We start from the raw sequence: 72,089 nt of genomic DNA on the forward strand, positions 1-72,089 counted from the left end.
CATAGACCCACGCGTGTTGCCACACTGAATCAAAAGTTAAGTTTTTTTAATTTTTTTTCTTTTTATTATACAAACTCGTTTTTTAATATATATATATATATATATATATATATATATATATTGTTTAATTATTTCATAAATACTTATAAATCTTTTAAAAATTCCTCTTTTAACATAATAGATAATTAAAATATTTATTTACCTATATTTGTTATTATTAAATAATTTTAACTATTTTAAATTAATTTAATTTATTTAGAACTGTTGGTTTAATAAATCATAAAATTTTATATACTAAGGCCATATATTTAATCGAAACTTGTTTTTTCACCGATTTAATTAATTAGGTTGAAAAACCAATAATTAATTAAATTGATTATTCATTCCGTTAATTCTATTTAATTCGTGCCCTAATCAGGGTTTACGAGGATCATTCCTACACTAAAAAATTTTCTTTCTGAAGTTTCAGGGTTAGCACCAGAGTTTCCTCCGACTACGAGCCATATCAGATCAAAGCTAAGTCCCTGATTCTTTTCTTTTAATTTAAATATTTATTTTTGCCTTTTAATTTAAATCTTTATTTTTGCCTTTTAAATTTAATTATTTCTTTTTGCCCTTCTGATTTAAAATTATGATTTTATATTCAACATCAATGAACTGGCCATACACTCACCCCTTTGTGTTATTTTCCTTTTTTTAAATTTTCAGGGTTAGCCAACCGTCAAAGCTCGATTAGTCGGTAACCCTAAAATTCAATCTATTTTATTTCTTCTTTAAATTATTACTTATGTCAAACCCTATTGGGGTTTAAGTTTATTGCTTTTCTTTTTTCCCCATCCCCATGGCTGATTATGTAATTGTTCCCTAGTTGTATTGTGTGGCCTTGAAGGCACTTAAAACTGTATATTTTATTTTCTGCCATGGTTAGTAATCCTAGGGAGTGGTAACCTCGAATTGAATTAGAATCACCTAATTACAAGATAAATTATTCTGAATCTGATCACGTGATTGTTGCACCCACGCACCTTTTATGGTACCCCTCTTGTTGCATGTTGCCTGTTGCCTTATGTTTTTCAGTGCAGAATAGCCAAGTCCCTCGAATACGAGGATACCTCAGCAATGTTGCCCTCAGTTCATCCAGATCATAAGTCCCTAATGATGCTGCCTTCGATTCGCTAATATGATCTCGTCCCTCGAAGTTGCCTACGAAGTGCTGAGGTATCCTCCGGTTGCCTAAAAGTAAATGGCTATTTTGATCCTTCCCCTAGACTACCTGCCCCTTCTATGGTAGGGACGGTCTTGTGGCGAACGATGATTCGACGACCCTTTAACCTCCAAATAAAAGGACTTCCCTACCCTCCTATGGTATGGATAGCCCTGAAAGGCTAAAAGAACATTTTTCATCTAACCAGGTAATTTTCCCCTACTTGCCTTGCTATGGCTTAAATCTTTTTCTTACACTTTTTCATAAACCTTCAAAAAGGCTACGCTCATTTTACGAGCTAAAGTCCTTATTTCTCTTCTTCTACATTTCTAAACCTTTGGTTTCAAAGAGCAAAGCAATTAAGAGCCCATGGAAAACCATGGATGCAAAGGGTGCCTTACACCTTCCCTTTGTATAAATTACCCCCCGAACTTAGTTTTTTATTTAAAAGGTTTTTCCTGTTCTTTTAGCCTTTCTGTTAATTTGGATAAATAAAAGTCGGTGGCGACTCTTGCTTACCGTGACATTTCAAATAAAGTCAGTTCACCGTATTACACCAGCCTTCTTAAAAATTGGTGCTTATGAGATTTCGTCAAACACCTTTGCATCAACACATTGGTGAATATAGAATAATGTTTTTTTTATCTTTCTTCTTTGATTCCTTAAAAATTGTTTGCTGAACACCATATTCAAATTCTTTTTTAACAACTAATATTATATCCATGGTAATTATAACACCATACAACTATGATTTTTGTGCATAAAATGGACTTGACTGGTTACGAATATAAATATGAATTCTTGCAATTTTTTAATTAATTTGATTAATGAGAAATATTTCTTTCGCATATATTTTTTTAAATATTATTTGCTACGACAAGAAACAAATAGTCACCACACATATTACTTTCGATGTTGGAACTACAATACATTAGATCCATGATTTTCGCATAAAACATACTTGACTTGTTGACCCACCAATAATAACAAGACAAATATACATTCTTGCATTTTTTAATATACAAGCTTCGTAACATTTAACACTACTCTTGTTCATATAAAAAATTATAATTACTAGAATATTTAGTTATTGTAATTTTTAAATGATTTTAAATAGTTTTTGCTAAATAATAATTCATTTTCTATTGATTTAAAACTCTTTTTATTAAATTAAGTTAATTTTATTGATTTTACATATGTACCCTCAAATAAAAAACATGTTACAAAAATTGTCATCTAAAAATGCAAAGTGTATTATAATTTGTACTCCCTCAGTTTTTTATTATAAGTTGTTTTAGACTTTTCACACAGTTTAAGAAAAATAATAATTGTTGTATGAAAATGAGAAATTATGAAGGTTTTTACAAAATTATCCTTCATTAATGACATGTGGAAGATAAATTTATATAATTGAAAGGAGAGAGAATAATAAATATTTAAGGATATAATAGAAAAAATAGCATTAATTATTCATTGGAATTGTAAAGCGACTTATATTTAAATACAAATTTTTTTTCCAAAACGACTTATAATAAAAAACGGAGGGAGTAACTAATAATGGAAAAATGAAAATAAATACATTGAATTTTGCCACTAAATATTTTAGGACAAAACAATAATCACATTTATAATAATACCTTGAAATGAAAAATTGAATATAAATTTTGTTGAAAAAATAATAATGACATTTTACTATAATACTATGTATCTAGTTTTACAAGATAAGATCTATTAATTTAGAAGCGACCAAAACGTAAGATTCATTCACTGATTTGGTAAATGGTAAACGGTTATTTTGGGATGAAGAATGAAGGGGAACTTTATGAATCTGGACATGCAGATCTAAAGTAAAAAAATAAAATTAATTAATTAAATAAAAACAACATTTTCATCATCTACATTCCATGTTTCATTCCATTTTCATGTTTTTTTGATATACAAGTGCAAATTGATTCGGTTTGTTTCTCACACTTCTCCAATCTGCAGTGAAAGGTACATTTTCTTGTAACAAATTTATTTAGTTTTTGAAAAATTGTTATAATTTGAATGATCCATTGTTATCTACTATCATCTTGTTATGTTATGTATAGATCCGGTTTGATTGTGATTTCCTATGATTTTTCGTATTTTCATGAATTCGATTTTGTTTTAGACTTATAATAACGATTTTTATTGCGCGAATTAATATGTAATTCTTTTTGATTTAAAATTATGAATAATGAAAGGTGAAAAAAAGTGTTGTACAAATAGAAAAGAAGTGTGACAAGGGTGAGTGAGGATGGAAGAGATTCCGGAGAGAACCGAACTGCGGAGAATTCAGCGAGAGCAAGAGAGGGAGAGGAGGCGGATACGGGATCGGCAGAGGAGGCAAGCGATGACGCAAGAACAAAGGGAAAGACACCTTGCGCGACGAAGAAGAAACTATCAACTTCGGAGACAAAGAGCGGCGAGTGCGAATGCAAATGCTAGTAATGTCAATGTTCCTTTCATTCCTCTTCCTCCTAATAATCCTCTTGGTCTAGAATCAAGTGCTGGTGAAGCTAGTACTAGTGATGAATTTCAAGGTGTGAATTCTTCTACTTCACTAGACCATAGAGTTCTTAGTCATGGTATTGGTATCCCTCATCAAGGACAAGAAACATTGAATTTGGGAACAAAGGTTTCTCATGGTGAGATATTAATATTGTTACATTGCTTTTTCTTTAAAAAAATTATTATACTAAATTTTACATGTTGATTGTTTTTTCTTTTAATGTTGTAATGTAAACAATAGGTTCATCTAACGTGGAAACTCTAGTTTATAAGCTAGATAACTCACCAAGGTTGCGTCTGAAACAAATTAGACATCTTGCAAGAAATCTTACAGATTTAGTGGTTGATTCTGCGGGTGGTACTAACCAGGTTGCAGTTGAATTGAAAACAAATGAAGATGTAACTATTGGTGATTCAAGTGAGTAATCCCTTCATGCTAAACTATAAACAAAATAATTTTTTCTATTAAATACTTTTGATAATATTAACATTAAAAATCATCTTTACATATTTTTAAATTTTAACTTTTTTTATAATTAGTCTTTGATATTATTATATTAAATTAGTTATCTATAATAGGATTTGTTATCACGGTTAATTTTTTAACTATAATCATCTTGCATACTAGTTATGTTTTAGTTCATGCTGTATTTTGTTTATGTACCAACCAAACTTTTGTTCCACAACCATATTCAAATGATTGTTTATTAAGGATGGGCAAGTTTGGATAGAATACTATGATACTAATACCTGTAATTAGAATTGACAAATGTACATGTTCGGACTATTTATGTATTTATTTTCTTAAGAATTTTACATCGGATAATATATTATATGAATACTGTTGAGAAAAAATAAGATTGAGCTAAGAAGTATTGAGAAATAAAGTTTGGGGAAGTTTCACATTGATTAGAAAAGTGAAGACTTGAGTATTTATAAGTGAGAACGCACAAATCTATCACTTTAAGGTTTTTGCTGAATGTGTGTTGTGTCTTTCGCAATGTATGTTGCTCATAAAGAAAGACCCTAATGTATAAATGCTCCCTCATGTTGACCCACAAATTGATGACCTATAAATGTCAACGGTGATACAAGTGTATATGGATGAAAGAGCTTCCTCTTAAGGGGAAGCATTGTGGATAGACTCACACTTAGAAGGAGTATTGAGAAAAATCAAGTGTAAATTAAGAAGTGTTAAGAAACAAAGTATGGGGAAGTCCCACATTGATTAGAGAAATGGAGGCTTGAGCATTTACAAGTGAGAGAGCCCACGCACTTATTATTTTAAGATTTTGAGTGAATATATAATGTGTATCTCATTACCTTAAAATTTTGGGTGAATATGTGGTGTGTCTCTCACAAAGAGTGTTACACAAATAGAAAATCTCCATTATAAAAGCAAGTGTGGGTTAAGAAGTGTTGAGAAACAAAGTGTGAGGAAATCACACATTGATTAGAGAAGTGGGGACTTGTGCATTTATAAGTGAGACAACTCACACACCTATTACCTTAAGATTTTGAGTGAATATATGTTATGTCTCTCATTATCTTAAGATTTAAGGTGAATATGTGGTATGTCTCACATAAAGAGTGTTACTCATATAGAAAAGCCCCAATGTAAAAGCAAGTAAGAGTTAAGAAGTGTTAAGAAATAAAGTGTGAGGAAGTCCCACATTGACTAGAGAAGTGGAGATTTAAGCATTTATATGTCTCTCATTACCTTAAGATTTAAGGTGAATATGTGGTGTGTCTTTCACAAGAAGTGTTACTCATATAGAAAAGCCCCAATGTATGTAAAAGCAAGTGTGAGTTAAGAAGTGTTGAGAAACAAAGTCTGGGGAAGTCCCACATTGATTAGGGAAGTGGAGACTTAAGTATTTATAAGTGAGAGAGCCTATACACCTATTACCTTAAGGTTTTTGGTGAATATGTGGTGTGTCTTTCACAAGGTGTGTTGCTCATAAAGAAATGTCCTAATGTAAAAATGTTCCCTCATGTTTGGTCATCTATTATCATATTTTTTACTATCAAATCACTCGCCATTTATATACACGTCTTAAATGTCCAGTTTTAGGTGTGAGAGTGTGTGTTAAAAGTCTCACTTAGGACAATATATCATCTAAATATGAATTTATTAGTGAAGGAAATTAGCACCTTACATATCAGTTTTGTAAAATATAGTTAGATCAAACTCTATTTCTAATAACCTTAAAAAAAATAGGGTGGGGTTTAATGTACTTAGTAGAGTGAGCGGGGCAGAAACCTTGTTTCACCCTAGCAGAGTGGACCTAGCAGACCCTACATTCCTTAAGCTTAAAAGTGGCATAAAGTCATGTCCACATTCGCTAAAGTTTGTAGAAAAATAAACGGGATGCAACAGATAAAGTGTAGGGTTCGTGACAACAACCTTGACTAAGCATCCAAAAAAATTTAGCCAAAGAAGATATATCTAACGGGTTCAATCCATTTTTTCATATATATATATATATATATATATATATATATATATATATATATATATATATATATATATATATATATATATATGGAGAACAAGTTTCATATTACGTGAGTATCTAAACGTTAAATCTGAATCTGTGTGACTTTCCTAAACTCTATAATACTAAATATCCGCACTCGCATTTGTTTACCGCACTTTAATAATAGGAAGAGAAAAAAGTAATTCCTCAAATTTTTATCTACTTTTTAAACAATTTTATTATATATGTCATTCAAGTCATTTATATATTTTAAAAGCTGCAAATCTTTTAGAGAAAATAATGAAACTTAAATAACATTTTTGCTAAATTTTCCTAATATTAAACATGGAGAGTTGATTATATTTTATTCATATTTTGGTCATCAAATATTTTTTTAAAATTTTGTTCAATAAGATATATTTTTTAGTTTATAGTTTATATCATATAAACATTTAAATTTGTTTGTAATGATTTTTTCATCACAAATTTATAACTTATTTTATTAAGTTACAGTTTATTTTCTAGACACTATTTCAAATAGTTTTTTTTTCTTATAGTTTATAGTTTATCATTTTTTCTTTCACTTTTATCCTTATTATTTTAACAAAAATCAACTTTTATCCTTTATAATTTATTTAAATTTAAAATAAAATAATTATGTATTTGTGAGATATTGGATCGAACTCTAGTATGGTCGAAGGGTAGCTTCTTGGTTCGACAGGATTAAGCATGAAGTCGAAGGTTGTTCACATGCTTGTGTCGAAGATGTTAGGGTTGTTAGCATGTTAAATTAGGTTTAGTCTTTAAACTCTAATTTGTTGAGTTAGCTTGATTATTAAGTTGGCTTGTGTAATGGGCCTTGTGGAAAAAGCTCATTAGTTAGTATGTTAGGTTTTATTATAAATAGAATACTAGTCTCTCATCGTTGTACACAGCAAATCCTAATTTAGGGTGAGAGAGATTATTTGTTATTCTTGTAAACTTGTAATCTTGTTTCCTAAGAGAAAGTAAAAGAATAACAGTTATAACCAATTCTCGTGTTCTCCTTCTTCCTTGTTCTTTATTCATCCCTTGTTTTATACTTTGTTCTTGACATTGAATTCACAACAAATTGGTGCGGTGAGCGTGGAGAAGATGCCTTCAACAAAGTATGAGATTGAAAATTTCACCGGAGTGAATGATTTCGGTCTGTGGCGCTTGAAGATGAAAGCTCTACTGGTTCAGCAGGGTTGCTTGGAAGTGTTGAAGAGAGAGGCAGCCATGAATGCAACATTAACGGCAGCGGAGAAGACGACTATGATCGAGAAAGCACACTGCGCAATTTTATTGAGTCTTGGTGATAGGGTTCTTAGGCAGGTATCAAATGAGACGACGACATCAGGGTTATGGACGAAACTTGAAAGTTTGTACATGACCAAATCAATGGTAAATTGACTCTACCTGAAGCAAGCTTTGTATTCATTCAAAATGATTGAAGATAAAGTGCTAGCTGAGCAGTTGGATATGCTCAACAAGCCGATTCTTGATCTTGAAAATATTGATGTGAAGATCGATGATGAAGATCAAGCGTTGTTACTATTGTGCATTTTGCCTCGATCACATGCTCACTTCAAAGAAACTCTCATGTATTGAAGGGAGTCCCTGACCTTTGATAAAGTTCAATCAGCCATGTATTATAAGGATTTGAACGAACGAAAGGAGCATAAACCTTTGACTGTTGGTGAAGGTTTGGCCGTTAAAGGAAAATTCTTGCGAAAGGATGGTAAGTTCGACAAGAAGAAAGGAAAAAGTCAGTAGAAGTCTTATAGTGGCGATGCATCTGGTATTTGATGCTATCATTGTAAGAAGGAGGGTCACACAAGAAAGGTGTGCCCTAAACGCCTGAAAGATCATGGAGGTAAGGATAATGGCAATGCAGCCATTGTTCAAGATGATTTCGAATCATCTGATGTCCTTGTGGTTTCGATAAGTGACTCTAAGAGGGAGTGGATTTTGGATTCAGGTTGCACTTGGCACATGACTCCAAACAAAGACTTGTTCGAGGAATTATGTGATCAAGATGGTGGATCAGTACTGCTGGGAAACAACAAAGCTTGCAAGATTGCAGGTGTTGGATCTGTGAGATTCAAGCTTCATGATCAGTCAATAAGGTTGTTGACTGATGACAGGTATGTTCTTAATTTAAAGAGAAATCTGTTTTCTCTTGGTGAATTAGACAAGAAAGGATATGTTTTCCAAGGAGAGAAAAGTATCCTAAGAGTCATGAAGGGGTCGAAGGAAGTCTTGAAAGGCGTGAAGAAACAAGGCTTGTATACCCTTGAGGGTGAAGTTGTAAGTGGTTCGACAAATGTTGCATCTACAAAACCTTTGTCGAAGACAAAAATCTGGCACCTGAGATTGGGCCATGTCAGTGAAAGGGGTCTGGTCAAATTAGGGAAACAAAATCTGCTTGGTGGAGACAAAGTCGAAAAGGTGAAGTTTTGTGAACCCCGTGTACTTGGAAAATCTTGCAGAGTGAAGTTCAACAAAGGCAAGCAAAGAAAACATGGATCCCTTGATGACATCCATGCTGATCTTCGGGGGTCTGCAAGGTGTCCATCACATTCAGGAGCGAGGTATTTCCTATCCATAGTAGATGATTATTCCAGAAAATTATGGGTATTCATCCAAAAGACTAAGGATGAAACTTTTGAGAATTTCAAAAGGTGGAACACTTTGGTCGAAAATCAGACTGGCAGAAAGGTCAAGAGGTTGAGAACCGATAATGGCTTTGAATTTTGCAATGAGGCGTTCGATAGTTTTTGTGCTGCCTCTAGTATTGCAAGGCACAAAACTACTGCAGGTACTCCACAGCAAAATGGTTTGGCTAAAAGGTTTAATCGAACTATTTTGGAGAGAGTTATATGCATGTTGACAAGTGCTGGGTTAAAGAAGGTGTTCTGGGATGAGACTGTTTCGACAGCAACATATCTGATAAACAGATGTCCTTAAACAGCGTTAGATATGAAGACACCTGAAGAAGTGTGGTCGGGACTCCACCAGATCTCGACAAACTGAGAGTATTTGGCTGCATAGCATATGCTCACATTAGGTAAGACAAGGTCGAACCTAGAGCTCTGAAATGCATGTTCAGGGGATACCCTAAAGGATTCAAAACTTATAGGCTATGGTTCTTAGATCCAGGTCACAGGAGGTGTATCACAAGTCAAGATGTAGTTTTCGATGAAGCTCGGATGGATTTTAAGAAAAATGATGATGTTGGTCGAAATGCAGAAACATTTGACGAATAGCTGGAACAGGTAGAGATTCCTGTTGAGATGGAGCATGTTGATGTTGAATTGCATATCCCTGATGAAGTCGAAGAAGAAGTAGAAGATGCCGAGGAAGCTGAGGAAGCTGTCGATGACTACCTATTATCGAGAGACAGGTCGAGAAGAGTCATCAAGCCACCTCATAGACTTGGGTATGCAGATCTTATAGCTTATGCCTTAATCTCTGCAAGTGAGGTTATAGTCGAAGAACCTAGAGACTATAAGGAAGTTATGAGGAGTCGAAATAAGACTGAATGGCTGAAGGTCATGGATGATGAGATGAAATATCTTCATGATAATCACACCTGGGAACTAATCAAGAAACCTGTTGGGGCAAGGTTAGTCAGCTGTAAATGGATTTTCAAAGTTAAGGACAAAGTCAAAGGAGTGACGTCGAAAAGATACAAGGCAAGGTTGGTCGCAAGTGGTTTCACTCAGAAAGAAGGTGTCGACTTCAATGATGTGTTTTCTCCTGTTGTGAAGCATAGGTCCATTCGAATGTTTCTTTCCATGGTGGCACAGTTCGACCTTGAACTGGAACAGATGGATGTGAAGACTGCGCTCTTGTATGGTGATCTAGATGAAACGATCCTGATGAGGCAACCTGAGGGGTATGTCGAAAAGGGGAAGGAAGATTATGTGTGCAAGCTAAAGAGATCTTTATATGGGCTGAAACAATCTCCTCGACAGTGGAATAGGAGATTCGACAAGTTCATGGCATGCATAAGTTTCATTAGAAGTCTGTTCGACCATTGTGTGTACTTCCAATTTCGACCTGGTAATTCATTTGTTATTTTGTTGCTTTATATGGATGATATTCTCATAGCAAGCAACAATGTTGAAGATGTAATCAGGGTGAAGGTTGAACTCAATACGAAGTTCGATATGAAGGATCTGGGAGCTGCTTCCAGGATTCTTGGAATTGACATTCGAAGAGATAGAAAGAAGTCAAAGTTATGCTTATCTCAAGAGGCATATCTACGAAAGATTCTCGAAAAGTTTGGTATGTCGAATTCGAAGCCAGTTGTGACTCCAACAAACCCTTAATTCAAGATGAGTATAGATCACTGTCCCAGTACTGATGTCGAAAGATCCTATATGAATAGCATCTCATATGCTAATATAATTGGTTCTTTGATGTATGTTATGATCTCTACTAGACCCGACATAGCATATGAAGTGAGTCTTGTAAGCAGGTACATGGCGAATCCTGGAAAGGCTCACTGGCAAGCACTGAAGTGGATTTGAAGGTACATAAATGAGTCTCTGAACAGGGTCCTAATTTATGATGGAACCTTAGGTGAAGATAGTAAAGTAGTAACCGAATGATATGTCAACTCTCATTATGCAGGTTGTATGGATTCCAGAAAATCTATTTATGGATATGTTTTCACTATGTTTAGCACTGCAATTAGTTGGAAAGCAACACTTCAGAAGGTTGTTGCTCTATCAACCACTGAAGTGGAGTATATTGATCTAACTGAAGTTGTGAAAGAAGCATTGTGGCTTGAAGGTTTTGCTAAGGAGATGAAACTTCAAGGTCAAGATATCACTGTTAAATGTGATAGTCAAAGTGCAATACACCTGTCGAAGAACTCAGCATATCATGAGCAAACTAAGCACATCGATGTGAGGTTGCATTTCGTCAGAGGAGTAATCGAGCGTGGAGAAGTCCAAATGCTGAAGGTTTCTACAGATCACAATTCTGCTGATATGATCACCAAGTCATTGACGAGTTGCAAGTTTTTCCACTGTATGCAGTTAATAAAGTTGCATGAAGAAAGCTAGTTTGTTCCCTAGGTGTTGTAGAGTTAGATCCAAGGTGGAGATTTGTGAGATATTGGATCGAACTCTTGGTTCGACAGGATTAAGCATGAAGTCGAAGGTTGTTCACATGTTGGTGTCGAAGATGCTAGGATTGTTAGCATGTTAAATTAGGTTTAGTTTTTAAACCCTAATTTGTTTAGTTAGCTTGTTTATTAAGTTGGCTTGTGTAATGGGCCTTGTGGAAAAAGCCTATTAGTTAGTATGTTAGGTTTTATTATAAATAGCATACTAGTCTCTCATCATTTTACACAGCAAATCTTAATTTAGGGTGAGAGAGGTTATTTGTTATTCTTGTTAACTTGTAATCTTGTTTCCTAAGAGAAAGTAAAAGAATAGCGGTTATAACTAATTCTTGTGTTTTTTTTCTTTCTTGTTCTTTATTCATCTTTTGTTTTATACTTTGTTCTTGGCATTGACTTCACAACGGTATTAAATATATTTTATGTCATTTTACATATATAAATTAGTTAAACGGTTAATTTACCAAACATTTCAATTAACTTATCAACTATCAATCATCAATTATCATCTATAAGTGAAACAACAGTCATCAACTATCTGTTATTTTAAAATGCATTTAAGTTTTAAATAAATTTATTGATAAGTATAAAACTTTAGAATACTGAATAATTATGAGTTATTATTATTTATAATTAGTTTGAATGTTTTTAAATTTTTCAGGTACCAAGGCAAAATCCTTGCGTTTGAACTCAGTGAAGCGTCTTGCTAGATCAGTTAATAGTCTGCCCAAAGAGACTGAAATTCAGAAAGACAACAATTTGTCTTCAGAAGGAGTTCAATTACAAGATAATGAAAGCTCTATGGTCACTGATTAAAGAGAAAGTGAGGGGCTCATTCAAAGCTATTTTTTAAAAGAGGTGCATAAATAAATATTAAAGTATACATTACATTGGAGATATTAAAGAAACCTGGTTTGGGAATTTTTTTTTTTTTTTTGTTTATTTTTTAAATAACAAAGATATCTCCTTTTTTGTTCTATAAAAAAATTATCTACTTTGTTCAATAAAAAACTATCATTGTTTTGTTTGATTTTAAAGATAAAAAACTATCATTGTTTTGTTTGATTTTAAAGATTTATATATGTGACTCTTAATTAAAAATGAAATAGAAAAATAAAAGTATATATTATCTAAAAAAATATTAGATTGGTTTTTGGGAGTTTGAACAGTAAGGGGAGGAAGTGATTTGGAAGTGAAAAAATGGAAGAATTAAGTTTAGACGGAAATGGTTTAACGGATTTATTTTTATTCAAAAACTAAAATCTCATAATTTGAGAAACTAATATGTTTGGGAGTTTTGAGGGGAATGGAGGGGATGAGGATTTTGAAAAAAATAGAAGAATTGAGTGGAAAGAATTGAATGATTTTGATTTAGAGGGTTTTAGATAGTTTGATTTTATTCATAACACCAAAAATCTCATAATATGAAGAACTCAAAATTTGTATTGCATGAGGGCTTTGGAGAGTTTTGGAGGGCTTACATAAATTTTCAAAATATCATTTTTATTGTTATAGTATTCGAAAATTAAAAGTATAGTAAATCTACACTCTTTTATCATTCTATACAAAATTATTTTTTCTTGTTTTTATGTAAAGTTTATTATCATTTACTTTTTTAATTTTTAGAAAATAAGGGATAGTTTTTATCTTGAATTTGAATGTAAAGGACACACAACATTTATACTAGTTCCCTTTATCAACCAATGGTACATCTAATTCTCCATTCCTTAGAAGATTTTCTAATATGGTTAGATCTTTGTACAACTCTTCAACAAGACTTTCTTACAATCTTCCAAACTACACACTCAATGAAAGAACCATGCTTTCTTTACAATATCTTATCACATCACACTTAGTGATTAAGATACAACAAACACTTTGAATAACTTTTCATAAATTTGGTCTTGCCTTGAATACAAGTTCAATCCTTTGATCTTCTCTTTCACAAAGTAACAACCCAAACTAATGTATTTCAAGTGCTCTGAATGAATGAAGAAACTTTTGAATAATATGAAACTGGTGCAGAAAGTTTCAACTTTAAAAAAAATGGATGAACACTTTGAAAGTTTGTTTGAATTGATAAGAAAATAAATTTTTGAAAAGAGATAAGTTGTGTCTCTGGTGCAAAGATACTTATATACATCCTAAAACACCCCCGTTGAGATTTATTAGAGAATAAGGAACAAAGATGTTTCTCTAGAAAGTAATTGTAAGCTTGAAAGCTAAAAGCTTGCAAAAACTTCTCAATACTTAACTCACTCTATTTATAAGTAACAGAAGCCGAAAGATCACGACCAACTATGGGAAGAAATTACAAGATCGACAATTATATTTTCGCTCATGGATATATGCCAACTTGGGTGCACTCAAGTACTCTGTAAAATGCGTCATGCCCTAGCTGGTTGTAAGAACAAGATTTGGTTCTACATCTGGACTTTAGGTTTGATGATAAAAAATACATTGTTTCTTAGAGAACAATTTTGTACCCTAATGGTTTTTGTCTAGTGTGTAGCTTTTGCGAACAAGTTCTGACTCTGATCAAGTGATGTGTGACGTCATTAATTTTTGAACTCAACACACTCTGACTCTAAAGAGATAACAAAGTGTGATTTACAAAGAAAACTCAAGTTCTAGAATGCTCTTTAACAATGCTTTTGAAAGAATGCTCATCAAATGGATTTTGACTCTGACTCTGATAAATGAGCTTCTGGTGTTTCTCAAGCTCTGACTTTCTGCACAACACAAGTTATGAAGATTCTGAAGACCAGGTTCTGAAGAATCTGAAGACAGGGTTTTGAAGAACAAGTTATGAAGACTCTAAAGACAAGGTTCTGAAGAATCTCTTTCAGCCTTTGATCCTTCTAAACATGATTCATCAACACGCATTTTGAAGCCTATGAAGATTAGAAGATAAGGTCAAAAAGGTTTTACATGAGAAAATAGTACATGGTATAAGATCAAATATTCCTTCCACTACTGTGATTTTGTGGAGAATGGACATTACTATAGTACCATTTTGTCTCTCATTTTCTGTTGCTCGTTGCACAAGGATGCAGCTAAGAAATTATTGAATTCCATCTTCACCCTTCAACGGAACTTTCTATGCATATATAAAGAATACTTAGAAGAATGAAAATAAAGAACTTTTACACAACATTCACTTGAACAAAACGTTGAAACTCTAGGTGATAGAAAAGCATAAAACAAGGAACTTTCGTTCATATAATTGCTCTCAAACACTTTTGTGTTATTCATTGTATTTCAATTTGTGTAATATGCTTTATAGAAGCATCTTTGTAAAAACACCTTTTGTATATCAACGTTTGAATTGATATTGTTCCTTGAGAGACTAGGGTATAGTCAGAATTCTCAAGAAGACATTGACAGTAGGTCTTTGTGGTTGTAATCAGTTTGGCTATAGTGGATTAAGTCCTTGTGATAAGGCAAAATCACTTTGGCGGATAGACTATAGGTAGGTTCGTTCATAGTGAACCAGGATAAAAATATTATGTTCATTATTTTTATTCTAAGTTATTTGTTTGTTTGTCTTGATTGGTAAAAAGTTTTCATTCTTGAAACCCAATTGAAACTCTCTCTTTCTTGTGTTTCCTTAACCTTCAATTGGAATCAGATCTTTGGTTCTAGTATTAATTGATATCAAACACTTCACTGTGTCAGATAAAGATCTTGACATTTTTGTTGAAACACAATGGTAGGAGTCAACCCACCAGCCGCACCGTTGTTAATGAAAGAGGTCCCTATAGTGTCAAACCTCAACTTTTTGATGGAGAAAATTTTGATTATTAGAAATACATAATAGAAAGTTTCTTTCTTGGCCATGATGTAGATCGATGGGATATGGTAGTAAATGTCTACCTAAGAAGGGTGATGATTGAGCAACAAAAGAAAGACTACAAGAATCTTCACAAGGCTAGAACCATTATGTTGAATGCTATTTCTTACACGGAATATGAAAATATTACAAACAGAGATACAACCAATACAATATTTGACTCACTAAGAATGACTCATGAAGAAAATGCTCAAGTGAAAGAAACCAAGGGGCTTGCCTTGATAGATAAGTACGAAGCCTTCAAAATGGAGGATGGTGAAACTGTTGAGAACATGTTCTCAAGGTTTCATACTCTAGTTGCAAGGCTGAAGGTTATGAAAAAAGTTTGCTCTACTACAAATCATGTTAAGAAGATTATTAGAAGCTTACCCAAGAGATGGAGGCCTATGGTAACTACACTTAAATTGTCTAAGGATCTGAACAACGCTACTCTTGAGGAACTTGTTAGTTCTTTGAGAATTCATGAGATAGATCTTGAAGAAGATGAGCCTTATAGAAAAGGAAATTTTGTGGCTCTTAAATCTATGGGAAAGTATAAAAAGACTAAATTCTTTAAAGATGAAGAGGAAGAAAAATTTGAAAAATATTATGAAGAAGAGTTATCTCTTCTCTCTAGAAGGGTTAACCAACTCTGGAAGAAAATACAAGGCAAGTTCAAAGGATCAAGAAGGACAGGTGGTCGCTTTGAATCTACTTCTTGATAGAATAAGTATGGTGCTAGCAAATACATTACAAGCTTTGAATGCAAAGAGCCAGGTCACTACAAGAATGATGTCCCAAGCTTCAAAAAGACAAACCCAAGAAGAAAGTCTTCAGAGGGAAGAATAAAGGACTGAAGGCTACCTAGGACGATTCGAATTCTTTAGAAGATGACTCTAAGGAAGAGCAAGCAAATGCAGCACTGATGGCAAGCATAAAGGCATTTGATGAAAATACTGCATCAAAATCTGAATCTGAGTCAGATTTTGAAGAGGTGTTTCCTGACCTATCTTGTTCTAAATTAGAATTATGCTTATTTGAAATTCGGAAAAATATCAGAAGCTTTATAACATATACAAGGATCTGAAGCAAGTCCATGTATTTGAATGTGAAGCTCATAATAAGCTAAATAAATAATTCTCCATTTTAAATGAAGAAAATTTTATTCTTAAGAATGACAACTCTACGCTTAAAAGTAAGAGTTCTAAACTTGAGGAAGAAATTCTCTAAGAAGCTTCTGTGGATTCAGATATGTCGTAAATAAGTATGACACATCTTTTCAGACATTTATGACTAAAAACATAGATAGAAGAAAAATGGCTTCAATGATATATGGAGTTAGCAGAAACAGAACAAAAGGTCTTGGTTATGTGCCTAAAGAAAAACTTATTCTCAAACATAAGGCAAAACTAAAAGCTCTCCATACATGTTTCCACTATGCATATATGCATGATTATTTTGCACCTAAACCCAAGTTTCATAAATGAAGAACTTATATGCAGATTTATTTAGAAAAAGTAAAAAACTTCGCACAAAGGTTCCGCTGGGCATACCAATTTGTTTACTGAAAATTTTGATAAATAGAGACAAGTTTGATTTCAGTTAAGGGATTAAACTCAAAAAGATCCCAGGACGAATTGTGTAAAAATCATAAATTTGAAATATATTTGACAATGAATGTCAAAATTAAAAGAAAAGATTGAATGTAATAAATGCAAAAAAATAAACAAAAATTGAATTCATAAATGGAACACAAATGAATACATTGATTCAAATCCTTCGTTTCTTGCTATAACTTGGATACTTTGAGTATATAGAATTTGTGTAAAATTGTAAACCTCTAATCCTACAAGCACTGACTACTTATATACTAGTTCTAACCTAATCGTCACCAATGGCCGACTAAGCAATGGCCAGGACGTCTTCATTTCCATGCGTCCTTAATCTCCAATAAACTTCCACGTGTCCCTAGTAACTGACTGATCTTATCCATTTCCCATTTCTTCGATAATATTAATATCTGCAGTGGTAACATCAACTAAAAGCTTTTAAATTTCCCTAAGTCCCACAATTCGAACATTTTATCTTTGCATCGACCTGCCAATGAGATTCATGTAAATGCAAGCTTCTCAAGCATAGTGTGTTTTGATGAAGACAATATGGACATCAAGCTTTTATAAAGGATGTGCAAAAAGAATTTCAAGTATCAAGCAAAAATACATCATTTCAAAGTCTTGAAGAATTTGTGAAGATTCAAGGATCAAGCTAAAATGTCAAAGGTATAAACAATACTCACTTTGACATATAATTGTTCACAAATATATTTTCATGCATATCATAATCATACTACAAAGTGTCATCCCTCAAAAGTTCATTTAAAACCTTTTTCATAGTTAAAATTCAAAATAAAGGTTTTAGGAACCGGGTTGTCCCTATGGGGGAACCGGTTCCCAGCATTCTCTATTTTCAGCATTCTGTGGTTTACTATGGGGAACCGGGTTGTCCCTATGCAGGAACCGGTTCCCACGTTCAAAATTCAAATTTTCTGCTGTAACGTTCAGAAGGAACCGGGTTGTCCCAGGCAGGAACCGGTTCCTACTGAACCAGTGTGTTTTTTCATTGCATGATCTTATTCAAACGAATTCTTTTTCATACCACTTGATCATTGCATTGTTTCATGGTAAAATAACCATTCAAAGAGGTGTTTAACACACTATAAATTCTACATATTTCAAAATCATTATTCACCTTCTTCATTAACAATTCATACTCATAAATTTCATTATTTCCAAGTGTCCACAAACCAGAATTTTTATATGAAACTTTCTACACACATTTTCATAGAGAATTCATTCAAAGTTTCATGCATACATTATTGTGAACACTTATATTCAGTTTGAGAATTGTTTATTTGAAGAAGAAGATCAATCCAAGATTGATAGTGCTATACAAACTTCATCTAAATCTCTTGTAAAAGTTCAAAGAAAATTATCTCCTTACTATCCAGGATTGTTGGAAGTAAGTGGTGTGTTTGAAGAGGATTGTTCTTCATTCACATTAGTGTTGATTGATCTTAAAGGTGTTAAGAACCTTTGATCACCCTATAGGTTAGATAGTAGGCATAGGCTTGTACAATAATTCTAACTATAGTGAAATCTCTTTCGTGTTTGAAAGGGGACTGGAGTACTCTCGGATTGTGAGGGGAACCAGTATATATCGTTGCGTTCTTTACTTTTCCGCACTTTACTGCATTCATCACCATTACCAAAGAAAAGAAAAGAACCTTACAAAAACCTTCAAACACTTAACCAAAAATTATTAGAAGTATTCTCATAAAACCGATTAAATTTTTGAAAACCTAATTCACCCCCCCTCTTAGGCGCACTCTTATACTTACATTTGGCATCAGAGCAAGTTATAGGTAACTTGTTCCTAAAGATCCAGAATGGCTTCCGCAAATCAAAGACCGGTTTTCAAAGATGGTGGTTCTAACAACAAGCCTCCATTGTTTTGTGGTGAATATTTTGACTTTTGGAAAATCCAAATGAAGGCTCATCTAGAAGCACAAGGAGAAGAAGTTTGGGAGGCTGTCCTACAAGGTCCTCATGTTCCTACAACAGTCGTTAATGGTGTTGGATCGGAGAAACCTAAAGCGTCATGGGATGATAATGATAGAAAAAGGGTTCTTGCTGACAAAAAGGCGATCAGTCTTCTTCATGGTGCTCTTAGTATGGATGAATTCTTCCGAATATCAACATGTACAACATCAAAGGAAATTTGGGATACTCTTGTAGAAACTCATGAAGGTACCGCTGAAGTTAAAAGATCAAGATTGAATACTTTAAGCCAAGAGTACGAACTGTTTAGAATGAAGCCCGGAGAAACTATTCTCGATTTGCAAAAACGATTCGTACATTTGACAAATCACTTGAAAGCACTTGGTAAGACTCTTACTACCGAAGAACTTAATCTTAAAGTGCTCAGATCTTTGACAAGGGAGTGGCAACCAAAAGTGACGGCGATATCCGAAAAGAAGAATTTATCAAAACTTACTTCCGCAACATTATTTGGAAAACTTCAAGAATATGAGACAGAACTTGGAAGATTGGAAAAGCATGAGAACTTAGAGAAGAAATCCAAAGGCATTGCATTAAAAGTAGATTCAATAGAAAGCAAAATGAAAGATGCATCGGATGAAGATGAAAACTTCTTGCTTCTTGTAAAAAGGTTAGGCAAATTTTTTGGTAATAAAAATAATATTGATAATACTAACTATGTCAAAAGAAAGAAATTCTCAAAGCATAAAGATAAGGAAGCATCCACTTCATCACAAGAAGTTACATGCTATGAATGTGGGAAACAAGGACACATAAAGCCGGAATGTCCAAAGCTTTCGAAGAAGAATGTATTCAAAGGCAAAAGGGAGTTCAAAAATAAAAAGGCCTACATAGCATGGGAAGATAATGAAGTAAGTTCCTCATCGGACTCCGATAGTGACGAAAGTGCAAACCTAGCACTAATGGCATCACACCACTCCGACGATGAAGAAGGCGAGGTTTGCTTGAAGACCACTTCAAACCTATGGTATCTAGATAGTGGTTGTTCAAAGCATATGACGGGTGACCTAAACCAATTTTCAGATCTAAGGTTAAAGGCCAAGGGTTTTGTCACTTATGGAGACAACAATAAGGGAAGAATTCTTGGCAAAGGCAAAGTTGGTGCACCACCTTTCACATCCATTGAAGATGTTCTTTATGTTGAAGGACTAAAGCATAATCTTCTAAGCATTAGCCAACTTTGTGACAAGGGCTTCAAGATCAAATTCACTAAGGAAGAATGCTTGATCATCGATGAAGTCACCAATGAGGTAAAACTCAAAGGTACAAGAATTAATAACATTTTTATGATTTCTTTAAATGATTTATCTTTGAAAGTAAAATGTCTTTTGGTAAACAATAATGAATCATGGTTATGGCATAAAAGAGCAGCCCATATTCATATGGATCATTTAAATAAGTTAACCAAACATGATCTTGTCATTGGCTTACCTAAGATAAAGTTTGTCAAAGATAAACTATGTGATGCTTGTCAAAAGGGAAAGCAAACCAAATCGTCTTTCAAACCAAAGAATGTGGTGACTACAACAAGACCACTTCAATTGTTGCATATGGATTTATTTGGTCCATCAAGGACAAGAAGCTTCGGAGGTAATGTATACGCTTTAGTTATTGTTGATGATTATTCTAGATATTCTTGGACTTTGTTTCTTGTGCAGAAAAGTGATGCTTTTAGAGCCTTTAAGAAGTATGCAAAACAAATCCAAAATGAAAAATCATTAAAGATTGTATCCATAAGAAGTGATCATGGTGGAGAATTTCAAAATGCATCGTTTGAAGAATTTTGTGAAGAACATAGTATCTCTCATAATTTTTCAGCACCAAGAACTCCACAACAAAATGGAGTAGTTGAAAGGAAAAATAGGTTTCTAGTGGAACTTGCAAGAACAATGCTTAGTGATGCAAATCTTCCTAAATATTTTTGGGCGGATGCGGTTAGTACGGCATGTTATGTTGGAAATCGAGTAATCATTAGACCTATCTTAAAGAAGACTCCATATGAACTCTTCAAAGGAAGAAAGCCAAACATTGCTCACTTTCACATTTTTGGATGCAAGTGCTTTGTTCTAAACAATGACAAAGACAATCTTGGTAAGTTTGATGAGAAATCCGACGAAGGTATATTTCTTGGTTATTCTCTTTCTAGTAAAGCATATAGAATTTATAATAAAAGAACTTTAACTATTGAAGAATCCATGCATGTATCTTTTGATGAGACTAACACTTCCAAAGAGGAAATAGTTGTTTGTGATGATGATGATCCTTTAGATTTACCCCCGGAAGAACCTTCAAATGATACAATTGTGAAGGCACCGGAAGAACTTTCAAATGATATAATTGTGAAGGCACCGGAAGTACAACAAGAAAGTGTTCAACAAGAGAGTGTACAACAAGAATCAAACATCAATGATCTACCAAAAGAATGGAGAACTCATAGAGATCATCCTATTGATAAAGTTATTGGTGATATTAGTCAAGGAGTTGCAACAAGATTAAATCTCAAAGATGCTTGCTTACACATGGCTTTTGTTTCTCAAATTGAACCTTCCAAAGTTGATGAAGCCTTAGGAGACGATCAATGGATAAATGCAATGCAAGAAGAATTAAATCAATTCGAAAGAAATCAAGTTTGGGAACTTGTTCCTAGACCAAGTAACAAACACATCATAGGTACTCGATGGGTGTTTAAGAACAAGCTTGATGAGAATGGTATAATTGTTCGAAACAAAGCAAGATTGGTGGCCCAAGGTTACAATCAAGGAGAAGGAATCGACTTTGAAGAAACATTTGCTCCGGTTGCAAGGTTAGAAGCTATTCTTCTTTTACTTGCTTATGCATGTTCATTAAATTTTCAGCTTTATCAAATGGACGTCAAGAGCGCATTCTTGAATGGCTACATCAATGAAGAAGTCTATGTCAAACAACCCCCGGGATTTGAAGACTTCAAGAATCCTTCACATGTCTTTAAGTTGAGAAAGGCTCTTTATGGATTAAAGCAAGCACCTAGAGCATGGTATGATAGACTTAGCAATTTTTTGTGTGAAAAAGGTTTCGAAAAGGGTAAGGTTGATAAAACTTTGTTCATTAAGAAAATCAAGAGTAACACTTTATTGGTTCAAGTCTATGTTGATGATATCATTTTTGGATCGACTAACAAAGAAATGTGTGAGGAATTCTCATTGATGATGCAAGGAGAATTCGAGATGTCTATGATGGGAAAGATGAACTACTTTCTTGGACTACAAATTAAGCAACTCAAAGATGGAATCTTTATCAATCAATCCAAATATTGTAAAGAACTATTAAAGAAGTTTGATATGGACAATTGTAAAGCAATGAATACTCCAATGGGCTCCGGTACATATGTTGATCAAGATGAATCCGGTACTCCAATTGATATTACCAAGTATCGAGGTATGATTGGTTCTTTATTGTATTTGACGACAAGCCGTCCTGACATAATGTTTAGTGTTTGTCTTTGTGCTCGCTTTCAAGCAAATCCAAAGGAATCACATCTTATGGCGGTTAAAAGGATCATGAAGTATCTCAAAGGAACAACCAACGTTGGCCTATGGTATCCTAAAGGTAGTGTTTGCAATTTAATTGGTTATTCTGACGCGGATTATGCAGGATGTAAAACTGATCGTAAAAGCACAAGTGGTACTTGTCACATTCTTGGAAATGCATTAGTATCATGGGCTTGTAAAAAGAAAGCATGTGTTGCTCTTAGTACGGCCGAAGCAGAATACATAGCAGCGGGTAGTTGTTGTGCACAAATTCTTTGGCTTAAGCAACAACTTTGTGACTACGGACTTGATCTCGGATGTATTCCTCTTCGATGCGACAATACAAGTGCTATAAATATTACAAAGAATCCGGTCATGCATTCAAGAACCAAACACATAGACATTCGACATCATTTTCTTCGCGATCATGTGCTTAAAGGAGATGTTGAAGTCACTTTTGTGGATACTCATAATCAACTTGCGGATATCTTCACCAAGCCTCTCCCAAAAGAATCGTTTTACAAAATTCGACGAGAGCTTGGAATTTTAGACGAAGGAGATGTTTAAAATTTATTCGTCATTCTCAAACATCAAAGGTACACATTTATAAAAAAAAATTTAAGTTAAAAAGTACCTTATAAATGTTCATTCATTATGACTTGGTAAATATGTATGATATGTATGCTTTATATTTCATAAAATAAAAGATTTTGGAAATTTTCAGTCCAGGAACCGGTTCCCATGTAGGGACGAACCGGTTCCCCATACTAATTTCCAGAGGCGTGTTTTCTTTGTGTCTCAGGAACCGGTTCCCATGTAGGGACGAACCGGTTCCCACGTACATTTTCCAGTTTTTTGCTTATCTTGTAGCTGTTTCGAAAATGTTGTGTGGCTAGTATTGTTTTGTATATTTTCTCTTTTATATCTTATTTTTATTTAATACACATTATATCACTTTACACCACACATTTACACTCATTCAACATTCAACATTCATCTTCATCTTCTTCAACCTTCCACCTCCATTGTCAACCCAATTCAAAGCTCCACTATCTTACCATAACTATCAAAATTAAATACCCACTACCTCTATACACTATATAATCCTCCACTCTTTCACACAATTCACTCAAATCCTTCTCCACTCACCAAATCCTAAAACCTCAACTTAAACCCTAACTTTCAACTCCTTTCAACAATGGCACCCAAAGTTTCAAGAAGTGCAAAGGGAAAGAACAAAATGGGAGAGACAAGTGAAGATCCTCAAGAGATCCAACCAACGGTCAAGAGTCGGAGACTCACATTCAACATCCGGAGTCGAAAACTCCTTGCGGCAAAATACGGTAAACTACCCGATTTCCCTAATCATATCTTCAATTTTCCGGGTAGACTAGCTAATGCAGGGGTAGCTAATTTTGTGCTTGACCATGGTGATTATTATCCGGATTTGGTTAGAGAGTTTTACCACAATCTTAGGATAGTAACCGATGAATTTGATGATTTCACATTATTGTCAAAAGTTTCAAATAAGGAAATATGCTTAGATGTTGAGGAATTTGGAAGAGTGTTAGGAATTCCATCTCAAGGCTTAGTGCTCCTTCAAGGTAACATACCGGAGGATTGGCAACCGTATAGTAAGATTGATGTTTTTGTGGATATGTGCCGACCAACTCAACGCGAGTCAGTTCGCCAACAGCTTGCTATCAAGTTTAACATGTTCGGTTCAAGCTTATCGGTGAGTGATAGGATGCTCCATCTTATCATTGCTTATGTTTTATTTCCAAAGAATTCTAACCATTCCAGGGTCAATGAGTTCGAGTTGATGGTTTTGCTTGCTCTAAGGCGGGGCATTGAAGTCAATTGGGCGCTTTCAATTATGCGCCACATGCAGCTTATGGCTTCCCTTAAAGGAGGCTTACCTTATGCAAGGGCCATCTCTCATATTGTTCGGAATGCTGGTGTTCTCCTCCAACAGGAACCAAAGAAAAATATGGATGAACAAGAGTGTGCTATCACCACCGCTACCGCTCTTAAAAATACAGGAATAGTTACGGATCGTGAAGGTAGATTCGTTTACAAAGTTGATTTTCAGCCAGCCATGCCACAAGATCCTCAACGTCCCGAAGGTGGATACACAATGGATATGATGTTTGCCAAGCTTTGTTCTATTCAAACATCCATTGATAACAACAAGAGGGAGAATAACTATGAGCATAACCTTATGAGAAGACAAATGCGGGAAATTCAACGGACTCAAAGGCGTATCTTAGCTCATTATGAGGGAGAGGAAGGAAGTGATGAAGAAGAAGAAGAACAAGAGGATGATGATGAAGAACACATGGATGAAAGTGACTAAATTATGTGCTTTAATTTCTTTGTAATGTTTTCTTTCTATTATTCGTATTTTACTTATGTTTTCTAGACAATGTTCCATTTATGTTCGTGATGTTTAGGACTATTTATGTTTGTGTGTTGTAATCGTAAAAAACTACGTTTCGTATCGTTTAAATTTATGTTTGTGTTGAATTTATGTTTGTGTTATTTTTCATATACTTTTTATCTTTTTCCCCATCCTTTTTGATAATAACAAAGGGGGAGAAGAATATGCATGTGTTTTTGTTGGTGTTTTTGTTTCAAAGAAAAATGCAGGCCATTGTTAAAATTATCAAATGAAACTCATCACCATAAATCAAGGAATCATGGATTATCATGGATTTAGGGGGAGTCTCTAACATAGGGGGATCCTTGCAATGTTCAACATAAACACAAAGCACAAAAACAATTTTTTCAAAACATTTTCAAGACTTGGTTGTCATCATCAAAAAGGGGGAGAATGTAAATGCAAGCTTCTCAAGCATAGTGTGTTTTGATGAAGACAATATGGACATCAAGCTTTTATAAAGGATGTGCAAAAAGAATTTCAAGTATCAAGCAAAAATACATCATTTCAAAGTCTTGAAGAATTTGTGAAGATTCAAGGATCAAGCTAAAATGTCAAAGGTATAAACAATACTCACTTTGACATATAATTGTTCACAAATATATTTTCATGCATATCATAATCATACTACAAAGTGTCATCCCTCAAAAGTTCATTTAAAACCTTTTTCATAGTTAAAATTCAAAATAAAGGTTTTAGGAACCGGGTTGTCCCTATGGGGGAACCGGTTCCCAGCATTCTCTATTTTCAGCATTCTGTGGTTTACTATGGGGAACCGGGTTGTCCCTATGCAGGAACCGGTTCCCACGTTCAAAATTCAAATTTTCTGCTGTAACGTTCAGCAGGAACCGGGTTGTCCCAGGCAGGAACCGGTTCCTACTGAACCAGTGTGTTTTTTCATTGCATGATCTTATTCAAACGAATTCTTTTTCATACCACTTGATCATTGCATTGTTTCATGGAAAAATAACCATTCAAAGAGGTGTTTAACACACTATAAATTCTACATATTTCAAAATCATTATTCACCTTCTTCATTAACAATTCATACTCATAAATTTCATTATTTCCAAGTGTCCACAAACCAGAATTTTTATATGAAACTTTCTACACACATTTTCATAGAGAATTCATTCAAAGTTTCATGCATACATTATTGTGAACACTTATATTCAGTTTGAGAATTGTTTATTTGAAGAAGAAGATCAATCCAAGATTGATAGTGCTATACAAACTTCATCTAAATCTCTTGTAAAAGTTCAAAGAAAATTATCTCCTTACTATCCAGGATTGTTGGAAGTAAGTGGTGTGTTTGAAGAGGATTGTTCTTCATTCACATTAGTGTTGATTGATCTTAAAGGTGTTAAGAACCTTTGATCACCCTATAGGTTAGATAGTAGGCATAGGCTTGTACAATAATTCTAACTATAGTGAAATCTCTTTCGTGTTTGAAAGGGGACTGGAGTACTCTCGGATTGTGAGGGGAACCAGTATATATCGTTCCGTTCTTTACTTTTCCGCACTTTATTGCATTCATCACCATTACCAAAGAAAAGAAAAGAACCTTACAAAAACCTTCAAACACTTAACCAAAAATTATTAGAAGTATTCTCATAAAACCGATTAAATTTTTGAAAACCTAATTCACCCCCCCTCTTAGGCGCACTCTTATACTTACAATTCATACTTTGACCGACTTTCCAATGCATGTTTCGATCATATACAACTCAAACACAAAAGTCTTTTAGGCAAAAATGACCAATTTCGACTAGAGTATAACTCAAGTTAATTTGTCACCATTGGGATTCGTCTTAAAACCTCTCATCCAGGTTGTGCGAAAATATGAGGTAACAATTACCTCCAAAAAAACACAATATTCAGACGTGGATCTTCTATCTGATGTTGATCTGACCTAGTTTACATATGAATAAAAAATTATTTTAGCATCACCCTTATTTCCATATAATAGTCCTTTTCCTTGTGCATTCTTTAAGTATCTAAGAATTTGAATGATTGCATCCTAATGACTATCACAAGGACCGTTCAGAAATTGACTCATAATATTCATAGCAAATGTAATATCTGATCTAGTGACTGTAAGATAGTTGAGTCTGCCGACAAGCCATCAATATCTTCCCATGTCTGTCAATAGCTCCCATGACCCGGAAAAAGCTTGACATCAGGATCCATGAGTATCAATAGGACAACAATCAAGCGTACCAGTTTCACTAAAGATGTATAATGTATACTTGCATTGGTTGATTGCAATGCTTGAATATTTCAATGCCTAAGAAGTAAATGAGTAGACCTAAGTTTTTGTCTGAAATTTTCTAAAAATGAGTTTTTAGACACTGGATACCCTATGTATCGTCTCTAGTGATGACAATGTCATCAACATAGACCACAAGAAAGATGTGCCGACCTATGAAGGAAGAAAACAAAGTGATTTGTTTCACATCTAGTCATACCAAATTGTATCAAGGCTGAGCTAGAGAGACCAAACTAAGCACGTGGGGACTATTTCATCCCATAAAGAGAATGACAAAGCCGACAAACAAGTCTAGAATTTTCAGGAACGGTAAAACCTAGATGTTGATCCATATAAACTTCTTCCTCCAATTATTTATGTAAAAATACATTTTTAATGTCCAGCTGATGAAGTGACTAATGATGAATGGCAATCATTGCAAGAAAGAGGTAGACTAAACTGATCTTGGTCATAGGAGAGAATCAAGACCAAATATATGTGTGTGTCATTTGGCTACCAAATGACTTTGAAACGATCAAGCTGACCATCTGGTCCAACTTTTGCTTTATAAATCCATCGACATTCCACCATAGTTTTGTCTAGAGATAAAGTAACAATGTCCCAAATATTATTTAAATGCAAAACAATCATTTCTTCCACCATCACCTAACGCCAATCGGTGAATGTTCATTCATTTAGACTTTATTATTCTAATAGCTCAATTATTTTCATTAGTGAGTGGAATTACTAATTACTAGTGAATTTACTAATTACAAGTTGTTTTACTTTGTTTGTCCACTTACCTACTTATTTCCTATACAATAGAAATTACAATATAGTGTAAATGACATGTTTAAAAGCTCGTTCTTCAGTTTCGAGTAAAAAAATCATTTATCTTTCCATATAAATTCAAAAACATTGATCCATTTACTCATATGATTTAAATTTTAAATGGATACAGGTGATATATTTTTCCCAACGGACTATATGCTTATGTCCAGATGAACACCAACAAGCTTTCATAGCTCAGTTGGTTAGAGCACCCGTTTAGTAAGCAGGAGGTCTTGAGTTCAACTCTCAATGAAAGCAAATTCACACATTTTAATTTTTCTTTTTCCTTTGGATCAGTATTCAGACTGAGTTCAAATGCAAATCAACACTTCTTAAAATAAAAAATTCCCTTCAGTCAGTATTCAGACCAATCTTGCAAGGCATTGATAAACACCATTAAACTATATGAAAATGTTCATGCCATGTTTCACATACATAACCTATATAAATTACATACATAATTAGTACATTCAGATTGACAAACCCAGATTTCTAAAAGTTGCACCAACCTCACAATCTAACAGCATAGATAGATCAATGCTTTCATTCTAAAACAATAAAACATCAAAACTACATTGACATGATCAATTGAAAAATGATTCTAATCTATATATTTCCTTATAATTAGTAGGATTTGCCACACCAAGTTACAAGAAGCTGCTAAGAAAGGTGCATTTATGTATGGGAGCCACATTCAACCTTGTTAGATTCCACAACATTTCGAGCCGTTTCGACGGCTACCTGTCCGTTGACGTAGTGCTGCCGACACACAGGCATGTAGACATCAACTCCGCCAATCAACTCAACCTGAGTATCTTGTGTCTTCCTCAGGGTGAACAAAGCATTCTTCCCACATATTTCACATCGAGCTGTTAACTTAGTTATAGTATCGGCAAGAGGGATTATATCAAGGACCGAACCAAAGCTCCTCCTGTCAGTAAATGCAGAAATACCATCAGGTCATGAGGATTTGGATAATCGCTCAACTTGCAAGTTTAAAGCTTGATATAACTCGAAGACAATTAAACTGAGAATTTATTGCGACATGACAAAACATTGGATGCTGCCCACCCAAAACAAAGGAATATCTTAAAACATCAAATTATATGTAACAATACCTCAGGAAGTTACCATCAAGTCCTGCAACTATTACTGTTTTTCCATCATGATCAGCAGCTTCACGGCAGAAATCGTAAAGGTCGTCAAAGAATTGAGCTTCATCGATGCCAATCACGTCCAGCTGTCATCATTATCTATCAGTTGTGAGAATCAAACAAAATGTAGGCAGCAAACCAATCATGTAGGTATTTAAACAGACATTGCAAAACTTCAAAGCATGATACCTGCTCATAAGCATCAACTCCAAACTTCTGCTTGAATGATGATAAGTCTGATAGTGCCCAACATGGTAATTTTGCACCATCATGCGTAACAATTGAATCTAATCCATATCTTGTATCTTTGCTTGATTTAATTATTGCTACATTTCTGCATCAAAGAAACACGAAATGTAAATCATATACATATAAGATAAGGCTATTGCCAAACCAGCTCACAGCTTTCCTTAAACCACAATTAGGGAAAATTCCTACACATCCAACACAAGCATTGTATCCATATAGATACATCCACATAGATCTTGAAATCATTATGAGTATTATCATCCAGTATTTCAAAATCAAATGAGTTTTAGATGTTAAGAAAGTACAAAAGTAAAGTAAATTATTTCTAATGAACTATAGATTATAAATAATTTTGAACAGTTAGAGTCATTTTCATAGACATTAAATCATTTTTCCCTTACAAATGGAAAAGATAAGACAAGATCATCACAAAATCAGAAAAGCAAGTAAAACACCATCTAGAAAGTCAACAAGCACCGACATGCATGCATATTTGAATCTATGAAATTGATTTGTCATTTAACCTGCCGATCCTGCAACTTATCACAATAAAATTAATTTAAAAATCAAAGATTTTCAGGAGAAAAAGTAATCTTAATAACATCATCTCACAATGGATGCTAACCCAAAAATAGAAAGGACTCCCTAGAATTTCCTTCAAACGTGAATAATTAAAGAAATTGATTAAACAAACTGTCTGGTATACTCACTCTAGATCTTTTCATAAACTCTCTTCATTGGTCCCTTTCCCTCGAAGAGAAAAATATCAGTCCGCTATCACCCTATGACCCAATAGCTTGTCAAGTGCAGAAACGTGCTAAGTGTGTATGGCTAACCCAAATAACAAAATGTTGGGCAGCATCAAAGGAACATTACTCCCAGGTAGTTGAAGAATGTGCATACTATACTAGTTCAGCACAATGTCCCATGTGTAAAGTTTCAAAATCAAAATATACAATTCAGCAGCTTTCCTTGCAAACAAGAACATATTTGAATCCCTAAAGAAGCAATCATGTATAACTCATCAAGGAGATTGCAAATTCTCTCAACCAAAATTTTAAGCAGCAGAAATTTATGTCCCTTTTTTTCTGCTGCATTTATCAATTTCTACTTAAACCAGGAATATAGCCTGCATCCTTTAATATAGAGGTAATATCTCTAATTACCTGATAAATCTCATCAGCTTGTTGGTGAGATTTATCAGCTTTAAAGAAGAAACAAACCTCCTTTTGCACCTCTATCCTGCTATAACCAGGCTCCTTTGTCATCCCTGATTCCCTCAAAGATGTCCTAACATCCTCAACATCATCCCACAAACCAGACAAGGCATAAGCATTTGCCAATACAACATACTTTCCAGCATTTACACGTTCAAATTCAAAATATTTCTTAGATGCAATTTTTAACAAATCCAAGTCACCGTGAATTTTACAAGCCCCAAGCAAGGCACCCCATATCACCGAGTGCTCTTTACAAGGTGACTTCAGAACAAATTCATAAGCCTCTTTTAACTTCCCGGAACGCCCTAAAAGGTCAACCGTTGCTGCATAATGTTTAGCTTGAGGCACTATTCCATAGTCTCTTATCATTGATTGAAAATATTTATGGCCTTCATCAATCAAACCCCCATGGCTACAAGCAACCAAAACTGCAAGAAAAGTAACACTATTCGGTCTAAAAGATTCATTTATCATTCTATGATAAGAATCTAAAACCTCTGTGACCCGTCCGTGCTTTCCATACCCAGATATCAAAGTAGTCCAAGTAATGGTATTTCTACTCAAACATTTATCAAACAGAAGTCGTCCATCGCAGATACAACTGCATTTAAAATACATGTCTATTAATGCACTGTTGACTACAACATTGTCCCCAATTTGACACTTCAACATCACACCATGCACTTGCCTCCCAGGTTCTAACAACGCCAAAGCTGCACAGGCTCTGAAAACCGATGCAAAGGTATACTGATCAGGTCTCAAACCAGCCTGTCTCATCCCATAAAATGTTTCCAACCCATCTTCTTCAAGACCCTTTTGAACATAGCCAGCTATGATTGCATTCCATGCAAACAAGTCCTTCTCCACCAAGTTATTAAATAGAAACTTTGCAGTTTCCAGACAACCTGACTTGGCATATAATATCAACAATTTGGTCTTCAAATATTCATTGGGAACATATCCAACTACAATCATATGCGCATGAATTCTTTTGCCCCTTCTATAATCTTTCCAGAATATACATTCCTGCAGCATCAAAGAATAGGTTCTCGGATGCACCGGCAACCTAGTCCGATACAAGAGCCTAATTGCCTCTGCCAACCTTCCAGATACACACAGACCTTGCAAAACCTTATCCAAATTCGGAGTATTTTCTGAAAGACTTGACCTGAAAGCTGAGAATATCTCACCAGTGATTTTTGCAACTTTACAACTATCAATAGCACTCCAAAGCAAAACTTTAATTCCATTCATAATTAAATCTACAAAAAGCACAATGATTTGGGACATCACTGCTTTTAGTTTTAAGACATGTTAGGATTAATTTATTTGAACTTATCTATTAACATAACCAAATGTGAAACTACTTATAAAGAGAGTTTTTGAAACCAACTTATGACATGTCCATAAGCTTTATGCTTATTTTGATAAGCTCTTGAGTTTAGCTTGTGAAAGGGATTTGACTTTATTTTATCTTCTGTTATAAAAATAGCTTATACATAAATACTTATACTACAAGTGCTTAATTAAGTTGTTTATCCAAACAGGACCTTACACTGCTTAAAAATTATAACTTGCACAAATTATTCTACTATAACTGTTAAACAATCAATTATTCAAAGTAAAACAAAACAAAATAAAAACAAATGTTTCAAGGAGAGTGCTTGACCTTCCATTGGCAGACTCCGACTGCATGCGGCTGATAAGAGAGGATGTTTTTCCGGCGAACATGGGGCCCACAATGACATGGATATCACCGGAAGTAGATGCTGAGGTTTGCAAGGTTCGACTTTGAGACTTGGAAAAGGAGTTAGTGGATGAAACAATGAAGGGTGATGTTGTTGTTGTAGGGTTCAGGCGAAGGGGGTTGGAAAATCGAGACTGGTTGTTGCTGAAAGAGGAGGTGAAAGGGCGTGAGAAGAGAGAGAAAGATGAGAGTTTGGGGAAATTGGAAGATAAAGATGAGAATTTTGGGTTTAGAATTGATTTCATTGTGGAAATAGGTTGAAGTTGGAGTTGGGGGAAGGGAGTAAGAGGGGTTTATGTTGAAGAAGGGTTTTGCAACTATCCACAATATTTGGGACTACACATTTGGCAATTTTATTTATTTATTTCAGCTTCTTTTATACCAACATTTTATTTTTTTTGCTTGGAGGGAAAATTTTGGTTACTAGTACTTTTTAATTCCCACAATATTATTATGTTTTAATTTTTGAAAATATGTTAAGAAATAGTTTTAAATGTTGTTGACACATTATTAACCATGGTAATATATAATTCCATTAGTCTTTTAGAATGATATTGATCAAATAGAGAACATGGTTCACACAGTATTGTCGTTTTGATGTATGTATCTGTACCGAATACGTACATCTGAGTTGATTGATAGATGAGATATTCAATATTGAACACTCTTCTTGTATCATCATAGTTGAGACGGACGTTCATTTGATATAAATGGTCCTTCAAATTATAGTGTAAAATCAACATTGATTTTACACGAACTAGATTTCCTTTAGGTTGGAGTTTATTTGAATTGGGTAAGAGTTCATCGTGTTGTGTATCTTAGTCAACATATACTATAGGTGTGTTACAAACCACATATCATGAATTCATGTGTTCAACGAGTTTAACATAATTTACACATTTTGGTTCTATAGTTCGAATTAACATAAACACGTCGGTTTATAAGATTTTGACCAAACCCAACCTTTATCATGAATGTGTTCAATTTTTATAATCCGAATGTGTAATTAATGTTTCTTACACATTCATATTCTAGAGTGTTTTATACTCCCTCCGTCCCAAATTATTTCTCGCAATGGCTCACTTCACACAGATTAAGAAACAGTAATAAATGAAAGAAAGAGAATTGTGAATTTACCAAATTATCCTGATTAACTATTGGTGTATTTGAAGTAACATTAATAATAAGTGAGAAACAATAAGTTAAGAGTATTTATTAGAGGGTACAATTGGAAGACTAAATATAAAATTGCATTGGTAATATAAAGTGACAATTATTTTAGGACAAATTTTTTTTTCCAAATGTGACATTTATTTTGGGACAGAGGGAGTAGTAAAATACATACTCTACTTAAAGAAAATATTAAATTGGCAGAGATGTAATATACATTTCTCTTTCAGATATGTCTTACCATGTAGTCTGCGTACCGTGAGAAGACATACATGTCGTATGGGCCTCTAAGATTCGGCTTTAGAGTTTTTTCGTGGTTGTAACTCCTCCTATTCTACCTTTGCCTCATGTACCTCAGGCTCATCAAGTTGTTACGCATGTTATGGCTCAGTGGATTCGCCTCTCCTAGCTATATATCTCAATTGAGACTTCTTCCTAACTGAGGCCATTATCGATACTCGGTTCCCCTAATGTGGTTGAATCTGTTCATTTCTGAAATATTGACAGGAACATAAAGAAATAAAAAATTGTGCAATAAACACATAAAATATGAAAGCAAAAAAAAACAATGCTCGAATAATATAGTCTACAAGCAGTAATCATGAAGGAAAAAAATAAAATATATATAAACCCGAGATTATATCAAAGGTGCACTAATCCTTTGTTTTATAGTTGAAAATTTTAGAAATCTGATGGATTCGACCAAGTTTCGATGAAAAATGGCATTACTATTGAACATGTGACTCCATACACAAAGGGGGTGAGGAGGTTTGAAAAATGATAGTTTAAAAGAAAACCATTTTCTAAGTTAAAGTTTGAAAATATTTTATCAAAAACGTTTAAAAATGCAGCGAAAATTCTATGTAAAGAAATTAAAAGAGAAATAAAAGAGTTAAGGGAAGAGAGATAACACAAGATATTTATAAAAGTTCGGTCTTAAAGAAAGTGACATACTCCTCTCCCTGATCTTGAGATTATCCTATAACGCTTGAGAGCTTTTAGAAGGTTAAGCACATGAACCCCCTTATACAAAAAATGAAGTTTCAGTCTAACTTCCAACCAAACAGCAAACTAAGAAATGAAGCGTTTAGTCTTAACGACAAACAATGAACAAAACTTCAAGCGATTAGTCTCTAAGCAAAACTGGAAAAAAAATTGCATAGGGTGGTCTCGAACCAATGTGGCTATCCTCTTATCTAAATAAAGGTTATATACAGGCTCACCACAAACCGAATCGATATTTTTACCAGGCTAATCTCGAACCTACTGAGCTTTTACACATGTTTAACTTAAAAAACAAGCGAGATTATACCAGGTTGATCTCGAACCGATAGATCTTTTGACCGGGATGAGCTCAAGAACCATTGTGAAGACTTTTCATTGGTTTTTCTTCATGAACCCAAAAGAGGGATTTTCTTCAATGACGGAGTTCACGAACCAAACAGAGACTTATACTTATCCACAAAAAAACTTTTAAATTGGTTTAACTCAAAACAAAAATAATTACTTCCTAAAGTTACTCTTGGTAAATTTACAATAAAGCCCTCGCCCAAAACAAATTACCCATTTAAACTCAAGAACACTCTCAGAGCATTATGGCTTAAATATGTGAAAAAGTAGAAATAATTAAGAGATAGTAATAGAAAGGGAAAATGAGGTGTTTCACGTTTCCTAGATGTTTTTAAATGGTAGATAGCCTTTGTATTTATAGGCCATGAAATGGTGTATTTTTTGAAACAATTCTTGGGCCAAATAAATGATCTACTCGATTAGCTAATCGATTAGGTTCTTACAACAATCGAATATTATTGCCCAAATTGGAAGATTTTGATAGAGAGTTGTTACCATTCCTTAAGACTCTGTCACAATCAATTTTAGACTCAAAATTCTCTTATCTAATAGATTAGGACGGGTATCTAACTAGTTAGACAGTTATAAAAAGTCTTCTAATTAGTTGAATACTTTCCTAGCCAATTAGCTAAGCTCCAAAAATATTTTTGATGATTAAATTGAGAAAGAGAGGCTTCAAAAATAGTTTTTAGTGTGTGTGATTTATCTAGACTATTTCCAGAAACGTCCTTGTGTCCTTACAATACTTTTATCAGTCAGACGAACACGATCATACGAGTTTTCACATTTTCCCTCTTTCACACTCTAAAGCTTCCAAGTTTCTTTGTCATATATACCAATCATATAAGCACTACAAGTTCCTTAAGTCTTCTATTGGATGTGGCTTGAGATATCTTTAACCATCACCAGGGGGTAAAGATATCACTGGTGATCATAAACCCTAATTATTTAGCTTGATTCATAGGAATAGAATGATCAACCACTTTGTGTCTTTGACCACTTGAGCTGACTTTAGAAGCTTGTTATTATCACCCAGTCTAGTGTTGTCGTCATCAAAACCAAGCAACCGTCAATACTAATAATTTCCTTCTCGAGTTTTGTTGTTCGTGAGCTTTATCATCTTGGATAACTTCTTGATTATACCTGCAAACATATGTTTCCACTATCATATGGTGGGTTTCAAATTTGAAGAGTTTTTTAATTATAAGGGAACCATCAAAGTGCTAGTGAGATTGACCAAGAGATTTCCTAATCATCTAGGAAGCTTTTGTACATTGTCTAATCAATTATGGACCTTATCTAATCGATTAAAGCAATGAAAAAACTTCTTAATCAATTAAAGAATACTCCTAACTGATTACAACACATAGCGTTGTAGGATTTCCTTTTTAGAATTAGGGTTATCATATTTTATAAGCTTCTAATCAATTAACCTTATGCCTTAATTGATTAGATCATTAAAAGGCGTATGGATCTTTTTAATTTTTGAGTCAAATTTTTCTCCTATAGATATATCTTTTTACTCATTTTGGGGGAGCATGATAGTCTGTGAAGGATGTTCTACCAGATGTTCTGACATCCTGAAGGTTGAGGTTTATGGACAACCTTAGCTACTCTGTTTTGTATTATGATTGTTGCTTCCACTGCATGTTCTTCTAATAATGAGAACTTGGATAGTTCAAGTCTAAGTTCAGGGTGGTAAATTGGAGCTATGTTTTAAAGGGAGTTTGAGGATAGATCTGAAATAACATGTTATCCCTGACATTTGTCTCTAGACTTTTGTACAAGCTATTAAGTTATGTTAAAGAAAATATTTGATTGTACAAGATATTAAATTATGTTAATGATGATGTAATTATATGATTACAGAATTTACAGAATTTACAAAATTTACATGTTTATCATGAAAGTTCGTGTTGTTTTGATTGTGGTTTTATTCCTTCCTCCAAGTTTAATTGTGCTTTGGTTGTTTTAGCTAAATATTTCCAAATGGGGGATTGTTAGTTCTATGGTTTTTAGGTTGGCAACAATTTTGCTATAATATGGTTCTTGACTGATGTTAAGTAAGATGTCGTAACATCTTGATTATAATGAAACAACTTAATATGTGCTTACATTGAAGACATATGTTCTAACAGATGTCATAACATTCTAAAGCAGAACATCAATACAAACTATTTTAAATCTTGACAGATTTGATTTAATTTTGTGATATTTCATTTAGATATATTTCAATAATATTTTCATGTCAAGAAGATTCAATCTGGAACTAGAGAATAAAATCAAGTCAGCATTAAAGTTTCTAAAATTGGTTGATTGGACAATTTAGGAAACTTGAAGATTTGTTCCAACATTAGAAGAGATTTCTCTACAGACTAGTTGCAATTCTCAATGTGTGCATCAAGTAATATTTGTGCAGAAGTTTCGAAGTCTATGGACTGCTAAAGACTATTTAAAGAGAACCCTAACCTAATGAAAAACAACATACACAATTGTAAAATTAGGGGAAGTCTTAGGTCTGCAGTTTTGAGAGTCTCTTGCATGTGTGCAATTCACCCTTGTATCTTCTTATACTTGTGGTAGATGATATGTCCTCACTCAGAAGCCTTTAGGTAATGAGTTGATTGTTGTCCTCTAGCTCTTTAAGCTTTTAAGCATTGATCAAAGCTTTTAAGGAAGATCAAGTTCTGTTCTTAGTTGAAGTTATGAAACAAGACATAGAAGTGATGAATCAAGTACGGAAAAAGACCTCATTTAATAGATTAAATCAAGAAAAAAGCCTTCTTAATCGGTTAATAATACTCATAATCGATTAAGATACATAGTTGTTATAAAATTTCCTTTTTGGAATTAGAGTTGTCGTATTTTTGAAGCTTCTAATTGATTAACCTTATGCCTTAATCGATTAGATCATTAAAAAGTCCATGGATCTTTTTCTTTTTTGAGACAAATTTTTCTTTTATAAATATAGGGTTTCTCCTCATTTCAAAATATATCATAAAACATATTTCTATAACACTTTGTCACTTTCTATTCTCTCAATTTCATTTCTTTCTTTTATATAAAATTGCCTTAGTGCTCTGAGAGTAAAAAATATCAGCGAGTCTTTTGATGTTATGTCATTGTGGGAATTTTTGTGAATTACTCAAGAGGGTTTGTCTCTTATGTAACATCTTAAAAGGGATTTGTTGTTTGGTTTTGAGCTAAGCTAATTATAAGCTTTGTTTGGTCTTTGAGATTAGCCAAATAAAATCTCGATTTGGTTCTTAAGCTCAGCCGTTAAAATTTCTCATTTTTTTATTGAGTTTGGCCATCAAAAACTTTATTTGATTCCTGATCTCAGCCTGTTTGGTTTTGAGATTATCCTAGTATAAAATTTCTCGTTTGGTTTGGGGAATATCCAACATAAAATCTCATGTTTGATGGTAAGAAGGTTTATGGGGATAACCTGTGAAAAGTTAATGTCTGATATAGTGGAAACTCTCAAGAAGAAATTCTTGGGAACAAGAATAAGTCAAGTGGTTAAGCTGAACCTGTATAAATAGTTGGTGTATTTCTCTTTTCCCTCATCTCTTTACTTTTCAATTCTTTATTTCTTTCCGTTGTATTTTCTTATCTCCATCTCTTTGATTTTTATTCTTTTAAATATTTCACTGCTGATTTATAAAATTGAGTTAAACATTTTTAAAAATCAATATTATTATAATTAAACATTATTTTTCAACCTTTATAATAAAAAACTAGAGTGTGTGTGTGTGTGTGTGTGTGTGTGTGTGTGTGTGTGTGTATATATATATATATATATATATATATATATATATATATATATTGTTAGAACAAGATTTGTTCTGATCAATTATCTTAGTTTTGATGATAACAATAATATGAATTTTGCTTAAGATAATATGGTACTCTAATCCAATGCAATTTCCCTTTCAGGAAATATATAAAGAGTACGCATAATTCAGCGCTCAGAAGCTTTGTCTCAAAGGGTTCAGCATGCAACATCAGAACATGGTCTGGCAAGACATCAGAAGATGGTCGAAGCAGAATCAGAACATGGGTCTATGGAAGCATCAGAAGAACAAGAGAACAGAAGCACTGAAGTTCTGATGGTATCACGCTCAGAAGCACTTCAAGGTCAGAAGATCAGAAGATGCTATGCACCAAGCTGTTTGACTCTGATGATATTCAAACGTTGTATTCACAAACATCAGATCAGAAGAAAGTACAAGTGGCAAGCTACGCTGACTGACAAAAGGAACGTTGAAAGCTACTAAAGGCTACGTCAGTAGACACAGCGTGAACAAGACTCGAGGTAGTTGACAAAAGCGTATAACATTAAATGCGATGCTGTACGGAACACGCAAAGCATTAAATGCATTCAACGGTCATCTTCTCCAACGCCTATAAATATGAAGTTCTGATGAGAAGCAAGGTTAACGATCCTGCACCAAAACAACTCATATCAAACTTGCTGAAACGCTGTTCAAATCCAAAGCTCAGAATCTTCATCTTCATCAAAGCTCACTACATTGCTGTTGTAATATTTTAGTGAGATTAAGCTTAAACGATTAAGAGAAATATCACAGTTGTGATTATCGCTTTTAAGAAGCATTTGTAATACTCTTAGAATTGATTACATTAAGTTGTAAGGAACTAGAGTGATCGTGTGGATCAGAATACTCTAGGAAGTCTTAGGAGTGAACTAAGCAGGTTGTAACTAGAGTGATCGTGTGGATCAGTATACTCTAGAAAAGTCTTAGAGGGTATCTAAGCAGTGTTCCTGGAGTGATCAGTGTGTGATCAGTAGACTCTGGAAGACTTAGTTGCTGACTAAGTGGAGAACCATTGTAATCCGTGCGATTAGTGGATTAAATCCTCAGTTGAGGTAAATCATCTCTGCGGGGGTGGACTGGAGTAGTTTAGTTAACAACGAACCAGGATAAAAATAACTGTGCAATTTATTTTTATCTGTCAAGTTTTTAAAGCTACACTTATTCAAACCCCCCCTTTCTAAGTGTTTTTCTATCCTTCAATTGGCATCAGAGCGCCGGTTCTAAGGTGCAAGCACTTAACCGTGTTTAGAAAAGATTCAGGAAGAGAAAAACGCTTCAGTAAAAGATGGTTGATGAAAGTGAAAAGTCTACACCTGCATCTACATCTGGCTCTGCTGAGCAATACAATGGTTATACTAGACCGCCGGTATTTGATGGTGAAAACTTTGAATACTGGAAAGATAAACTGGAAAGTTACTTTCTTGGTCTAGATGGTGATCTATGGGATCTTCTGATGGATGGTTACAAACATCCAGTAAATGCCAGAGGCGTAAAGCTGACAAGGCAAGAAATGAATGATGATCAGAAAAAGCTTTTCAGGAATCATCATAAATGCAGAACTGTTTTGCTGAATGCTATCTCTCATGCTGAGTATGAGAAGATATCTAACAGGGAAACGGCCTATGACATATATGAGTCCTTGAAAATGACTCATGAAGGAAATGCTCAAGTCAAGGAGACTAAAGCTCTAGCTTTAATCCAGAAGTATGAAGCCTTCAAGATGGAGGATGATGAAGACATTGAAAAGATGTTTTCAAGATTTCAAACTCTTACTGCTGGATTGAGAGTTCTTGACAAGGGATACACCAAGGCTGATCATGTAAAGAAGATCATCAGAAGCTTACCCAGAAGATGGGGTCCTATGGTGACTGCATTCAAGATTGCAAAGAATCTGAATGAAGTTTCTCTGGAAGAGCTCATCAGTGCCTTGAGAAGTCATGAAATAGAGCTGGACGCAAATGAGCCTCAAAAGAAAGGTAAGTCTATTGCATTAAAATCAAATATCAAGAAATGCACTAACGCTTTTCAGGCTAGAGAAGAAGATCCTGAAGAATCAGAATCTGAAGAAGAAGATGAACTGTCTTTGATCTCCAGAAGGCTAAATCAACTCTGGAAGACCAAGCAAAGGAAGTTCAGAGGCTTCAGAAGTTCAAAGAAATTTGAACGTGGAGAATCTTCTGATGACAGAAGATTTGACAAGAAGAAGGTCATGTGCTATGAATGCAATGAGCCTGGACACTTCAAGAATGAATGTCCAAATCTTCAGAAGGAAAATCCCAAGAAGAAGTTTCATAAGAAGAAAGGTCTTATGGCAACCTGGGATGAGTCAGAAGATGATTCAGACTCTGAAGATGAGCAGGCTAACTGTGCGCTGATGGCGACAGAAGATGACGAATCAGAATCTACATCAGAATCAGATTCTGAAGAGGTATTTTCTGAACTTACTAGAGATGAGTTAGTTTCCGGTCTAACTGAACTTCTGGAACTCAAGTCTCAGATTAGTCTCAAATACAAAAAGCTGAAAAAGCTGTTTGAATTTGAAACAAAGAAGCTTGAGTTGGAGAATTCTGAATTAAAAGAAAAACTTTTAAAATTATCCAATAATGTTGGATCTCCTTCTGATTCAGAAAAATCCATTCCTAGTCTAAACCATATTCTGAAAGAATATGATTTAAGTTTCAGGAAGTTCTTATCTAGAAGTATTGGCAGAAGTCAGCTAGCTTCTATGATATATGATGTGTCTGGAAACAAAAGAGTTGGCATTGGTTTTGAGGGTGAAACCCCATACAAACTTGAACCTGTTGATGAAATGAAATTCACATACAAGCCATTGTATGATCAGTTCAAGTATGGCCACTCTCATGATATTAGGCACACTTCACATGCTCAAAGTTTTCACATAACACACACCAAAAAGCATGTGACACAACCTAGGAAATATCATGAAACTCACATTAAGAATTATCACGCTGTTTCTCCTTCTGCTTACAATGTTAAACCTAAGTTCAATCAGAACTTGAGGAGAACTAACAAGAAAGGACCCAAGAAAATGTGGGTACCAAAGAAAAAGACTATTTCTTTTGCAGATTCTCTTGGCGACAAAGAAAATAAAAATCAACATGACATGTCACCTGGACTCAAGTTGGTCTCAACACTTAAAGGGAAGAAAGATTGTCTTCCAAGTTCTGGTTCTTAAATCTGTTGAAGAAACTATGTTCGTAGAAAATCAGAAAAGAAGTTTATTAGTCTTGGAACCATCTATTTTGTTTGTCTCTAAAGCATTGATGTTTCGTTCTTGATTATTCTGAATGCTCTAAATGCTACAGAATATACAATATTGAAACATTGATTGTGGACGAATCAATAAATATCTGGTTTTGATGATAAACTTGTTTCTGATGAAACAAAGCAGCTTAAGAATTTCTGCAGATACAATTTTGTCGTATCAGAAGCTGCAGAACAAAGAAGTGAATCTCCAGAAGCTGTGTTTATCAGAAGTAATGGATCAGAAGATCATTCAGATTTATATCAACACACTTCAGAAGGAGTGTTTCCAGAAGAGAAAGTAGATCAGATCAGAAGCAGTGATCAGAATCTGAAGGCGTAAAGTCTATTCTGAAATTTACAGCTGTCATCTATTATCATATGGTGAACACGTGTCTGTACGGTTAGTACAAAGCGTGCAGTTGAAAAGACGCCGACCTAGGTAACTGTATTAAATCATGTCATTTACTGTGTTCTCTCTCCTAATGTCATTTCTCATTAAATGCATAATGATTTCTTTTTAAATTTTTTAAATAACCCGCTTCATCTTCATTCCCTCTTTTTCTCTCTTTCTCTCTATTTTGTGCATTCACTTTGTTGCATTTCCCTTCAAACCCTAGTTTTCTGATTTGATCTCAAGGCATTATCATCATGAACTCTTCCTCTTGCTCATCTTCCTCAAAAGAAAGACTTACTTCTTCACAAATCCTTCTACGAAATTATGAATATGCTCCTTTGAAAACTTGCTTGATACCCACGAAGGACTTGGAGGTTTTATGTGAAACTGCTGTGGATTTCAACAATCTTAAAGTGAATGGCTTTAAGTGTGATGCAAGAATCCTTGAGCAAGGATGGTCCAAGTATCTCAATAGATTGGTTGGTCCAATTTATCCTGATCTTGTGAAGGATTTCTGGGTACATGCAACGGTTACCCCAACGGCCATCATTTCATTCGTGCTAGGGCATGAAGTGGTTATCTCTGAAAAACTGATCAGGAAGCTATACAATCTGAATGATGAAGAAGGTTGGTCTGGTTTTCGATACACATCCGTTGATTGGTCAATAGTTGAAAAACAAATCTCTAAGTCTTCTGGGATTGACTCTAATAACACAGGCACCTTGAGGCCATTTTATAGGGTATGGGCTGAGATTATTCTGGGTTCTCTTCATTACAGAAAAAGGATGCTCTCCTCCTCTTACATCAGTCCAGATCACAAGCACACTCTTTTCTGCATTGGCAAAAAGACTGAGATCAACATCTCTCACATTCTGTTTGAGAATCTGAAGACTTCAATCCTTGAGTCAAGAGAAGAGGAAAGGGCGAAGTACCCTCATCTTCCAAGAACGACTATTCCGTTTGGAAGAATGATTTCAGACATTCTTACTGAAAGCAAAGTGCTGGACTCCATCAGAAAACTCAATGCATCCCATTTGCTTGGAGTAGTTCAAGGTCCCATTTTTAATGGTGTGGATCTGTTCAGATTAGAACTCATTAAAAATGTACCTTCTGTGTGCCAAAGTTTTCCTGACATTCTCTCAAGAAGAGTTGTTGCTGAAGGTTTTGCCTCCCTGTTTCAAGAAGAACAGCATCAGGTTGTCAAGTCTTACCTGGAAGATTGTGTTAGGAAGCAATCAGATATTGATCCTGCTTTGATCCGTGGCAGATTACTTCCGTCCAAGGCTGATCTTCTGAAGAAGGATCAGAAGGAACTAAAGGCTAGGCTAAAAAGAAAAGCCCAAGAAGATGAGGCTGAGAAAGCCAAGAAGTTGAGGGTCACCTATGATCCTGACAAGGTGGACTCTGAAGAACGAAGAGATAAAAGGATCAGAGATTCCTTTCGCAGAACAAGATCTTCTTCTTCTGTACAAATCTCCAGAAAGGTTTTTACTCCACCTCCTTCTGTCCCTAAACCTTCTCCCCAATCACCTCCTTCTGAACCAAAAGTAAACTTCACCTTACCAAATCTTTCTCCATCATCCTTCTCCTCTCCCATTCTAAACCCCACACCTTTAAGTATTCTTCCCCCAACTCCTTCTGATAAATCTTTCTCACAAATTCCCTTTACAAACACTCCATCCTCGTCTCAATCTATCATTTCTGATATTCCATCCTCATCAATCATTCTCTCAGATATCCCTTCTTCCTCATCCACCGTACCTCCACCTTCTATATCCCATTCCTTACCTACCAGAAAATCCAAACCCTACTGTCTTCTCTACCCTGACTACAAATTCACCTTCAATCCGCCTGAACCTGAACCCTATACCTACCTGGAACTTTTCAGACATGAGGTGATTAGCAGTCTAGACCTTCTGAAGGATGCATTCCTAAATGGTCTGGATGATGTTTCTACAAGAAATCTCTGGAGAAGATTTCGCAAGGATTTTCAAGTAGAAGCAATGGGAGTACAGAAAAGACTAGTGGCTGCTGCCCCTGGTTACCCTGGTTACCTTCTGGAGGAAGATAATGGTATATACTACCATCCTCTCAGAAATTGTGTTGCTGCTGAGGAGAAGCCCTTTGTGGATGAATTGGAAGTATTAAGACTGGCTGCTGAAATGGAAGCAAATCCATGCAGGGATATGGTTATCTTTATTCCTGACTATCCTGTTCTGCTCGGAGATTTCAAGACTCTCTTTGACTATCTGAGGGAAAACCCTTCTGAGAAAGACCCAAGCTTGGTCATTCCAGAAGTTGTTGACCCACCAGAAGTTGAAGGTCCTTCTGCTCCCAGGAATCTAGCTGCCATTCTTCAGGCACTTGAGAATGGAGACTCGGAAATTCCTGCTGCAGAATATGGAGATGCTTCTATGCAAGAAGCAGATGCTGAAGATCATGTTGCTAAAACTGTTCCTGTTGAGGAAATACCTGCAAATGATCTATCTATGGAAGCTGCAGATCAACATGTCATCCCTGTGGATAGAAGCTGTGAAGCCTCTTCTGATGAATCTTCTCGTCTTGCAAGGACTCTAGAAGAAATTCAGAAGAGACAGGATGAGCAAAGTTCACTCAATGCTGAGTATAGCGCTTTCATGGTGAGGCAAGAAGGACATAACAATATGGTTCAAGAGATGCTGACCAAGATCTTGTCAAGACTAGGACCATCTTAAATTGAGTCTGTGTTGTTTCTTTCTTCTCGTTGCATCTGTCTTTGTGCATCTAATCTTTCTTATCCTCATGTACTTCTGTACCTGCTGTTTGAACTTCAATGAAATCATCTTCTTCCTCCATGTGTTTCGTTTTGTTTGCATCTGAATCTTTTGAAATATTGTTTTTTGATGTTATGACAAAAAGGGGGAGAAAGATAAATGATAAATGATTTGATTAATCTATCAGTTGCTGGGTAAAGCTCCCACACATTCACTAACAAGAACTGCAAGTTCTATATGGTTTGAGTGTTTTGCAGGTATAAAGAAGTGAAGAGAATCTTCAAAGCAAACACAGAAGCAAAACCATGGAAACTGAAGCAAGCCGAGTGCTATCAAGCTTCAGAGATCAGAAGCAAGAAAGAAGAATGAATCAGAAGCACTGATAATAGAATTTGATCCATATTTGTCTATTTGTTCTGACAAAATTCTATTTGCTCTGATACACTATTTTAGCCTACATGGCTCTGATACATATAATGTTATAGCTCTGATACATATAATGTGTTAGAATATACATTTTATGTTCTGACTCGTTCATGCTGACTTTTGTCGTTTAGTTTTTGTTCTGTAACATTTCAGGATGTAGAGATGCTCTGATGATGCTCTGGTACATTCAACAATGTTCTGATACAAATCTAGCATGAAGTGATGTTGGTAGAAATTCAAGCTCTGAAGCTATCCGAGGGAAGCAGAAATTCAAAGCTGTGAATGTTCTAAAGATCCAGAAAACTCAAGTTCTGAAGCTGTCCTAGATGGAAGCAGAAATCAGAAGCTGTGAATGTTCAGAAGATCAAAGAAATTCAAGTTCTGAAGCTGTCCTGAATGGAAGCAGAAATCAGAAGCTGTGAATGTTCAGAAGATCAAAGAAATTCAAGTTCTGAAGCTGTCCTAGATGGAAGCAGGAATCAGAAGTTGTGAGTGTTCTAGGGATCTAAAGAAATTCTAGTTCTGAAGCTGTCCTATGGAAGCAGAAGTCAGAAGCTATGAATTCTCTAAAGACAGAAGCTTATATGATCGTCTCTACCGAAATAATCAGGGAAGTCTTTTATTAAAGTTCTTCGAGTATTTATTTCAGGGGGAGATTATTTATCTCAGGGGGAGATTGTTAATCTCAGGGGGAGACATATTCATATGCTTATGCTATAGCTGTGTAATTTGTCTTTTGCCGTCTGTTCTTTCTGATCGCAAATTCATATCATTTATATATGTTTTTGTCATCATCAAAAAGGGGGAGATTGTTAGAACAAGATTTGTTCTGATCAATTATCTTAGTTTTGATGATAACAATAATATGAATTTTGCTTAAGATAATATGGTACTCTAATCCAATGCAATTTCCCTTTCAGGAAATATATAAAGAGTACGCATAATTCAGCGCTCAGAAGCTTTGTCTCAAAGGGTTCAACATGCAACATCAGAACATGGTCTAGCAAGACATCAGAAGATGGTCGAAGCAGAATCAGAACATGGGTCTATGGAAGCATCAGAAGAACAAGAGAACAGAAGCACTGAAGTTCTGATGGTATCACGCTCAGAAGCACTTCAAGGTCAGAAGATCAGAAGATGCTATGCACCAAGCTGTTTGACTCTGATGATATTCAAACGTTGTATTCACAAACATCAGATCAGAAGAAAGTACAAGTGGCAAGCTACGCTGACTGACAAAAGGAACGTTGAAAGCTACTAAAGGCTACGTCAGTAGACACAGCGTGAACAAGGCTCGAGGTAGTTGACAAAAGCGTATAACATTAAATGCGATGCTGTACGGAACACGCAAAGCATTAAATGCATTCAACGGTCATCTTCTCCAACGCCTATAAATATGAAGTTCTGATGAGAAGCAAGGTTAACGATCCTGCACCAAAACAACTCATATCAAACTTGCTGAAACGCTGTTAAAATCCAAAGCTCAGAATCTTCATCTTCATCAAAGCTCACTACATTGCTGTTGTAATATTTTAGTGAGATTAAGCTTAAACGATTAAGAGAAATATCACAGTTGTGATTATCGCTTTTAAGAAGCATTTGTAATACTCTTAGAATTGATTACATTAAGTTGTAAGGAACTAGAGTGATCGTGTGGATCAGAATACTCTAGGAAGTCTTAGGAGTGAACTAAGCAGGTTGTAACTAGAGTGATCGTGTGGATCAGTATACTCTAGAAAAGTCTTAGAGGGTATCTAAGCAGTGTTCCTGGAGTGATCAGTGTGTGATCAGTAGACTCTGGAAGACTTAGTTGCTGACTAAGTGGAGAACCATTGTAATCCGTGCGATTAGTGGATTAAATCCTCAGTTGAGGTAAATCATCTCTGCGGGGGTGGACTGGAGTAGTTTAGTTAACAACGAACCAGGATAAAAATAACTGTGCAATTTATTTTTATCTGTCAAGTTTTTAAAGCTACACTTATTCAAACCCCCCCTTTCTAAGTGTTTTTCTATCCTTCATATATATATATATATATATATATATATATATATATATATATATATATATATATATATATATATATATATATATATATATATATATATATATATATATATATATATATATATATATATATATATATATATATATATATATATATATATATATATATATATATATATATATATATATATATATATATATATCAGGGATGGTCATGAGCACGGGCTTGCGGGGCGGGAGCCCAGGACCCCATAATTTTAGGGGTACTAATTTTTTCTTATTCTTATATATATTAAAAGAGAATTTTCTATTACAAAAATACTTGTTAAATTTTTTTTAAAAAAAAATACACTGGTTAACAAAATTATAGGGGCACTAGAAAGTAAAAATTAATAAAAGAATGTAATTTCTCATAAATAAAATATAGAGTAGAATAAAATAAATTAATTTCCACTAAAATAAAATCAATTAATATATCCATAATTTTTTTAGCAACTAAAGAGTTTAATTGAGGCACTAAATTTAAAACAATGATATAGAAAATATTTTATATTATTAATCCAAAATTAAGAGTGAAATATTACTTCAACTAACTGAACAAGATAATGATCCCAAAATTAAGAGTGAAGTCAAATTTTTAGCAACTCATGGAATTGGAAACTTTGAATTTTTAGTAGCTATGATTATTTGTTTTGAATTGTTAACTGCTGTTAATGGAATTTGCAAAAGTTTGCAACAAAAAAAAACATGCGTATTGTTGTGGCTATAGAACTAGTAACTTTGATCAAGCATTTGAAAAAATATAGAGAATCTGAATTTGTAAATGCCAAGGCTAGTGCTGAAAAGATTGAGAATAAAATAGAGATTGAATGTGTGTTTATTCAAAAATGTCAAATTAGTAGAAAACAACACTATGATAAATTGAATGTGACTTTTAATTGTTTTCCTAATGCATGCATAGATTATAGAATAATATTGACTATTTCTATCACTGTTCCATCTGTTGAAAGAAGTTTTTCTAAATTAAAATTATTAAAATCTTATTTGAGATCTACTATATCACAAGATAGATTAAATAGTCTTGTGTTGATTTCAATTAAAAATAATTTTTTGAAGAACCATGATTATGAACAAATTATTAACGATTTTGCAACAAAAAAGCTAAGAGAAAAAAAGACCGGATCAAGAAGAAGAATAATAATAAGTTTCTTTATAGTGGTTTATATTTTGATGTAGTATAAACATTGATTCAAAGAACTATATTTCTATTCTTTTTGCACAATGTCAAATGAAAAAGTGCATTTTATCCTTCTCTTATTCTTATGTATTTATTGTTAAAAAATTATAAGGGCACTACTCTTTTGATTCGGTTAAGGCACCCAAATTCAAAAGATCGGTCCTGATATATATATTTGGTTTTGATCTCCTTTTACAATACATGGAGTGGAGATTGTTGTGGGGGTGGTTGAGTTCAAATTTGACTAGTTAAACCGCACATTAATTATAAATATGTAAAATGATATATTTATTAGAAAGATTGTTCATATACCTAATGTCAAGATGTTTAGATTGTGGTCCTAAAACATTGTCTGCTGTTGTTCCCAACTTATCTAAACCATTCATCAATTGGTATTAGAGTTTTGATTCAACTTAATGAAAGGAACTGAACTCTGTTAGATCATGTTATAAAATATGAGAAACTCAAACTTGTATATGAGATTGTTGAGTTCAAGTGTGAATGACTAAATCATGCATCGACTATGATTGAGTTTTGTTTGATTTATATAAAACCATGATTTATATATTTAATAACTTAAAGTGTTGGGTAAAGATGTGATTTGATTTCTATCTTACTTATTAGGGGTGTTCGCGGTGCGATTTGGGCGGTTTTGATGCTAAAAGTCATTCGAACCGCAAGAGAAAAAGACATGCGGTTTGGTTTGGTTCGGTTGGCTTTTAGAAAAAAAATGAACCAAAGCAAACCAATGTGGTTTGGTTTGGTTGGTTCGATTTTTTACAAATATTTTATTGAGTCATACATACACATATAGATGACAACATAACTTTATATTTAGTCATTTATATACTACCAAATAACAACAAAAGTCATCATATTTGGACAATAACTTTTCATTTTATATCTAAAAATTAGATTAGACAAAAGTTAAATAATAAACATAAAATGATAGCATAAAACAGTATAAAAATATTATAATGAAACAAAAAAATAGAAGAGACGAAAGATTAGTGAAGATGAAAAAGAAAGAACATAAGAGAGGAGAGATTATAGAAGAAGATGTGCAATAAAAACGAAATTGAAAGAGAGAACATTTGCATAAAAATGAGAAAGTGAAAAAAAAAGAATATAAGACAGTAAAGATTAGAGAAGAAAAGGTAAGATGTATGCAGGGAAGATGACGCGATAATTCTAGGAGAGATTTGAGAAGACTGAAATTGAAACCATAAGTGTAAGGATGAGAAAGTTGTTTGTAATCAATAGGCTAATGTATAATAGGTTTAGGTTTGGTTTGAATGTGATTTAAGTAAAATTTAGGTTGTAACATAATTCGGTTTACAAAATATAAACCGCGAACCGAATCGAACCATGCGGTTTTATTAAAAGATGACTCAAACAAATCCGAACCAAATGCGGTTTTTTGCGGTTTCAATTTGATTTAGTTTAGTTTGCGGTTTTTTATTAGGTTGGTTTGATTTTGAACACCCATATATAGTCCTCTATTTTTCTCGGACTTTCTAACAAAATACTATGATATTTTTTATAAGTTTTATGTAAATTACCTTTATCCAAATGTTATATATAATTTATTCACTAAATTTTATTTTATTTAAATTCTATAATAAGACATAATTTTTTGTTAGTTTAAAATGCGAAGTTGACATTTTAGCTAGCATAAACAAGTTTGATTTCGAATATAAGAAAGCGTTGAAGTTTTTGAACACATAACTACCGGTCATATTTATTCTTTTTTTAATATCAATAAAGTTATAAACAAAATAATAAAAATCGGTGGTTTTCAGAGTCGAATTTAAAGTCAAAATTTCTAACTAAATTGAAAAATATTTTTATTGTCTCATTCAAATATTTTTAGACATTGTGATATTTAATTAAACTCTTCTATTAACTTCTTTTTATTTGTTAAATAATCTATGCACAATGTTATCTTCAACTTCTACATAGAAGATAATGGAAGACATTGTCATCATAGTTGTCTTATGGCTGTTTCCAATCATTTATCCTATTAATTAATACACCTCTAACTATAATTTTAATCACTATTTAATTTGGATATATTATATTAACATTCATACATAGATTAAGCACCCATCTTATCCCAAACTTTGGAATCAAAGACATTATTACCTAGCACGTGAGAATTTCAAATTATACAAAATATTCTATATATAGCTGGAAAATCTGAAAAAGAAACCAATAAATTCCAAACCTCACTCACAAAACACAAACACATGAGACTTGAAAGGAACCTCTTTGTCACTTTCTGTAATGAAGGGTGTAGGTTAAGATTATAACAACTTTTTTTTGCTGAATTAAGATTTTAACAACTATCCATATACATATACATTGCATCTTTCATTGGTCACCAATCACCATTTAGAACCAACCTTTCTCACCCTCCTCACCCAAAAGGATTACTTGTCTTTCATGCCACTAGTTTACTATCCTTTATATCTGTCAATCTTTTGTGGAACCAATTTATCAAATTGGTAGTTTTTTATTCGGGAAGAACACAACGGCTAAAGCATTAAAAAGGGAAAAAAAATAATACACGATAGAAATAGGTTTTTTCTTTTACCTTACCAACATTCATACAATATCTCTCTATATAATAACAAATATCAACACAATATTTTTTAGCAAAATTAAAAGAGCAGTGCTATATACCGCGAGAGTTCTATCAGGCGAATCTCACGAATGCGTGTATTTATCATGTCATGGTTGATATTTTCTTCATAAGTATGCAGCCATCTGCACTACAGAAATTATTACCTATATAATTATATATTGTAATCAAGTCAATGTTTTATAAGATCAATTCAGTAACATCACCACTGTTGCAACATCAATACCACTTTACATATTACTTTTAGACTCACCTAGTTGTTTCATCATAAGCCTGAAGGATAGAAAATAAAGTTTTTTCATAAATTTGAAATATATTATCATTATTTATTAGCCAAAGTGTAACCTATGCATAAGATTTATTGTTGCTGACATCCATCCCATAAAGAGATATAGTGGCCTATCATATATCCATACAACACATTTCATTTGTGATGAAATCACAATATTTTTCACGACATACAACATTTTCCTAATTAAAAATACGTTGGATGAAAATTTAGGTTAACAAAGGCTCACGAGTGTCACGAGTGAGAATAATCAGTCTAATCAATATATCAAAAGATATATAAGTGACACAAAAACACAAAGAACTTGAAGTACTCTAAAAATCCTAAACCCTTATTTTTGCACCCACGATTTCTTTTGTTGAGAATGCTTGCTATTTTAGATTTAGCAAGTGTTTATTTATAGACTCTTGCAGTATAGACTTGGACTATTCAATCAAATTCAATCTTCTACTTTTCAATCAACTGCAAGATCTTTACACAAAAATAGGAACAAATCTTCAAAGTTTTCTAAAAAGTCTCCAAAATCTTTTTTTAATGAAACCAAATCAAATTTGCATTGTTCCTAATAAAATCTCATTGACATGCACAAATTAATGAGATATATCCAAAAGAAATCTAAAAAACAAATCAAATTTGTCAAGAGATATAACAGCAACACATGTTGTACAATAGGCCAAGATGTCAAGACATCTGACTCAACATCTGTCTGAAACATGACACCAGAACCTGTCATGATAGTTGGTCAAGATGTCATAACATCTTGCTCAACATCAGTTAAGAACCATGTTTTAGCAAAATTTATGCCAATCATAAAACCATGGATCTAACAATCCTCCCCTTTGATAAATTTTGGCTAAAATAACGAAAGCAGAATAAATCCTGGAGATAGGAATAAAATAACAACACAAGCTACAAGAGAACATGTAAACTTTGTACAAACTGCAAACATAAGAATGTACCAGAAATACACTATAGTTACAGAGATACCTCTTCTTCAAATCTCTCCAGAAGTCAGATGTTCAAACATGTGGTCTGACATCACATCAACAGAGCTCCAACACACCACAAGAGCTTGAATAATTAGACATGTCCATTACTCCCCGTGTCACACATAACCAATACTCCCCCTTAAAGGAAAAACCCAAATCACCAGAAAATCCAAACCATGAACTACCCAAGTTCATATACATCAGAGACACATTCAACAAAAGAAAAATTGGCCTCACATCAGGATTCTCCACATCAAGCAAGATGTCACATCATGCACACAGATCCCCCATCAGTAGCCGCAACAGTAGAAACACAAACACACATGACATACAATCATGCTCCCCCTAAATAGTTGCATACATCAAATAGTCACAATAACTATTCTCGCTTTAGTAGTAGCACAATCTTATCAGTATGTTAATCAACATGTCAAGACATGTGACAAAACATCTGGACAAGCAAAATACACTGACACTTTACTCCCTCTTTTTAGCCAAAAATTGAAAGAAAAAAAGAGTAAATGTAAACACAAATGGAAGCACACACATTGCACACAAGCAATAAACACAAATAGAAGCACACAATCTAAATGGAAACACACAAACTTGATCATCTTTAGGTGGTCTTCCACTTCTTGTCCCTGTCAAAGACCCTTCTGCACTCCTTGTTGATGTCACTAGCCCTTCTATCTTACAAAAATAATTTGTTCTGTCCCTTATCAATAGCAATTTGTATAGGTTTATTATGCCTCAGAGAATAGTGGAAAGATGTAGTAACAGTTGCATTCCTCTATATATGTATTTACTATAACTCCTCAACAGTAAAAGTTCAAATCCTACTACTTATGTCCTTAGTCTGATTTGCTTTAACCATAATAGTAAGTTTTTCCTTATTGTCCATATGCTCCAGAGTAATAACCATTCCTTCAATAGTTTTCTTGATTATTTAATTATGACTATCAAGATTCTTGTTCCAGCCATGTTGAATGAGATATCCGATAAATTCATATTTGCATAGTGTAATGTCAAAACATCATATTTGACATCATAATTATTCAACATTTGTTTCATCCTTATCAGTACAGAGAAACTTCCTCTTGTTCCAATGATACAATTCAAGATCCTCTTTCTTGAATAAAAGGACTCATCCTTGGTTCAAGCTTAGAAACAAGACATGAACTTGATAATTTCTTATTGAATTCTGTGATGTCTTCTTCATTAGAGTGTATTGTAATGATTTCCTTTAGTTGTTCTGTATGAACTCTAACTTCAGAGTTATCTGGATCAACACTTGTGAACTCACATGTTACTTTTTTTTCTGACTCATCAATCTGCAAGAAGATGTTCCAGCATTGTCATTTACATCCATCTCCTTTTTAGTGATTAAATCATCCATTACCACACTTGTGGATTCCACAACAACTTTAGTTCTGGAGTTAAAAACTCTATAAGCTCTTCTGTTTAGAGAATAACCCAGAAATATTCCTTCATCACTTATGGGATCCTTCTTACCCTTTTGATCTTTGTCACTTAATACACAACATTTACTTCTAAAGGTATGAAATATTTGACTGAAGGCTTCCTTCCTTTCATAACTCATAGAGAGTAGTTGAAGTACCTCCTCTCAAAGTGATCCTATTATGAATGTAGCATGCAGTATTCATAGCTTCAACCCAAAACTTCAATGGCTAGTATGAAGCATGACTCTAGTTGATTCATGAATAACTCTAGTCTTTTGCTTAACAACTCCACCTTGTTGAGAAGTGATGGAACAAGAGAATTAATAATAAATACCTTTAGAATCATAAAATTCTGAGAATTTTGCATTCTCAAACTCCTTGTCACGGTCCCTTCTAACCCTGACAATCACATTATTCTCCTCTTGAATGCTTTGACACAAATCTTTGAAGACTTCAAAAGTATCTCATTTTCTCTAAGAAAGTTCATTCAAGTATACCCAGAAAAATCATCTATAACTACATAAATATACCTCTATCCACCAAAACTTGTGATAGACGAATAAGTTAAATATTGTTATACCTGCATCGCCATTTTTCCATGATAACAAACAATCAAGGGTTGTTGAACTTGTAAATTCGTTTAACAATACCAACCAGAAGGATTTTCCATCCACTAAAGTGTATTACAAGCGTCTCAAATACCTGTTTGGTATTGAAAATGATTTATGGGCTCACTGACGCTTATGTCGGGTTCATGACTTACATTCAACAACACGATCATTTTCTAATATTTGAACCTGCAAAATCTAGGTTGAAATTTGATGAATCCATGATGCTTCAAAGGGAAACACATGAATTCGACTCCTCCTCCAAGACACTCATGGCTAACACCACAACATTAATTTCTATTACACCTCATCAACCATATCCTGCAAACAACCATCAAAATCGGCTTTTACCATCTATTGACTATCACGATAGAGGCAAGAAAGACATCGTCAATAACAAAGATCAAAACTTCAAAAAGGGTGGCTGGACTGGTTCCAACCGCTTTGGAGGCGGTGGATGTGTACAACAACAAGACTAGCAGTAGTGGGACCATTGGAACATCCCACCTTATCCTTGCCCATATTAAAATTGAAATAAGCCCCAACAGTGCTTTCCAATAAGAAGGAGTACTTGGGCCAAATCCATAGATTTCTTTCAATGTGAATGCACCTAGCCTAATTGACATTAAAAATGATATTCATACCCTCAATCTAGCTCAACCTGATTAGTCTTGGTATATGGACACCAGAGCTACTTATAACATGACATCCTCCCAAGATAATCTTCCGTCTTATTTTAAATTAATCGTAGGAAATTGTCATCTCATTACAATTTATGGTCTTACTAGTGCATACATACCCATCCCCACCCTTCTCTAGTTCTAAAAAATGTACTACATACCACAAACTTAATTAAAAATTTAGTATTTATTCATATGTTTACTAAAGATGATAAAATTTCAATTGAATTTGACCATTTGGTTTTTCTATGAAGAATTTTTAGATGGAAACGACTCTAATGAGATGTGAGAATCGAGACAATCTCTATCCCATCACCACCAACACCATAAAAAAATTGAGCCTACGTCTTGTTTTGCAACTGTGACATCCTTTCCTTAACATGATCGTTTATGTCATTCATGAGAATATGTTTTACATTCTCTTAGATGAAATAAATTGATTAAACATAGCAAATCTAAAAAGCTACGTTATCATTTTTTGTCATTTTATCCTCTTAAAAAATTTGTTAAACTACCATTCATAAATTCTCATAATCATAGTTTATTGTCATTTAATATTTTACATAACAATGTATAGAGATCTCTCATTTTAAGCTCGTTAGGTCACACAAAAATCTTACACTCTCTTTTAGGATGATTAAATTAAAGAACAAAGACAAATAAACTATCAATAATAATAATAATAATAATAATAATAATAATAATAATAATAATAATAATAATAAAAAGAACACGAAAGGTGTGGTTATCAATTGACAGAGCAATAACATATTTTAAAAAATTAAAAAATACTATTCACACCCCTAATCTTGCTCAACCTGATTAGTCTTGGTATATGGGCACCAGAGCTACTTCTAACATGACAGCCTCACAAGATAATCTTTTGTTTTATTTTAAATTAAGTAAAAATAATAAAATAATCGTAAAAAAATAGTCATTTCGTTCCAATTTATGGTCTTACTAGTGCATAGATAGTTACATACCCATCCACCCTTAAGTTGTTCTCAAAATGCCGCAAACTTAATCAAAAATTTAGTATTTGGTCGTAAATTTACTAAAGATAATAAAGTTTCAATTGAATTTGACTATTTGGTTTTTCTATGAAGGATATTTAGATGGGGATGACTATGGATGAAAATAGACCAACTAATAGGGCCCACGACCTATCTTACACGGGCCCAGATCTTGCTAGACATTTTTGTAAAATAGAAAAACCTAGGTTTTATTCATTATAAGCCACTTTAGTTAAAAGACTAGGTCACAGGTCATGGAAAAAACCTTTTAAATCTATTAGATCGGCCTATTTAAATAATTATGAATAGATTTGTTATTATTATTATATTTGATTTTATACTATGAATTAAAATATAAAAATAAAGTTTTGTTATCTTGAAGAACTTATGAAAATTGTTGAGATATTATTGGGATTTGTTGACATATTATTGGGATTGATATTATTAGTATAATATCAAATATAATTTAATCTAATAATATCAAATATAATCCAAGTTGTATAAGCCTAAACCCAATTAGGATTGTATATAAATAGTCATAGTTTGTATCATTATTTACTTAATATAAATCTAAGATTGTCATGATGACAATCCTAGACAAAATCCTAGGTTTATGCTTATGTGGCAATCTCACAAAGCTTCTCAAGTTAAACCAAAATTTCAATTTTTTTATATTTTATAGAATTCTATATTTATTTTAAATATAAATCTTAAATAAAATTTGCATTAAAAACTGTCAAATAAATATGTTATTGTTATAAAATTAACGAAAACAACATAGAGATGAAGGAGAGAAAATGATATTCTATTATCTTCTTCCAAGTAGTTCTCTTTACATTGCAAAGTGGTCCTTATTTATATGACATTAGGAAGGTAAAAAAATCATAACCTTACTATACCACTTAATAGGGAATATGAAGATGAAAGATAAAAATATATATGGACATCCCCAATAATATTTATTCATAACACTCCCCCTTGGATGTCCATTGATGATATATCTCGTTAAAACCTTACTAGAGAAAACTCAATGAAAAAAATTCTAGTGAAGGAAAAAGAGTACAATATCCTTTGAATGTGAATTGTCTCATTAAAAACCTTACTAGGAAAACCCAGTGGGACAAAACCATGGTGAATGGAAGAAAAAAAGTGTAAAACATATGTATTTCTCCCCCTCATACATACATTTATATGTGAGACGATATTCTCTGTAGTCGTTGCTTAAAATGTCTTCTTTGAAGTGACTTCATGCAGTGTTAATAGTTATGCAGGATTATATGATTTTGTTATCATGATTTGTTTTATAGATCTCCGTGAAATGGATGTACCATCACATGTAAACAAATAACTTATTTCTGACCGACCATTGTGAGGATCTGATAAGTGACCTGCAACTCTAAGATAGCGAAGTATATGTTTGACCATGTTCCAATGTCTTCATGTACGTAAATAATTGTATCTTTCTAATAGATTAACCGCAAATGATATATCAAGACGTGTATAATTATCAAGGTGTATTAGTGCTCCAATTGCCTGAGATATGGTACTTCAGGACCAAGCAGTTTTCATCCTTTCTTGAGGCCTGAAAAGATCTTTCTCCACGTCTAATGATATAACAGCCATATTGGAGTAGGCAACATGTGACATTTATTCATATAGAAGCATTTCAACACTTTTGTATATAGCCTTCTTGATGTACAAATATTCCTTTGTCCAAATGCTCAATTTCCAAACCTAGACATATTTTGTCTTTTCTAGGTTCTTCATCTCAAACTTTTTATTTAAACAATTTATAGATTTTGGAAGCTCTTCAGAAGTTCCAATAATATCCATGTCATCCACATAAACAACTATTATTGAAAATCCTTTTCCACATCATTTTATGAAAATACAAGGACAAATTGAGTTATTTGTATATCCATCCTTTAGTAAATATTCACTGAAATAATTATACCACATGCATCCAGATTAGGGATGGCAAGCAGACCCAAACCCGCGGGGCCCACCCGCACCCGAACCCGAGTCAACGGGTGAAAACCCGAGTTGTCTGGGTTTGGGTTCGGGTGCCACCCGATATTTCGGGTTCGGATTTGGGTAGTGTGAAACCCGCACCCGAAACCCGAAATCACACCCGTTATATATATATATATATATATATATATATTTATATATATAATATTTATATATATATAAATATATATATTTATATATATATATATATATATATATATATAAATATATATATATATTTATAAATATATATATAAATATATATATATATATATATATATATAAATATATATATAAATATATCTATATATATATATATATATATAAATATATCTTTATATATATATATATATATATATATATATATATATATATATATATATATATATATATATAGATATATATATATATATATATAAAGTATATTGTGGAAAGTTGTAGGAAAAAGGTATTTTGTATATTTTGTTACGGGTTCGGGTTTGGGTGAAAAAACTCGAAACCCAACGGGTGTGAGCGTGGGTGTTGTTTTTCCACCCGAATAGTATTTGGGTTTGGGTGCCAATTTCGGATGCGGGTTTGGGTAGTGTGAAACCCGCACTCGACCCGGCCTGTTGCCATCCCTAATCCAGATTGTTTTAACCCATAGAGAAACTTGTTCAATTTGATGGAGTAGTTTTCTCGACATCCAAAATTACGTGCCTCTGGTATATTGAACCCTTCAATAAGTTTCATGTTAATGTCAATATTAAGTAAACCATATAACTAATATGTCATAACATTCATCATGTTAAAATTAAGTCCTTCATGTGCTACAAGGCTAATTAAATATGAAAAATCGATTGAATTCACTACAGGTAGATATGTTTTATCAAAATCAATCTTAGGTCTTTTTGAAAATCATTGAACAATAAATCAAGCTTTATACCATTCTTATTTTGTTTTTTTTTCACAAAAATTCATGTACATCCAATTGGTTTCTCACCTTGAGGTATTCGGACTACAGGTCCAAAATTGAGTCACTTATAAAGTGAGTTTAATTTTTCTTCAATTGAACATATTTATTTTGGCCAATTCTCACTTAGTCTACAATATTTAATAGATTTTGAATCATGATCCTCGTTATCATTGATCAATTTTAGCGTTATATTATATACAAGACATTGTCAATATTGACTTTATTTGGTTATCTCAATTTTGTTTCCATTTCATTTCATCTATGACATAATTTACCGAGATCTCTTTATTTCATATTTCAAGTACTTGATTTGTTCTTCTGGAGCTTAAAAGTAAATTAGGTCAAAATGCTCTTAGAATTTCATATCCTCACTTGGGTCATCTTTAAATTTAGTTTCTTTTCTTGGTATAGGAATTTTAACATTGGAACCGACTTTCCTACCGTGCTTCATGCACGATTTTAATTCATTTGCAATATTAGATTATCTAACAGGAGAATCCACTTCAATTGTAGTATTAGTAGCAATAATTAGTTGTATAAAATTTACAAATGAATAATATTTCAAACTACTGGTTCATATTGGTTTGTATGAGGATCAAGATCTAAAATTGTTCATTGAACTTCTTGTTCATAATTTTAGCTGCTTATTTCCTCCCCTTAATATTGAAAAAACTAATTTATTAAGTGATAATCAACCTACTGGGCTGCAATCAAGTATGGTATTATTTGCTCAAATTATATCCTCAAAATTGGGATTCATATCAATTATATTTTTTCAATATTCTTTCATGACTCATCTTAATATATTATATTTGAGCAATTGGAATATACACAACACATCCAAATATTCACTTAGATGATAAGTATTAGAATAAATTTCAAGTTAAGGGAGGATTAAGATATAGTATCTTGGTGGCTTAATGCGAATAAATATTTTAATGTACTTGATTGCATGTTTCCAAATCATAATTTAGAATTTATAATCTCATTAGTATCAATCATACAACTAAATTTAGACGTCTAAATAATGGATATTCAAGTCCATTTTTTTAATCATATGAACATATGCTACAAGATGTTCAATATTATTTTTTAATAATATATGCGATACTTATCAAGTCCCTCCGCTTTCAAAAATGATGATGATGAAGTCCGCGGGGCTGCAGGTACTATGGATCCTCTGACTCCCAATCGGGTTGCCTTCCTAGTTTTGGAAAAAAAAAATTTAGATAATGAGATTTTTGTCTAAGAAAACAATTTCACAAACTTTTGATTGATAGTAGACAATAAATATTTTGCATGATATTTTAGTCGATGCAATAATTAATGTCATGAAAAACTCAATTTCTATGATTTTTAATTTTCTTTAGAAACACACAAAATTTACCGGATTGAAGAAATTTCGGGTTCTTCAATACTAATTATTCGCAGCATATTATATCCGAGATGACCCAGCCGATTTTACCAACGACACATTTAAGTGTAATTTCTAAACTTCTGGATTACAATGACATGTTCTTCAATTGTACTAATATAAGTGTAGTACAAGCCCGAAAAAAAAGACGGTAGCTTTTCTATTACACATTTCCTGTCCAAATTATATTGTGTAGTACAAAGATATTTGATACCTCCAATATAATTCAAAACCAATATAATAGTATCTCATGATTAAACACTATAATCATACACATACATAGGAACATATTATCATATAATTATCAAAAAAAATTATCCCTTATAAAATTAAACATATTTAGTCATACAAAACCATATCACTAAAATCATATCGCCTTATAATTAATTTGTTTTACTATTCTCCAGGAATGCTTGATAAGTTCTTCAGGGACTATATAAATAATTTGTTTTGCTATCCTAGGGATGCTTGATAAGTTCTTCAAAAACTATATAAATAACTTGTTATAAACAATGTTCTAAAAAAAGTATAACCATTCTTCTGGGATGCGTTAAAATTATTTGTGTCATTCTTATGGAATGAAAATCTTTAAATATTTAACTATGACAATTAGAGGAGCTAAATTTTTTATGTAATATCTATTGGGAGAAAAATAATATCTAAATAACATAGGGGACATGACATTTGGGATTTCACAATATAATACAAATTTCTTTGTGAAATCCTTCTATAATACCTCACTATTATTGACCCATTCCATATAGAATTCGATAATATAGTTGATGCAATCATTTTTCAAACTTTTAGCATAACATATGCAATCCTTGTAGGATATGTTATTAGTATAGATGCAATCCTTATGGGATTCATTAATATCATGATGAAATTCTTCTAAAATTATAGATACAATATTTTAAGGTGTGAGAAATCCTTATTTAAAAACTTTAACTCTTCGGGAATAATATATCATAAATCATCTTCGTAGTGATAAAAAGAAACAATTATTTGCACAATCCTTCTATGAAGCTCGGAAAAAAAACCTTCAAAGTCATGTCACAAATCTTCACATCGATTAAGAAAAATAATTCTTTAAGCAATCCCCCTTGAGATATCTTAACATTAGTCATGTAATCCTTCTGGGATGCACGCTATTCATCCAATTCTTCAAGGATGCATGAAAATTACAATTGATATTTTCATAAAAATTGAACAATCATTCTTTGAGCAATCTTTTAGGGATGCTTCAAGAACTCATCGATGATAGACAACCTTAAAAATATAATTGTACACTAAACAAAATTTCCATTAGAATTTTATACAAAAACATAATAGAATAACACGCTAAAATTTAATCTATAAGATGAAGAAAAAATATTAAAAACTAATTCAAAAGAGAAGAAACATGATTATGCAAATTGATTATAAAATCACTGATACAGTTGAGTTTCGTGTTGATATCGTGTTATAAAATTAACGAAAACAACATAGAGATGAAGGAGAGAAAGTGGTATTCTATTATCTTCTTCCAAGTAGTTCTCTTTAAATTGCAAAGTGGTCCTTATTTATAGGACAAGGTAAAAAATCATAACCTTACTATGCCACTTAATAGAGAATATGAAGATGAAATATAAGAATATATACGAACATCCACAATAATATTTAGGCTAAATTACACTTTTGGTCCCCCTATTTTTCCCAACTCACGATAACAGGCCCCTTATTTTATTTTTAAACAGTTTTAGTCCTCCATACCCACTTGTCAGCCAAAAAGCGCTGAGGTGTACATTTCATTAATTACATGGCATTATTTTTGGTTGCCATGTCATTTTTAAATAAGTTTCAATATAATAATAACTTTAAACAAATTAAAAACATATATTTGGAAATAAATTGCAATATGTTGATGCTGTAACCTAAATTTCATCGTTATTTTCTCCCTTCCAAGCCCCAATCTCCATCGTTCCCTTCTCCTTTCCGATTTTCATCTTTTTCTTCTCACTTCCAATTTGCAACGTTATCTTCTCCTTACCCAGTGCATCTTCTTCCCTTTCCTTTGTAATGGATTCTGAATCTGTGCAAATTTCAAGTTTGTCTTCTCATTCTAGGAGGAAAAGGATTCAATGCTATTGTGGGTTTGATTCTCCACTTTCAACATCGTGGACAACTCAAAATCCAGGTCGGAGGTTCTATGGTTGTGGGTTATATAAGATACAATAAGAATCCCAAAATTTGATTATTGTTCATCCTAAAAATCTGGGTAATGCCTAACCTTAATGTTAATTTACTTTTAATTTAGTTACATGGAAAGAAAGGGTGTTCCTTTTTTGATTGGTATGATGAGAAGATACCGGACCGCTCACAAGAAGTGATTAAATCTCTATTGAAGAAGGTTAATGAGTTGAAGAAGAAGGATGGTTTAATAAAGAAGAGTGATGATGACCTAAAGAAGAAGATCAAGTTGTTGATTGTTTTGCTGATTCTGTCATGGGTTTTGATCATTATGTTGCTGACAAAATCATTTGCTTGAGTATTGTTTTAATTATGTAGTAGTATTGTTGTAAGGTTTGTCTCCAATTGATGGTTCCAATTGATGGTTTAGTGTACTAACTTTGTATTAGTATTGTGGTTACTTTGTGTTTGGGTTATTATGTATTTAGTATTATGAATTCCAGTCAAAGCCCATTTACGACAAGCACAGTAATGTCGTTGCAAATTCACCTCGTAAGTGTCAATACCATTAGTCACGCTAAATATGTTGAAGTCATCATCTCCATGCCAAGTCGGACACCAACCTCCAGCAGCCCGCTTCAACTTTTCTATAACTTGGTCAACCTTAGGACAAATAGTGCTTCATCTACAACATGCTCAACATATATATTAGCACATTCATGAGCAGACATAACTTCCCCAAATTTCAAGACATCATTGTCATTATTTAGCGGTTTAAGACCACGCCCAAATGAAAATTTGGGATCATGGTACCAGAGACATTTGAATCTGACATAACCAAAACTCTTGATAACTTCTTCAATTTCCATATATGACATTGTATCAATATCCCAACTCCAGTCCAAAGCTTTAACCTTTCCATTTACATAAAGTTTGTAAGGAAATTGAAGTAATGTACCCCCGTGATTAATTTTCAACCTTACTGAATTAGTCTGAGATGGCTTAGAATAAAAAAATATTGTACAAAACTTAGGGTCTTCATCGCAACAAATTTAGGTTAACAGTAAATGCAGTAATCAACATACCTTGCAACAAATTTAGGGTCTTCCTTAGTAACGGAGGATGGTTGCCCATGAGTGGAAGACATTTGCAACTGATAAAATTTCAGAAAAATAAAGAGAATAGGGAAGAGTTAGGGTTTCAGTTTCAGTTTCGGATAAAATTTCAAAAAAATAAAGAGGATACGGGATAAAGTTTCAGTTACCTTTTCTGCAAATCGTCTTCTCCAGTTCGTCGCTTCAGTGTTCTTCGCTTCGTCTTCTCCGATTAAGCTTCGTGTTCTTCGCCGTGAGGTTCACTTCGTGTTCTTCGCAAGTATTTTCCAGAAATGACTATTTTACTTTTTAAAAAACCATTACAACATTATTAAATCCATGTTTTCAATTTCTTTTTCTTTATTTTTACAATATATAAATTAGAACCAAAAACAATGCCACGTAATTAATGAAATGCACACCTCAACGCTTTTTGGCTGACAAGTGGGTATGGAGGACTAAAACTGTTTAAAAATAAAATAGGGGGCCTGTTATCGTGAGTTGGGCAAAATAGGGGGACCAAAAGTGTAATTTAGCCTAATATTTATTCATAACAGTTATTATTTTTTTTAGAATTAATATCTCAATTAACATTCTTTAAAGTACATTACAACTCTTATAGCTCTTATCACCATTATATATTATTAACTCTTAAACTACTTTTTTTATTTTATAAATTATTAGTCACTTTAATTAATTAATCAAAACTAAATTTTTTACTAAATAATTTTAAATATAAATTTCTTTATGCATTAAGATAAATAATTTCTCATAAATTTTTTCTTATATTTTCTCATAAATGTATTTTAAATTATATTTAATTGATTACATTATATTTTATAGTTTTTGAGAGAAAATATCTAATGACAAAAATACAACATAAACTATTTAAAATAAAATATATTTTAAAATAATAATTTTAATTGAAAATAATTAAAAAAATAGACTCTAAAAAAAACCTACAATGTTAAATAAAAATACACAATTTTTGTAACTTTTAAAAATACACAATTTTTACTTATTTTAATGTTACAAATACTACATAAATTAGTTAAATAATATTTCTATATAAAATTATACGATATTAAAATAATAAAAATATAAAATATAGCATAAAAATTAAAATAAAACTTTTTAATAATAAGACCTTTCATTTGCTTTTGAAATTCTATTTCTTTTACCTTATATCTTATATTTTATAGAAAAACTATTTAACATCATAAATACTACATATATAATTTAAAATAATATATTTTAACATAATAATTTATAATTGAAAAGAATTAAAAAATATAACCTATAAAAAACCCCTAAAATATTAAAAAATATTTTTTTAAAAATATATTTATATTTAATTATTGATGCAGATAATAACATAGGGATGCCAAAGAACCAAGGTATTGAAATAAAAAATATTATATTTGATTGTATTGAAATAAAAAAATTATTTTAGATTAAATATGTTTTAACCTCTCATTTAATTACAATCAATAGTTAAAGTTAAAAAAAAAACCTACAATGTTCAATGTTTTAACTTAAATATTTGGGAATTAAAAAAAATAGTCAAATTGTAAGTCACTTAACTTAAATATGGTTTACTCGCATATGTATTGTGTATGAAATAGATGTGGTGGCAAATTTGACCTCCCAAATTTATATTTTTCTATTTTTAATTTATCTGTTCAATTTTGAATTGTTTTGTTTTTGTCATTTATTTTATTTATTCTTTCATTGGTTAATTTATTGCTATCTCACTATTGTAATTCTCTTCTCTTTTTCCCGTTATTTTATACTAAATTTAAATCATATTAATTTAAACGTTTTAATTCATATTTTAAGTCAATATTAATATTGAAGAGAATTTTTTATATTGGTCTATTTTTTTTTTAATAATATGGATTAAATAGATATTATGGGAGATTTAGATGTCTTTCAAGCGAAAGTAAGTGGTATAAGAATAATAATTGTTTTTAAAATGTCCAATATCACTTTAATAAATTCTCAGTATTGAATATGTTTGTATTATATTATATTAATTTTTTTATTTACTTATTAAGTTTATCGTATTTAACATGATTATTATTATATATATATATTTATTTATTGTAAACTATTAAATTATTGTTAATTTTGTATGTAAAAAAAAGAAACTCAATATAAAATATCACTACAAATATATTTTATATTTATCTAACTAACTATTTATCGATAATACTTTAATAAAACGTATCTGCGCATCGCGCGGGTAAATGTCTAGTTTGTACAATTCAATTCAATAATATAATCCTTAATTCCTTTATTCTCTCTTTCTGTCCTCACTAAAAATGCCTCACACACTAACAAAATGGTATTAAAGTCTGGTTCGAGAAAGAGACAGATGTAGTATCAAAATGCCCAAGAAGAGATGTCTTGTTGCAAGGTGTCAACGGCAGTACAAGTGTGCGGGGGAAAATTGTGGACTCACATTTAGGGGGTGTTAGAATAATAATGCAAGTGTGAGTAAGTGGGAAAACAGTCCCACATTGGATAGAAATATGGTGAATTAAGAATATATAAGTGAGAGAACCTACTTACCTATCACCTTAAGGTTTTAGGTCGATAGGAGGTGTGTCTCTCACAAAGGTGAATCCTCTCTCAACTCTCCCCCGATTTCGCGCTAAAAAATTGGTATCCAGAGCTTCCGGTTATTGATCTTGAGAACTTCACGTCAGATATCATGTTTCTTGGGAACGTGAATCAATCGCTACAAAGATGAATGGTACTGACGACATTCTAAATTTGCTTTCAATGCTTGACGATAAGAATTGGATTCGATGGAGAAAACAGATGCAATCTCTATTAGGCTTTCATGAAACCCTAGAATTGGTTACTAATGGAGTTCCTGTGCTAACTGCAAATGCATCTGACGCACAGAAAACTGCCCACGCCGAAGCCAAGAAGAAGGATTGCAAGGCAAAGGAGATCAAGATTTGATACAAGCTTTACAGGCTAAGTCAAGAAAAAATAATGGTGGTTCCAACAAATTCAAAGAAAATTTCGACAAGACTCAGGACAAGAAGCCTTGGTCGAACGCTCACAAGTAGGGGTGGGAATAGGCCAGTCCGGCCTATAGAAGCCTATAGCCTAACCTACTTAAGGCCATGCTAGGCCAGACCTATTTAATAAAGAGGCCAGGTTTAGGCTTTTTTAAAAGCCTATTTTATTAAATAGGCTAGGCTTAGGCTATTAAAAAAGCCTATGAAGCCTTATAGGCTGACCTATACTTTCATATATATATATATATATATATATATATATATATATATATATATATATATATATATATATATATATATATTAGAAAAAAAGGCTAACGAGTCTAGTGTATGCATATATATTAGAACAAAGGCTAAATAGGGTCACCTTATATATGCATATATAGGCCGACCTATAACACTTCTTAATTAATATGGATTAATTAAAAATTTTAATGAGATACAGGCTTTTAATGTAGATAACCATGTTAAATCCAACATTTGGTTCCTCGATTTAGGCTGCTCGAGTCACATGATTCGTCAAAAGGTGTGGTTGACAGATTTTGACGAATCGAATAATAGCAAGGTAAAACTTGCTGATAATAGTTCGTTGCAAGCAGAAGGTAATGGCAACATAGTTTTTCACATGAGTAATGGAGAGAAAGCTATGATCAAATATGTGCTCTATGTACCTAGTATGAAGTGGAACCTTCTAAGTGTTGAACAACTGGTTGAAAAAGGGTTCACAGATGTCATAAAAAGATGGAGTTTTAAAATTTTTCGACACCCAGAACAATTTGGTCTTAAAATCTCCTTTGTCGAAGCACATGATGTTTAACACCATGATCAGTTCGACTGAAGTACAATGTCTAAAAACTGTTGTCGACACACGGGTAGTTGGTTGTGGCATTTGAGGTTTGGACATTTGAACTTTCAATCACCCAATCAACTGATTAATCAAGATATGGTTACTGGTATTCCAAGTCTTGAGATGCCTGAAAAATTCTTTGAAGGTTGTTTAGTCGGAAAGCAATCCGAAAATTATTTTGCTTCGACTATGCTAGTGAGATCATCCTGCATACTCGAAGTGGTACACTCAAATGTATGTGGTCCATTTGAAGAACGTACCCTTGGTGGAAACAAATATTTTGTTTCATTTGTCGATGAGTTTAGTCTAAAGTTGTGGCTCTATGTGATCAAGATAAAGGACGAAGTATTTGACATCTTTAAGAGATTCAAGATACTTGTCGAAAACCAGAGTGAGAAGAAGATCAAAGTTCTGCAAACAGATGGAGGTGGCGAATACACATCCAAGATGGTCGAATAATTTTGTGTCGAACATGGTGTTGATCACGAGGTAACTGCTCATTATACTCCTCAACATAATGGAATTTCCTAAAGAAGGAACAGAACCATATTGGATATTGGAGAGATCCATGCTGAAGCAGAAGAATCTGCCAAAGTCCTTATGGGGTGAAGCTGTTTCAACTAGAGTTTATATCTTGAATAGGTGTCATACCAAGAAGTTAAAGAATAAGGTTCCTAAAGAAGTATGGAGTGGAAAACGACCATCAATGAGCCATCTCAAGGTGTTTGGCTCTATGTATTATAAGCATGTTCCTGATGCAAATTTGAGTATGGTGTCTATATTTAGGTTATGACACAAAATATAACACTCATTTGCCGGTAACTAGAAATAGCTTGGAGAACTTGTCGAAGTTCAAAGAGCTAACAATGAAGGAATTTGAAATGTCGAATCTGAGAAAATTGCCTTATTTCCTAGGCACGAAATTTCAAATGTCGAAACAAGGTATGGTGGTGCATCAAAGGAAGTATGTCAAAGAGATACTCAAGAGATTCAGAATGGATGATTCAAATCCTTCATTCTCACCTGTCGAAACAAACTTGAAGTTGGAGAAGCATGGAGATGAAGACAAAGTCGATGTAACTTTGTTTAAGCAAATTTTCAAATCTCTGATATATGTGTACAACATTTGATGTGATATAGGTTTTGCAGTCAGATTAGTGAGCAGATACATGAGTGAACCAAGAATGTCACGCATGAAGGCTGCAAGAAGAATTCTAAGATACCTAAAAGGATTGATAGACTATGGAATTCTATTTCGACGATACTCTGAAGGCGAAGAAGCAACATTTACTTGATTTTCAGATGCTGATTGGTGTGGAGATAAGGAAGATCGAAGAAGCACAACTGGATATTTCTTTCAAGTATTTGGTGCCTCAATTCCACGGTGTTCGAAGAAACAACTTGTGGTGGCATTATCATCGTCTGAAGCTGAATATATAACAAGATGCTATGTTGGATGTCAAGCAATTTGGATCAGATCAATACTTGAAGAAATGGAGGTCGAAGTGAATAAACCTCTTGTGTTGCAAATAGACAACAAGTCTGCCATAAATCTGACGAAGAATCCAGTTCTGCATGGAAGGAGTAAGCATATCAAAGTTAGATTTCACTTCTTGAGGGAAAAGGTAAATGGGGTGAACTTGAAGTTAGGCATTTCCCGAGTGAAACACAGTTGGCCGACATTTTCACCAAAGGATTGAAGATTGACAGGTTCCTAAATTTGAGAAGGAAATTAAGAATAGTTCAGATTGACTATTTTTAGAGTTGTTCGACAACTTGAATTATAAAGGGTATGTTGAGATATTATTGAAATTTGTTGAGATATTATTGGGATTGATATTATTAATATAATATCAAATATAATATCAAATATAATATAATATAATAATATCAAATATAATCCAAGTTGTGTAAGCCCAAACCCAATCAGGGTTGTATATAAATAGTCATTGTCTGTAATATTATTTGTACAATTAAATTCAATAATATAATCCTTATTTCCTTTATTATCTCTTTCTCTCAGGACTAAAAGCGCCTCACACATTGAAAAAAAGAAGCTGAAAAACGTTATGAACAATGCCATATAGTTGTTTTCACAGTTCTCTCAAACAAATAGTATCACAAAATGTACGCTATTAGATAAACTTGAATAAGTCAATTAAGACTAATATTTAATCACATTAATCTTATAATTTGTTAGTATATTTATACATTAGTTGAAATTCTCATTTACAAACCTTTAAATGAAATAAGCTTTTAACTAAGCTAATAGGTCAATCAGACATTCCAAAAGGCTAACATCAGACCTAAAAATAAGTCTATGATATGTTACAAGCCAGACTTAGGCTTTAAATTTGTTAGCAGGACAAACCCAAGCTTGGCAAAGCCTAATTCGACTCAGCTTACTCCCACCCTTAAGGATGACTCTAATGAAACGTGAGAGTCGAGGCGATCTGTATCCCATCACAACCAACACCACCGCCATAATAAAGTCAAGCCTGCATCTTCTTTTGCAGTTGTGACATCCTTTCCTTTACATGATCGTCTACATCATCCAGGAGAACATGTTATATTCTCCTTAAGCTCGTTAGGTCACACACAAATATTATATTCTCTTTTTGGATAATTAAATTAAAGAACAAAGACAAAGAAACTACCAATAATAAAAAAAAGAGAACACGAAAGGCGTGGTTATCTATTGACAGAGCAATAACATATTTTAATAAATTGAAAATACTATTTACACCTATAATCTTGCTCAACCTGATTAGTCTTGGTATATGAGAAATAGAGCTACTTCTAACATGATTTCCTCACAAGACAATCTTTTGTTCTATTTTAAATTAAGCAAAAATAATAAAATAATTGTAGAAAATAGTCACTTCGTTCCAATTTATGGTCTTATTAGTGCATCCACCCACCCTCCTCTTGTTCTAAAAAATGCCAGCAAACCTAATTAAAAATTTAGTACATGGTCGTAAATTTACTAAAGATAATAAAGTTTAAATTGACTTTGACCATTTGGTTTTTCTATGAAGGATATTTAGATAGGGATGATTAGGGATGAGAATAAATCAACTAACAGGGGCCTACAACCTATCCTACACGGGCCCAGATCTCGCCAGACTTTTTTTAATAGAAAAAACTTAGACTTTTTTTTTTTTTATTATAAGTCTCTTTAGTTATAAAACTAGGTCATAGGCCATGGAGAAAACCTTTTAAACCTATCAAACCGACCTATTTAAATAATTATGAATAGATTTGTTATTATTATTATTATTATTATATTTTATTTTATACTATGGTTTAAAATATAAAAATAAAGTAATTATCTTGAAGAACTTATGAAAATAAGCTGAAAAACGTTATGAACAATGTCATATAGTTGTTTTCACAGTTATCTTAAGCAAATAGTATCATAAAACCTATGTTATTAGATAAACTTGAATAAGTCAATTCAGACTAATATTTAATCACATTAATCTTATAATATGTTAGTCCATTTATACATTAGTTGAATTGCTCATTTACAAATCTTTACATGAAATAGACTTTTAACTAGGTTAAGAGGTCAATCAGACTTTCCAAAAGGTCGGTATTAAGCTTAAAAATAAATCTATAATAGACTACAAGTCAAACTTAAACTTTAAATTTTTTAGCAGGACATGTCCAGACTTGGCAAAGTCTAACTCAACCCAACCTCATCCCACCCCTAATGATGACTCTAATGAAACGTGAGAGTCGATGCGATCTCTATCCCATCACAACCAACACCACCCATAAAAAAGTCGAGCCCACATATTCTTTTGCAATTGTGACATCTTTTCCTTACCATAGTCATTTACTATCCGGAAAACATGTTTTTCATTTACTCAAACAAAATAAATTGATTGAAATGTACAAAAATCTAAAAAACAACACTTATTTTTGTCATTTTTATCATCTTGATAAACGGTTAAACTACCATTTATAAATTCTCATAACCATAATTTGTTGCCATTTAATATTTTCCATAGTTATGCATATGGAGATCTCCCATTTTAAACTTGTTAGGTCAGAAATCCTATCTTTTCTTTTTGGATAATTAAATAAATTAAAGATCAAAGGTAAATATACTATCAATAATGAAAAAAAAAAAAGAGAACACTAATTAAAAAAAACTAAGACAAAAAGTTGTGGTTATCAATTAACACAACAATACCATTTTCTTAATAAATGAAAAA

The 72,089-nt window shown here is 33.1% G+C and overlaps 2 protein-coding genes and 1 non-coding gene across 4 annotated transcripts; 2 read left to right on the plus strand and 1 right to left on the minus strand.

Annotated features, from left to right (window-relative positions):
* The first annotated feature begins 3,435 nt into the window (after positions 1-3,435).
* Positions 3,436-12,226, plus strand: LOC131599852 (uncharacterized). Its single transcript, XM_058872105.1, has 5 exons — positions 3,436-3,873; positions 3,978-4,135; positions 10,382-10,388; positions 11,316-11,327; positions 12,036-12,226. The coding sequence occupies exons 1-5, from the start codon at positions 3,483-3,485 to the stop codon at positions 12,188-12,190; spliced, it is 723 nt and encodes a 240-aa protein (XP_058728088.1). The 5' UTR covers positions 3,436-3,482; the 3' UTR covers positions 12,191-12,226.
* Positions 12,227-28,032: 15,806 nt separating this feature from the next.
* On the plus strand, positions 28,033-28,106 carry TRNAT-AGU (transfer RNA threonine (anticodon AGU)). The gene has a single exon. It is a non-coding gene; the product is annotated as a tRNA-Thr (tRNA).
* A 115-nt stretch (positions 28,107-28,221) lies between these two features.
* LOC131595385 (thymidine kinase a-like) lies at positions 28,222-32,547 on the minus strand. 2 transcript variants are annotated; one of them, XM_058867730.1, is made up of 4 exons: positions 32,141-32,547; positions 29,192-29,336; positions 28,967-29,088; positions 28,222-28,779 (listed from the first exon to the last, which is right to left on the minus strand). In XM_058867730.1, the coding sequence occupies exons 1-4, from the start codon at positions 32,461-32,463 to the stop codon at positions 28,524-28,526; spliced, it is 846 nt and encodes a 281-aa protein (XP_058723713.1). In that variant the 5' UTR covers positions 32,464-32,547; the 3' UTR covers positions 28,222-28,523. The 2 variants fall into 2 exon arrangements, with proteins under 2 accessions (XP_058723713.1, XP_058723712.1); XM_058867729.1 differs by lacking the exons at positions 28,222-28,779; positions 28,967-29,088; positions 29,192-29,336 and adding an exon at positions 29,359-31,639.
* Between the last annotated feature and the right edge of the window lie 39,542 nt (positions 32,548-72,089).

Source organism: Vicia villosa, linkage group LG4 (genome assembly GCF_029867415.1).
Source record: "Vicia villosa cultivar HV-30 ecotype Madison, WI linkage group LG4, Vvil1.0, whole genome shotgun sequence".
NCBI classification, from domain to species: Eukaryota; Viridiplantae; Streptophyta; class Magnoliopsida; order Fabales; family Fabaceae; genus Vicia; species Vicia villosa.

Coding starts and splice junctions, on each gene's coding strand:
- LOC131599852 (XM_058872105.1), top strand. CDS start 3,483: ATGGAAGAGATTCCGGAGAGAACCGAACTGCGGAGAATTCAGCGAGAG. Junction 3,874..3,977: donor GGGAACAAAGGTTTCTCATG/GTGAGATATTAA, acceptor TGTAAACAATAG/GTTCATCTAACGTGGAAACT.
- LOC131595385 (XM_058867729.1), bottom strand. CDS start 32,463: ATGAAATCAATTCTAAACCCAAAATTCTCATCTTTATCTTCCAATTTC. Junction 31,640..32,140: donor TCGGAGTCTGCCAATGGAAG/GTCAAGCACTCT, acceptor CTCAGCTTTCAG/GTCAAGTCTTTCAGAAAATA.